The 72089-nt window shown below is 40.8% G+C and overlaps 3 protein-coding genes across 3 annotated transcripts; all 3 read left to right on the top strand.

Moving 5' to 3' along the window:
• The first annotated feature begins 26918 nt into the window (after positions 1-26918).
• Positions 26919-37520, top strand: LOC124051009 (potassium channel subfamily K member 13-like). The gene is made up of 3 exons (XM_046374018.1): positions 26919-28128; positions 31842-32629; positions 35766-37520. Exons 1-3 carry the CDS (start codon positions 27792-27794, stop codon positions 35919-35921), a joined length of 1281 nt encoding a protein of 426 aa, XP_046229974.1. The 5' UTR covers positions 26919-27791; the 3' UTR covers positions 35922-37520.
• Positions 37521-41773: 4253 nt separating this feature from the next.
• LOC124050787 (26S proteasome regulatory subunit 4) lies at positions 41774-49869 on the top strand. Its single transcript, XM_046373627.1, has 11 exons — positions 41774-41862; positions 42384-42437; positions 42757-42853; positions 43248-43372; positions 43492-43677; positions 43953-44081; positions 44703-44799; positions 46975-47164; positions 47609-47760; positions 48318-48472; positions 49530-49869. Exons 1-11 carry the CDS (start codon positions 41860-41862, stop codon positions 49662-49664), a joined length of 1323 nt encoding a protein of 440 aa, XP_046229583.1. The 5' UTR covers positions 41774-41859; the 3' UTR covers positions 49665-49869.
• A 5233-nt stretch (positions 49870-55102) lies between these two features.
• On the top strand, positions 55103-67754 carry LOC124050443 (calmodulin-1). The gene is made up of 6 exons (XM_046372985.1): positions 55103-55231; positions 60387-60417; positions 61240-61383; positions 64937-65043; positions 65756-65891; positions 66645-67754. Exons 1-6 carry the CDS (start codon positions 55229-55231, stop codon positions 66671-66673), a joined length of 450 nt encoding a protein of 149 aa, XP_046228941.1. The 5' UTR covers positions 55103-55228; the 3' UTR covers positions 66674-67754.
• Positions 67755-72089: the final 4335 nt, after the last annotated feature.

The raw sequence follows: 72089 nt of genomic DNA, 5'->3' as shown, positions 1-72089 counted from the left end.
CAGAACCTTACTTAAAGGGACAGTCTGGCTCTTAATCAAAAATACATGCTTTCTCTTGAATGACACTGAAATGAAAATGAAATGAAAAAAATAAATAAATAAATAATAATCCACAGACCTTGTTGTGAGCAATTTTGTGCAGGAATTAAAATTTCACAATTGCTAAATTTGGATATATATGGTTTTCACTGGACATGGAGGGTATGAATAATTGTAATCTGAAAAGTAAGTTGCAACTAAAGCGGTCAGACAAACATAGTGGAGTAAAAAGTATAAAATTTGCCTCTGAATTGTAGTGGAGTATAAGTATAAACAAAACGGAAATACCACGTTCTGTTACTGTGATGTTATTCTAAAATATTTAGTTGATATAATAGGACAGCTTGCTCATCCATTTTCTAGGTCAGACTAAAGAACACCATCACCAGACAAGATACAATATAATACTGGACAACTCTGCTACACCCAATACATTTTAAAATTCTCTCTTTAAGTAATTTGGTTTTAAATCAACAACGCTTGGGAAGATCACAGTTATAGTCAATGAAAAGGCTTTGAAGTTTTGTGAAAGCAAAGGAAACCCTCATTTCTTTACTTTCCACCTCACTACATAAAGGCTTTGCTTTCCTGTGCTCACAGTCAACGTTGGCACTGGACGGAAACAGTGAGGTGTGGAGTCATTCATTATAAATGTAACATAGGATTTCTAGGATACTGGGCTGGACAAAGTACACTGCTGCTAAAGCACAGCAGTTTCAAAAACAACCTACTGTAAAGTTGAGGACTGAATTTAAAGACAACACTGGTTTAATATTATAGGAATCGGCTTGAGGAATGTTATAGTTGTCATCTCCTGATGCTATATGTTGGTAAGTGTAAACCCAAACACATAGAATCACATTAAATACATTCATGAAGACAACTGTGACTAGATTGGATGAGAGAACACATGAAATCTGCCTCACAAATACATACCCTCCTTTCCATAATCCCACCTCCCCCGAGTCTCTCCAAACAGGTGACATCCTGCGCCATATCTGGTTTGAAATAATCTCATACAACAGATGGGTCCTTTTCCCAGAGCCTGCCAGCCAGCCCTACACTGCACTGCGGGCACTTGTGGCAATGAAAACACGAAAGCGACCCACGCCAGGAGAGTGGTCCAATTCTCATCACAGTGCCCACCAATGCTGCTGCCACTGCACATGCCACTCCACCGGTAAGGGTGTCTTTCCGGTAATACCAGTGGCTGTTTGTCTCTTCTGGGCTTAATGCATGTCTGTGTTTTTTGGACATAGTGTGGTCAGTGAGAGAGCTGAGTTTATGGACAGAAATTGGCAGGAGACCAACAGACAAGGAAGGCAGGCAGCCAGTGTTGGATAAAAGCAGGTATGTGTCTTCAGTGCTGCTTTACTCATCTGACCCATAAATAAAGAATACAACGAGAAAACTGAGAGACGTAGAGAAGGAGAAATAGATGCATGAGAGGGGGCTTGCATGTCAGCTTTTTAAATCAGACATTCTGGGGCATGTGCTTATTTGCTTTCTCACAAAATTTTAATGCAGAAATTCAACAAATTGTCCCTGAAAATCAACAACTCAATTCAGTTCAATTCAGTTTATTTATATAGTGCCAATTCACAACAAATGTTATCTCATGACACTTTCAAATTAGAGCAGGTTGAGACCAAACTCTTTAATTAAGTTGTAATATAGAGAACCAAACATTCCCCCTTGAGCAAGCACTTGGCGACAGTGGCGAGGTAAAAACTGCCTTTTAGAAAGCAGAAACCTCGGAGCAGGCCCTGGCTCACGATGGGCGGCCATGCGCCTTGACCGGTTGGGTTAAGAAGAAGATATACAATTCTTGGGAAACCACTGCTATTTTTAACGATGGTTATAAAAATGTTTTCTCTGGATATTGGACTGGAAAATACAACAAGCTGCTGATTATGTTTGGATTATGTACCAGACTTTCACAGCCTGGTACTAAACCACTACCTCATTTTTAACAAGGAAGTTTCTACCACTGGTCCAAACTGAAATATTAAAGATCGGTGATGGAATGATACTCAAGGTGTCCATAGGATGAACCGTTTTGACTAGTGATCCCTTGACTTTTCCTAAACTAAACAACTATTGGATGGATTACAAAGACAATTTAGGGCATATGTTGCTAATTAGCAAAAGTTAGCATACTAACAGGATAAACCTGTCAAAATGGTGAAGATTGTTCTTGTTAAAATACATAAGAAAATAATGTTTTCTTATATGCTTAACATCAGCATGTTAGAATATTCATCTATTCAGGTTGAAATAGCACATTAGTGTATTTCCCAAATGTTAAACTGTTTAATTTCAGTACAAATAGACTTGTACAACCGTGCCCTTTTGATAAGCCTGAACTAAAGTTATGTGGATTCCCACCTGTGAGACCTGATGGATATTGAATAAGGATAAATTCCAGTTTGAAAGGCTATTTCTCCACTACTACCTCTATTCAAATGCTGATATGTGTGTGTGTGTGTGTGTGTGTACGTGCATGCATGCATGCACGCTGGCCAAAAAAGCTCACAGCATCCTAAATTAATCACGCCACTTTAACATCTATGTGTGCTCTGCTGAGCCAGCTCTAAAGTTGGAGTGAGTGAGTGTGTGTGTGAGAGCGAGAATGCTAAGTAGCTTCCTAAACTCCTAGCATCACAAGGGAAATTCGACATACTTACACATTCCTCCTTGTCCTCCCCTTCTTTTATGTCCCACTATATTCTTCTTTGAGCCAGTGGCCTCTTCTCCTCCACCTGCCTCACCTCCTCATCTCACCAACTTTTATATTTCTCCATCAATCCTCAGTCCTCCTCCTCCTCCTCCTCCTCCTCATATCCTGCCTCTGTTACCTCATTAATATCACCTCAAGCCCTCCCTCCTCCCCAATATTTCCCAACCTCCATCTCCTCCCCATATCCTCCTCTGGCCTCCAGCGGCACCCCCCCCACCCATCCCACCGCACCCTCTGAGCAGTGCTCTGTAACAGCTCAGCTGGTGACGGCGTGCCAGGAGACTGCTCCTTTTGTGCCCCACTGAAAAGGACTCAGAGCTTGTGAGTGTGTGTATGTGTCAATGAAGGGGGTGGGAGGGTTGTGGGTCAGAAAGATTGACATGGGCATCCATCAACAGCGAGTGTGCGCCTCGCCTATTGCTGTCACGGAGATTTCAGTCGAGCTTGTCCGCATCAATTATCTGTGGTAGATAACTGGGACATAACACTACACACACACACACACACACACACACTAACTACTACCCCCTCTCCCACGCCAAATACCACCTACTGCAGCTTCTCCAGCATGTTGTGTATGCCACCCTTCTTTCACCAACACACACACACACACACACACACACACACACACACACACACATACATAGACACAAAAGCTCAACAACGTCAAACTCATCTCTTTCAGCACCAGCCATAATAAAGACACAATAGAAGGCTTCATGGTTTGAAGCCCAGTAGAGCATGACACTGAAGAGGAGAAGTAGCCTTGTTAAAAGCTCGAGCAACTCTCTCTCTGTGTCTCCCGCTAATGGATGGGTAAATTTAGAAATATAGTCAAAAGAGAAGAGAGGAGAGGAGAGGAAAATGTTTCAGCCTGAGGAATCTTCTTGTTTTCTTTCTTTTTCAGTTGAGGATCGTAAAGAGCTTTCTTTAATGCGCTGAAAAGGAGTTTAAAACAGACAAGCTGCCCAAAGTGTTTTAATCTAGAGCAAAAAATACACACTTTTCTTCAACAGTGCGTCTTCTGTTGTCATGTGAGAAGAATACCTGCATTAAGCTAAGATCACGTGGCAAAATGGTACTGCGATAATTAGCCATAAAATATGATGAAAATGACAGAAGAAAGAAGGGACCTGTGGGGGATGATACCATCATAATGACATTCATCCTAATGCACCATCTGGAGTAATGGCTTTTGGATGGTCCTTTGACCAAGCCCTGAGCGACAGTGATTTCATGATTTATTGACAGCGGTATGCCTTATGGCTATATGACTAAATAAAAGCTTATAATCATGCCATTCTGAAATCATTATTTCATGCACATGAAATGTAGATGGTTTGGACAGAAAATTTGGCTTCAAAACTCCCAGTCCTGATCCAAGACTGTAATTCTACATATTATGGACTTAGATTTCCCATAACTGACCGGATGGTAGGCAGTTGTCTTAAGGTGGAAAAACAATGTCAAGCAAATATATACTAACAAAAAATGTGTTCCAACCAAAAGTTGGTGTGTTGAGTTGTTCAGTTGGATCTGCAACAGTGTCTTTATTGGCACACAGCTCACAGAGGCAATCGCAGTACTTACAGTAGATAGTAAAACTTTGAAAACCCCTGTTTGAAAGAACGTTGTGAAATGTTTAGTTGCTGTCTCGCTGAAAGTTACTCCGGCTCCCCCAATTTAACTGCAACTTGTTGTAGCATTTTTTGAGTGCAGTATAAACATCAGTCCATCCATTTTCTATACCACTTTATCTGTGCGGGGTAGTGGGGGGCTGGGCCATCCCAGCTTACAAAGGCTGAGAGTACACCTTGGACTGGTCAATAGTCAATAATAGGGCCGATATACAAAGATCACACACTCACACCTTGGCTCAATGTAGTGTAGCTAATTAACCTAATGAGCACGTTTTTGGGATTGTGGGAGGAAGCTGGAGTACCTGGAGAAAACCCACACACAGGGAGAACATGCAAACTCCATACAGAAGGGATCCAGTCCTGGATTTGAACCTGGAATCCTCTTGCTGTGAGGCAACAGCACTAGGCAACAGGTGGTGGTGCACCACCATGCCATCCCAGTCTAAACAAATATGATAAATTGTGTTAATTAGTGAGGTGCTGCTGGTAGGTGGATTTGGTTACTTTTGGACAGAGCCAGTTGCTGTTTCCCCTGGTTCAAATCCTTATGCTAAGCCTAATTGTCCAGCTACTGACTGTAACCTTGTATTCACAGGAAAGATATGAAAAAAATATTTCCTAAAGTGTCAAACAAATTTCATAAGCCAGTGAGAAATGACCGGGTTCCAGGAGACGGTCACCTGGGACTGTAAACAGTTCTGACAGCCTTGGATCGGTGCTAGAAAACTCCATGAGCTGTACACAACAGCCAAAACTTGAGGCTGATGAAGATAAAGCGGACGGTTTGATTTGGGTTTGTTTGGAATCGCTGAACACATCCTCTCCTCTGTCTACAGCTACCACACAGGCACCTGAGAGAGAGGAACTGCACCAGCAGAGCTGCCCAGTGTCCACCAGGGCTGCAGCAGGCATGTTCACTCCAGCTTTACATTGCTGTAAAAGAGCAGGTGTGTTTCATCAACCCAGCGCAGTTCACTAAAGGTTTCAAAAAGTACAAGCTTTTTCCACATTGTTAAAAAAAATCTACAAAAAAAAAAAGACAACAATGCTCCTTTGTGTCTGTGAACCAAAACTAAAATATGTCACATCTGTGAAAAAGGTAAACATAGCATGTTTCAATTCAGTCCCAATGAAATGTTCCAGCGCGATTGTTATGGTTTCAGCGACAGCCTGCACGCACGTCTCGTTGCCTGCCATAAGACACGCAGGCACAAAGACACACGCCGCAGCCATGCAAACAGGATTTTTACACTCCCAGACAAAATGAGATTATTTTTTGCCATTGAGATTATTCCAGGGAAGCGTTCATGTTGTGTCTCAGCCCTGCTCAAATGCATATTGCACTTCTGTACATCCAAGAAAAAATAAAAATCGTAATATAATAAGAAAGAGAGTCAATTGCCTGGTTTCACCTACAGGGCTGAGGGCTTGCTCATTATTCACATTATTCATATTCCCTCTGGACGTATTTTTGTACGAGGGAAAATGAATTGTCTGCTGGCCCGTGGTTTAAAATAAACAGGCGGTGCTTTCAATCCATTTCTAAGCTGGAGATGGTAAACCCTGGCAATGGCCACTTTAGCCTGTGGTTGAGAAGTGATTATTGTGGGCAGGAGATGATACAGTGATGGCAAATGAATGGCTGCAGACAACATTCCATCCTCCCAGTCTCATCATAAACACAACACTTCATCTTCTTAACATCCTTCCTGGTGGATATGAACAAATTAACCACCGACTGTTTCGCTCTAACTCTGTTCACCATTTTTATTGTCTTTCGTGCACAGATTAGATAATCTGCAATGCTTGAGATGTATTAATCAAAGCAAAGACAGGACAGAGTCCCATCATATCCTCATTTTAGTTTGGATGTCCAAACCTGAAGTGTCACTTATCAGATCTGTTGTATTTTCTAAATCCCTCATTTAGTGTTTTTTTTCTTTCTTTCTTTTTTGGAAGCGGTGATCTAAAGTTTCTATGGGCCTCAGTAATTAAAAGATCAACATCTAACAGGTATGCCTGGTGGAGACTGCAGCGCAGACACTGTAGTAGTTAATTTCCCATACTACTCCTGTGTGGCTTCAAATTGCAGCAATTGGATTTTAATCTGTGTACCACTGATTAGTCATTTGGCTCCCCAGTCGCCGTGTAATTTGTTCCACAACAGAGAGCGGAACAGGCACGTGCTCCCACAGTTAGAGACACACGCAAGCAAGCATGCGAAGAGGCACACACACACACACACACACAGAGGTGCTAAAAAAGATGGACACATGAGACAGAAAAGCAGAAAAAAGAAAAACTTGCTCAGAGGAATAGCGACGCAAACAAGAGCCACATAACAAGTTTGTTCCAGGAGATTCAAGAGTATGTCAGCACCCTCTCATGGTGGCTGAGTGCACGGCCTGCACTTAAAAAAGCAGGATTGATTGTCTACGCCGAGTGCGTGTGCAGATGTCCAGAGGGGATGGACAAGGTCGTTTACTCGAGTCAATCCGTTTGGTCTGTCACAACAAAGTGGCTGCGACTCCTGCAGCCATAGGTCAAGAGCCTAGCAGGGAGCCACAATGGAGAAGAAAAGAGTCATTTCACCTGACAGACAAGGGCATGAGTGTGTATATGTGTGTATGATTGAGTGTTATTGAACGCAGCTTATGACCCTTCATCCTCTTCATTGGACCAGCTGTCAAAATTTGTAGTTGACCGTTTTCAGCTTCAGACTGAGTTTTAAAGCACCGACTGTCCTTTGTGTTTGAGACCCTGCAAAGAATCATCCAGCAAGTCCCAGCATGCTGTTGTTTTATCACACACCTTTAAAATGTAAAGTTTCTGTTCTTTAAGAGTTTTGTTGGGGACTTTTAGTGTTATCATTTTTGTTCATAAACAGCTTTGTAAGGTGAAAATCTGAAAACTAAAGCTTCCGGTGTTGATGACACTAACAAACAAAGAAACAAACAAAGCACTAATGTCTTACAGGGAGTCAAGACTTTTTTTCTAATTCAATCAAAATTAGTTAAGGATTATTTTTTTCTGAGGGTTTTATGGATATCCGTTTTGTGTCAGAGCTTTATAAAAATGTTTTCCTACTCTGCAGTACACAAGTTTCAAAAAATGGAATTGCTTTTTGCCTACGGTGTCAGAAAATGCATTTCCTTTATTTTAAACCTCTGTGGACTTGAATTGCTCACAGACAATGAAAAAAATATTTTGTTTTACACAAATTAATCTTTTCGCCCAAACTTTAGGAGAATTACCTCAGGTGGTTAAATTAAACTTAAGCCCCACTGAGCAGTTCATATTTTTTTAATTTTTATATCTCTTCTCTTCTTCTCTCTTACTGACCTCCACCTCCATGATGTTTTTTTTTCCTCCAAAACCGTGATGTTCATATAGAAAGTTAGGTTTGTTTGGGTTTTTTCTGTTTTTTTCCTACAGTTGAAGCTGAAGAGGCTCCACAGTCTCATATTCCTCAACAGTCAGCCTCGTGATGCCGGGCTTTTCATCGTACTCAGCTGCTCTGTGAGCAGTCATGCTTTCCGTTGTGGTGCGATCACCTTCTGTAGGGAGGAAATAAACATTAGCATCTGGTAGACTCTGGCAGCAACTCATATTGAGGGGATTTTTAAGCCTACCTCACACATCTTTATTTGGACAATTTTTCAAAAAAGAAAAAATCTATGAAATAATCGTTTCCCAGAAATTAATCTAAAAAGTCAACTTGTATTTGAAACATAAAGTCCACAAGAAAGGGAATTAATTCCTTTTCCTGCTTTGTTAAATCCATACATTTTCTATAGCGCTTATCCGTCAGGGTCGCGGGGGAGCTGGAGCCTATCCCAGCTGACTGAGGTGGTGTCCACCCTGGACTGTCACCCTCGCCAGTCAACCGCAGGACCGACACACACTCTCACCTAGGGGCAATGTAGAGCAGCAAATTAATCTAATATGCAACCCACACAGGCACAGGAAGGGCCCAGACCAGAATTCAAACCTGAAACCCTCTTAATAAAAGGCAACAGTGCTAACCACTGCACCACCATGTCACCCATTTTGTTAAATCAGTATTGCAAATCCAGATGAATGAATTGAGTACCAGCTTCAGTCAATCATGGACTTTTTTGCATGTTTTTTCTTATTATTTTTCCTTCTTTTTTATGTTTGTTTTATTAAATGTGTGTTCATTTCTTCATTTGTTTAAATCGTTTTTGATGTTAAAAGTGTATATGTGGATTAGCCTGATATCTGAGTTAAACTTAAACAAGTACCCAAATAAAAATCAGTAATGCAAAAGGCCAAAAAAGAAGAGTGAGATAAGACAGATAAAATACGAGTGCAGTTTCGGGAAAGGCAAAAATCTGAAGATAAGGCACTTAATTGTCATTGCCATCATTAAAGGTTGTACTGTGTGTCCTTGACCACTAGATGGCAACAGTAATCTTATGTATTCACACTGTCAGAGAAATTCTGTACAAGCAATCCTACTGAATCAAGCGCTTATTACATTTTTTAAGCAATGGATATTGAATATTGACCTGCTGATTAATACATGCACTCCTCTGGGTATTTTAGTACTATTTAAATAATATTATGTTTACTTGAATAAAATACTTTTTTTTTTTCCATTTGAGGACAAAAGAAACCAGTTTTTTGATACAATATTGATATATGATCACATTTAACTTGACAAGTTTAACTGTTAACTGTTAACAAACCATTTTTTATTTACACATTCAGCCATGTCATTGTTTCTGGCCACCTGGCAAAAGTTCAATATTCAGTCTTAACTTTAGCTCCACAAAACTCAGAGAGGGATGTCTGTCTCTATAGGAGAATCATCCACTATATTCTCACCATGTCAATAACTAACCTTTGCAGTGATTTAAAGCTATATGTAGTTTTTTTATTGTCTGCAGTTTTCATCAGCTATGGTAAAATAGTCCCTAGCAGCTGAAAAAAATCATCATTATCATCCTGTAAGGTCATTATGGTGAACATGCCAGCAAACAGATATCTGTTTGCATATCCAGCAGACATGGACCAACATTAACATCTGAAGTTGTGTTTCTGGCTACCCGATGAATGGAAGTCCATTACTGAATTGTGTTTTAATTTTTAGCTAATATAGGATCGTAATTATTGTTTTTAGCCATACATGAATGGCTAAAGAGCTGTTCTATAATATATGGCTCTTTAGCTGCAAGATGTTTCACCACCAGCTATTTGCTAACTTTATCAGTCTGAGGTTTGGTGCTAGGCAAACAATGAGGTACAGTGAGGTTAGCAGAGCTGTTTTACAGCCATCTGCTGTGGCTGAAAGCAACACTGATGAAAGTGGCTAGACTTAACCAAACCACAAAATTGCGAACCATAAAACCAAAACAGTCACCTGAATCACACTAAAATGTTGTAGGGGAGCTGGGTGAACATGGCTCAGTGAGAACAAAGTAGATAATGATCAGTGAGAGTGTGCATACCATTCATCTGAGCTACACTATCATCAGCTGTCTTTGTCACTGACACTGAATAATTATCTGACTAATACAGGATTACTAGTTACATGAAGGGAAAGGTCCTCCACATTGTTCCTTTAGTTCAAGGACTTCAAATAATCTGCTTGTGGATGGGGACATCCTTGCTGAACTGATAAGCATATCAACAGTGACTGCTGACTGTTCATTTCCATCAAGAATAAAATACAAATGCTGGCATCAACTGTAGATATGGTAGTTAAATGAAAAAATGAAAGAAAAAAAAAAGCCCCACAAAGACATACACAACCTGAGGACCATTAACAAAGCACCATTCCCACAGTTTTCATCCCAGCCATTTATAAAGGAGTCATGGTCTTTCAAAGTTTGAAACTTTGCTAAAGTGTGTCGCCCTGTCAAGTTTCATTAGAATTGGAACAGTGGTATCTAAGGTATCACATTTGACTTCACAGTTTTGACCTTTAAATGTACAATCATCATCAGGTAGGTGTGGAGATAGCAAGGGTTTTAATCTGACAGAATTTGGTAGAATAGCACCTTTCAAAGAAATTTTGACCTTTAATTATGTGCTGTGACATTTATGAATACTGGAACACAGTGCATAGGATACACCATTTTGGCTAAAACCAGGCAAACCATATCTAAAATATCAGATAGATAGACAGAATATAGAGATTACAGTGAGAAAATTTCTGATGGATGATCACAACAAAATATATGTGTATATGTGAAGGATGTGCGTGCAGAAAGACAACTGAGCAGTCTGAGGTGTCACCTGTACCACCTTCTCTCCTATACATCATGGAAGAAGGGCAGGCCATACATAGAAATACATAGAGCCTTTGTGAGGTCAGACACTGATGTTGAACCAAAAGACCTGGCTCACAGTCTCTGTTCCAGTTCATAACATAGGTGTTGGATGGGGTTGAGGTCAGGGTTCTGACCATGTATTTATGGACTTTGCTTTGTGCACCGGGGCACAGTCAAGCTGGAATAGAAAGCTTCCCCAAGCTGTTGCCACAAAGTTGGAAGCATAGCATTGTCCAGAATGTCTTGGTATGCTGAAGCATTAAGATTTCCCTTCACTGGAAGTAAGAGGCCAAACCCAACCCCTGAAAAACAGCCCCACACCACATCTGAATTGAATAATAAAGAGGTCTGTCCAAACACTTTTGTCTATATAGTGTACCTGAAGACTGTATAACAGGGAGGGGGGATCTTGGTGCCTGATGGTCCCTTATCTTTTCCTACTTGAAAAGATAAGGGATTTCATTTTCATTTCATTTCATCAACAAAGCATTAGTACACATATGAGTTGCTGCCATGTGATGGGCTGATTAGAAATTTGTGTTAACGAGCAGTTGGACAGGTGTGCCTTATAAAGCGGCCAGTGAGTGTGTGTGTATATGTATATATATATATATATATATATATATATATATATATATATATATATATATATATATATATATATATATATAAGAAAATGTAATATGTAGTATTTCTCCACTATGTTTAACAAAACCTGGAAATCATGGCACTTTGGCCCGTATTTTACACCTGTTCTTCTTCTGGAGTTCATTCACTCACCCATTTTATCAAGAGATGCTCCCTCTGTCTACACTCACAAAACCTCTCTCTGAATTATATTTTCATTAAAACCCTCACGTCATTTTCTCTAACCTTGTGATATTTCAGTCTGGTGTCAATCTAACCTTTGACATTCTTCTATAGTTACCCTATTTGGACCTACATAATGACTCACACATGGCCACATAATCACATCAGGAAAATCTTAAATACAGCAATTTTTCTGATGGTAGTCCTTTTGGAAAAGATTGGTAGATGTAGATATAAGCGTTTTAATTTACTTCCCATACCTAGTTCATAGTTCAATTCATAGATATTTGGGGGGGATATGAACTGGAAACCTTCCTAGTCTCATCTACACACCCGTACACAGACTTACACACATACTCTAAAGCAAGGATTAAATCAGTATACAATCAGTCCCCACTGCCCATTACTTGAGAAGCTCAAAAGCTCTATTAAGACACTCCAGACTCCCTTAGCCAATCAAAAGCCTTGTTTTCTCTCACAATGTCACAAGAAGATGTTAATTAGGCAGGCAGTCGAGGTAGATACCTAAAAATAGCGATGACACGGTAACACCGTTGTCAGAATGTGTTGGGCCTACATCTGAGCTCCATCAGGAATGAAGGCTTTGGGGTATAAGAAGATCAAAATAGCACTCAACTGAGACGTGAACTGCCTTAAATAATGCAGTCACACACATACACATTTCTATCAGCAATAAGAGCAATTTTTGGTCCTTCAGTGCAGACCCATTTCTCTGGCACAAGAGTCATTTATGTCTGGCTGTAAGCTCTTTCTCATCGTAATCACTTATCTTGTTCAATCCCATTTGTGATGATCTTTCATCTGTTTCTTCTCAGTTCCTTGCTGTATTTCCAAAGTCAATTCCAAACCTTTATGCAACAGGTGGGTAAACCACCTGATGCTGATTGCCAAAGACCCAATTTACGCTTCAGTCAGCTAAGACAGCAGGAGAAGCGGCTACTACACAAAAATGAATTTTCTTTCTTTCTGTTTTCACATGACTACTGGTATGACTTAACTTCATAATTATAATACAGTAAATTCAGTAGTCTTCCATGTTAATGACACATTTCTCCTGACCAAGCCCTACCTGAAAACCTGTTGACCCTAATATCACAGGACAGTGATATTCACATCACCAAGACCTCAACACCACCACAGGGTTGCTGGGGAACAGTAAGTCCTTGAAGTTGTGTGGGCGGACAGCTGGACAAGTGGAGGGGTGGAAGCAGATAGGAGAGTAAGGTGGTGGTGGTGGTGGTGGTGTGTGTGGGTGTGTGTGGGGGGGTGTTGTTAAAGAGCCTCTAGTGCTCTACTCTTTACTCTGCTTTTCTTTTTAATCTTCTTATAGGCTCTATTGGCAGTCAGACACTGTGTGAGGTCAATTAGACTTGGAATTGTTCTCACATCACAGAAACTGATGGCTTTGTACCTGCTTTGTGCCTTTGTGCATTTTCATTCATCATTAAGGAGTTCAGAACTGAGCTGATGAGTCTCTTGGGATGAATTTGCTAGGTGTTGGCAACACAAATCCAAATAGTTTATGTCTGTGTGTAAGAGTAGTGTCATGAACCTCCAACAGTGACAGGATTAAAGGCTTAGTCCTCAGTGGTAGTGCTATACAAACAGAGACCAAAGTGGAAACCAAATTAAAACCAATGTGGTTCCTGGGTGTGTAAAGAGGTAAATTAGTGGCATGGTTTGACTCAAGTCAATGTTACTACAACTACAATGAACCTAACTTGATAATAATATAAATCGACAGCTGTTCACACGAAATGTTGCTTCATTGCAAAACAACACCCATCAAACTCTGTAAAAGATAAGTACACATTTAAAGCTTTAAGAGACTTTAAAAGACAGATAAGGTAAGGTACCAAAGCACAATCTTTGGCCCCATCCATAAAGCACTAAGTCTGACATTTGGGAAATATTGCAGAAAAGATCAGCACTACTCTCAAGTCAATATATTAAATAAGAAGCTATAGCAGTTAGCTTAATGTAGCATAAAGACTGGAAACAGGGTGTAACAGCCAGTCTGGCTCCATCCAAAGTTTAAAAAAAATCAGCCCATGAGCATCTCTAAAGCACTCTAATTAACATGTTATATCTTCTTTGTTTAATCAGTACTTTGTTTAATCAGTACACAAACCAAAGTCTCTGCTGGTTGCTAGGCTTCCAAGCTTCAGGAAGTCACTGGGCCTGACTTAAATATGCATGTAACTTTCCCTAAAACCATGACTTATTGTGCTGATAAACTGGTTAGAATTATTCTTCTAGCTTCTCATCCTTTGACCATGTATCTGCAGTGTGCTAAATAATGTTAGCCAACATTAGCCTGCCAAGTTATACGATGATTCATGTGAAATGCTAACAGGAGATTTTATAAGTGACAGCAATTACTGAAAACAGTTGAAATAGATGAGGTTGGTGTGTTTGATGAGCAGACACGAAGCTGCAGGCAAGCAGTGGAGAGGTGGGTGGAGACAGAGGCGAGGATTATTCAGCTCTGCATATGAAGACAAATTTGTAAAATTACGTCTCAGCCAATGTAAGTCATGAACAGACTTTTGTCATGGAAGAAAACTTCTAAATATGCAATTATGATGAAAAGAGATGTACTTTTAAATGTTTAATTTATGTGAGGAGAGGAACTTTACGTTTCTTCATATCCACTGCACAAATACATACAGTACAAATATGGCTATAAAACAAATGGGCACATGAGCGAGGAAGGAGATATATTTTCACAAGTGAGTTTACACAACTTGTGAGCTCTGTCTCATTTTGCAATATCAACCCTATAGCTTTAGATCCCCGGGTCCCAAAGAAGGTTTATTACGGTTTAATATTGTCACAGAGCTGTGGCTAGCTGCTGAGAGGCTGGATGAGGAAGGGAGAAGTGTTCATTTGCAGCTGCTGCAGTGACAGCACAATCACTGAGGCTGGGAGGGGGACATGAATTGCTTCCATTCCAGCTGGATGATGATGATGATGATGATAATGATAATGATGATGATGATGATGATTGGTTAGTTAGTTGTAAAGTGTTTAAAGTTAATAACACAGCTTGGCACTGTAATTGATTTGTTTGTGTTTATTAGTTGTTTATCATTCAGGAAATGGCAGCTTAAGGTTCAACTAATACATCATTTCTAAAGCAATGTTCTCAGGCCAAGTCATTTGAAACATCATTTGAAATGCATAGATGTTTCCTTTTAGAAGTTTTATTTTTTTAAATGTAACTTGTAATGACATGTCTTATGCTTTTTATATATGCACTGTGTATCAAGTATTTTTCTTTTTGTAGTTATTATAACCCACTTAACATTCACATAACATGCTCATAATTCCTGCTAAACACTTGTTCAGCAGTCCTCCCTCCAGGCCTCGATCCTAACAATAAGCTTATTTGTGTATGAAATCAAAGGGGATCAGTAGGGACTTTTTTGTTTTCACCTCATCAAATCTGTCTCAGGGCGCTGCGAGGCTTGTTGTTGACCCACACCAGATTGCTGCACAAGCTTTACTTGCATGCAAGTGCATCACTGTGGGAAAAGCTAACAATGGAAGGCAGGTAAACATTTTTCCTACTGTATTTTGATAACAGGAATATTATGCTTTCTCTTAAAAGTTCTCATGGTTTTGATTTATAAGCTTTATGTACAGCACTGGGGGTTTGCTACAGTTTATTTTAAGACTGAAATCAGAGTAAAAATAAGTTTTATTGCCACATATGTTTACACATACAAGATAGATAGATAGATAGATACTTTATTGATCCCAAGGGGTTTATACAGGACTTCGTCTTGGCATAAAGTGCCAATATGAAAAACTTAGTTTTAGGTATTATCAAACTATTAAAACATATGTACAGTGACATGACTGGAATTTTAAATAAGAGAGCTGCACAGTTGGTGCAAAAATATGATCCTGCAGTATTGAAAGAAAAAATAGGAAGAACAGGAATGAGTGTTAATATCAAGCATAAACTGATTGTAGAATACATGTTAATGTAACATGTATTGAAATGTTTATACAAGAGGGTTAGAGTCTGTGTGTGGCTGTGCCTTGGTCATGAGGCTGGTTGCAGAGGGGAAGAAACTGTTCTTGTGGCCTGAAGTTTTGATCTTGATGGACTGGAGCCTCCTATCCAAGAGAAGTGGCTCAAAGAGTCCATGTCCAGGATGAGAGGGGTCGGCTACAATTTTGCCTGTTTGCATCAGGGTCCGGGAGGTATTCAGGTCCTGCAGGGAGGGCAGATTGCAGCCAATCACCAGCAGCGTGGACGATATGCTGCAGTCTGCTTTTGTCCTTAGAAGTAGCAGCAGCATACCAGACTGTGATGGAGGAGGCGAGGAAGGACTGGAGGTGTAGAAGTGCACCATCTTTGTCTTTGGCAGGTTGAATTTCTTCAGCTGCTGCAGAAAGAACAACCTCTGCTGGGACTTTTTGATGAGAGAGCTCATGTTTAGCTCCCACCTGAGGTCCTGTGTGATGATGGTTCTCAGGAAGCAGAAGGACTCCACAGTGTTGACTGCGGAGTCACACAGGAAGAAGGGAGCGGGTGGGGCGGTGCTCTTCCTGAAGTCTACAACCGTCTCCACTGTCTTAACCACATTCAGTTCAAGGTTGTTGTGGTTGCATCATGCCACCTGATGGTCAATCTCCCACCTGTAAGTGAACTTGTTTTCCTCAGAAATGAACCCAGTGAGGGTGGTGTCATCTGCAAACTTCAGGAGCTTGACAGACTGGTGACAGGAGGTTAGAGGTGAGATTTCTCAGCCTTACGTGCTGCTTCCTGTCAGACAGGAAGTCTGTGATCCACCTACATGTGGAGTCTGGCACATTCAGCTGGGAAAGCTTGTCCTTGAGCAGAGCCAAGATGATCACGTTGAAAGCAGAGCTAAAGTCCACAAACAGGATCCTGGAGTAGATTCCTGGGGAGTCTAGGTGCTGGAAAATGAAATGGAGGGCCATAGTCACAGCAACTGCAGGGGATCAAGGAAGGGCTCTGTGAGGGTCTTGAGGTGGATTTAAATTACATTCAGGGTATCTCAGCACGGATGCAATATTGTAACAGTGCTATATTCGGCCCGCCCAGTGATTTTTGAGGTGCAGAGGAAGCAAGATTCGTCCTTTCTCCATCGCGATTCAATTGTCCAAAAAGTGTTGGACTGTCATTACTGTGATAAAATAATGTAGTGATGAAAAAGCTATTCTCACCACATGGGGGACAGTTTTACAACTACATCTGCACTTTTTTGAACAACATTTGTTATATTGGTTCCTTTTATGTGCATAAAAGTGACAAGCACATACAATCACTGCAATCAGCTCTGAACAGCATGAACCACGTCACTACAACAGCAAGTGTCTGATACTGTTGGCAATAAAACAATCCCTCTGAGCATTTTGTTTGGTTTTGGTCCCCACTTTGTTTGTTTCTCATTTTGCGTCTATGGTTGTTTCGTGATCTCTTAAGTGATACTGAAATTACTAACAAATTGCCCCTCTTTGAAATACAACAAACAGACATACGACGATACGAGCAAAATATGCACAAGATTCAAATGTGCGCTAATACATGATGTGCACACATGCATATAGACACATACAGAAGCACAAAGTACATGTGCACACACACACACACTGTGGTGGCTGCTCTGATAAAGTGTCCATATTGCACTGCACTTTCACACTGCTGAGTAACATTACCATCTGTTCCCACTAAATCTTTATAAAACAGCATCAGTTTCCCATACTTCTTCTGAAAAATGACGACTTTTCAACAGCTCCTACTGTGTATGAATTTTATGGAGAAACCATAGTGTTTAATTTTGGGGTTTCATTTCAGATGTTAGATTGACAAAAGTATAACTGATGCTAATATCTCTGAATGCTATTTATTTCCTTAAATACCAAATTGCTCCCTCTTCTTATGGTTGCCATTCATTCATCTACATTTACCATCACTTACATCAGCTCTCTCTCTGCCTCCCACCCCCCATGGTGCACTCTGACAGCCAGTTTCACCTATAGTCCACCTACCTGTTTGGTCCTCCAAAGGTGTAACTAAAGCTAAATAAGGTCTACCTTCCCATCAACATCCTCTTTTCATGAGTTTGTTTAACAAAAACCAGACAGTGAGAATTTCCTGTAGGCATGATAATGATCTGACTTGTGTTTGTCAGTCGAAGTCTGATTAATTTCACATAGGCTCTTGGGTGATTATCCCTCAGAGAAATAACTCGCCATGAAGACACTCTCCCAAACATTATCTCCAAATTTGTTCAGTCAAACATAATTTGCACACAAGTGACTGAAAAGCTTGTATCAGTCTCATAAAAATTACTTGATTCCCAGCAGGAAGTCATGGCTAGATGAAACACTAGAGGACCAGTGTCATATCTGATTGGTTGACCAAAGTGGCCAGTCTGGTACAACATGGGTGGGAAAACGTGCTAAGACACATCAAAGGGCCAGCCACTGAAAATAGCCATGGCAACAAGTCTGCCTCACCATGGCATCACCACAAAGGGCAAAAACACTCTGTGTTGTCTTTTAGGATGTTTTATGATATGGCTGAGTCACTGGCACACAGAAAAAAAAGAAGGAGGTGTTGTGCATTAAACTGTTCAAACTATGACCACATGATAAATGCATGTAAAAATGCATTACAAGCCTGCTGAAATGTAAATGATGTAAATCCTTTTCAGATGTAAAATCCTTTTCTGCTGCTTCCTGTGACATTTTTTTTATGTAAAAAATCATAATCTTCACAGCCCAAAGTCTTTTTCAAATTGAATGCTTGAAAAACAGGCCTCAGAGTTTCTTTAACCTAGGAGTAAGAACTCTAAGTACAGAATCGTATAATAGAAAGCGACCTGCTAAAAGGGAAAGCGGTCCTTCATTGTCAAGTAACTCTGCTGCTTTGTCTGCAAGCATCTGGATTGCTCAAGTGTCTTTAGTGTCTTCATGCGAGACACTGCAGCAAAGATGTAACGCTGTGTGTAAAGAAGACTGTGTGATGTTGGCCAAGTCAATTTTGCAGCATCAATCACGTCATCAAAGTTGTTGGTACATTCAAAGGCAAAATTTATTCATGTAAAGGAATAACATCTTACAGTTTCTATGCCGGCCTCCTCCCACTACAGCAATCGCTACAAGATGTAACAATTTGTACTATATAATTGCTTCATTACACTGTATCCTTATTAGCATGTACAGAGTTGTGCAAGCTCTTGCTGTGCATATGTTAAAAGGCGAGTGTGTTAATAATTCTTCACATGATGATCACACACATCTCAGTTGTGCTGGGATACACACTGAGGAGGAACTACTGGGAAAAGCATTCAACCTGGCAGGAGGAGCAATTTTGGAACCGTTATAGTGGAGGGATATTGACAAGCATGAAAGGGTGATTTCTTTTGAACATGTTCTTCATATCTGATAAACTGTTGGAGACTTTGATCTATTGTCAATGTTTAGAAGGAGAGGACCCCAGAAGTTTTCTTTGATGCTAATATTTAAACATTTAAACATTCTGGAGCCCCACTGTAGATACCTATGGCCTACAGTAGTTTCTGTAGTTTCTACAGTAGTTGAATGTGGAACATCACAATATGATAGCCCCACAACAGTGCTAGACTATGCACTGTACACAATGTACTGTACGATGTATTGTACGTAATCAGTTCATAATGTGCTCCCACATAATCATAAATTAATTATATTCCCACATATGTGAGGTAGAAGTCTTTTTTCAGCTTTCTTAATATTAATTTCACTCTCTTCACCAACATTAGAAACTTGGAGAAGAAAACAAAAGCAGCTCATTTGACCAGTTGCATGCCTTATATTCCCTACATGGTCGCCACCACAGCCCCATCGTGTAGTTCCACTGAAGCTTGCTGACATTGTTATTATGAGCAGTCCCATCCATAAACTTGATATATATTCAATTACTGTTACATGAGTAGCTCCAACACACATGCCAATAAGGAAACACTTCCAGGGTTTTTCTGTCACTAATTGTGAAGGAAATGTGAGGAAAGGTTAAGGATGCCCGAATGTTTGCTTAGTGAAAGTATTTAATGATGCCACATCAAAGAAAATAGGCTGTGCAATGCCAAGTCAATTCCCAAGGATGCCTCCTGGTCTTGGAATATACATCCCTTCTAGGTTTACCTTGTGCCCCATTATAAAGTTATTCTTAACTTCTAAATATGTGTGAGCAGTCTAGTGGATAATGGCTTATACACAAATACAATTATGCATACTGAAGCCACATTATAATTAAGAGCTCACATGTAGTGTTTTACAACCTGTAACCAGCCTTGGCAGTCAACTGAATCTACAGCAGAGTATCTTCAACCTTGGTTTCTCTGATGAAGAAACGCCAGCCTTATGAGAGAAGCACTGACCAGCCAGATTGTCTTTTTACCTTTTTTTACCCATTACCTTTAGCCTCACTGCAAAGCGTACTAGTCCTATTTGAGATACAGACTGGCTGAAGATATTGAACAGATCTGTACGTATCTGTTTCAGAATTTCAAATAAGAAAAAGTGAATCTTCCAGCAGAGGTGAGAGACATTATATCAGTCAAAAGGATGACCACAAATCACCTGTCATCACCTTCCAGAGGATGACAAATCATTCATTTGATATATATGGCCTGGATGAAGGACATATCTGTCTAATTTAGCTTTGTCATTATTGGTCTTTGGTTTCTGTGGCTGATTACTCAAGCTTGAAGCAAGCTCATTATCCCTCCCCCAACCAATTACGGTGGTCTTAAGATGCTGCCATCTCTGCTGGCTTTGGATAGTAAAAGGTGCTACTCCCCCTGTGTTTCGCAAAAGACAGGAAAAAGCCGTGAGCATCAAAGGCCCTGGAGATGAAGGCCTTCCACACACGCACCAATGCCTAAACTTGCCTACAGTCATACACACACACACACACACTCACACAGACTCCCTCAAAGAAAACCTCTAATGGACACAGAGAGATACACATAACCATGTAAAGACAGAGCACAACCACATGTGTATGCCCTTTTGCCCACAAAGACAGGCACAATCAGAACGCAGCCATAATGGGTAAGGCAGCCTTGAACCTAAGTGACTCAAAACTAATCCCCGCTCTGTGCGACTGCTGATACAACACCTGTGTAATAGAGAGGAAGCTTACACAATGGACTAGGATGTGAGGACTGAGTCCTCTCTACAGCGACATATTTGCGCATTTACATGAGAAAAGGTAAAAACTGGAGGAGACTTTTTGCTTCTGGGAAAATCATCACCTGGGGCCTCATTTTTAACAGTTGAGTACACACCAAAAAAGGGACTGAATTGTGCATATGCTCAGACCCACGCTATGAATATTTTGTAGACAGGAAATTTGCCATAGTGAGGTGGTGAATCAAAGCCAGACACTACAACGATGCCACTCATACATTTAGTGTCTCTTCATTATTATTATTGTCTCATACTGTGCATGTATGAAAAAGTCATTTTCATACAGTTTTTGTGTGTAAATCGCCACAGTGAACATGATTGTGCTGTCAGGCGCACAGAGTGCACTAGCAATAGCGCTGTGGATACACACACTCTGCCTTCTCCAGTCACTACACATGCAAAATTTCCCTACCTGCACATATGGATTGTATAAAGTCTGGAAATAAAGTGACAAGGCTCACACAATCATTGCGCTGGTTTATTAAATCAGAATATTTTTTTCTCCATTCCCTCTTTTGTATGTATATAAACATTTAGGGTAGATTCTTATATATCATAAGAGGAAAAACTTTCTCATTCTACAGGTTCAGTCTGATCAAGATCCGTACATTTTCTCCTTGAATTAATTATTTTCAAGCATTATTTTTATGTCATTAAAAAATCTGAGTCTTGAAGGATAGACTTTACTATATAATTAAAATCACATTTTCTTATTGTGGACAAATCCCATGACAGTGCCACATTCAACAATGTATTATTCTGTATCACAGTACTTTCTAACTTTCATCTTCCGTGTGTGTGGTCTCCATGCCTATTGGTTCCTAGTGAGGATGTAAGTCTTTAAAATCAGGTGATGACTATATAGTCTTGTTTTTTTTTTTTGTTTTGTTTTGTTTTGTTTTTTTGTTTTTTTTTTAAAAAAAAAAAGACCGCACAGTTTCCTGAATCAGCTGACCACTGTAGTTTTTAGTAAGCTTCGGTCAAACAGAGAGAAAACAAAAGTTAAAATAGTTCATTTTTTGGGAACTATTTTCTGGGTGTGGATTAATACACACTTGATGTTGTAGTGAGTATTTACAGCAGGAATTTGCATGTGCTATTGACTTGAATTAAACTGCAGTGTCCACATTTGTGGTCATGAAGGAACATGTCATGACAGTGCAGTGCTGATGCCTGCTGCTTACCCAGACCAAAAAAAACCCAAAACACCCAGTCACATAACAGCCCTGCCTTATTTATCCTGAGTGAATTTGTAATGAAAAGTGCAATTATAAAAGAAAATAGTTACCGGGAGGACAGGCACTGTGAACAGAAATAAAAATCACTGAATAAGTGCAAATAAGCACACGAGGCTTTTTCTACACACGTCATACTTGTTGATAGCACTGATTGTTTGTTATTTTTGATTGGTGTTCACAGTATTTGTTTACATCTGAAAAAAACTCAGATGACAAATAAAATCTAACCAGCTTCAGATTCAACAATTGTGAGTACAATTTCAATTGAAGCAACAGGGGACTTTTCACTTTTTAAGGTTTTAAAAGGACATTTCTGTCACATATCTCACCTGTAGGATATAATGCAATCCAAGTACAGTGAATCCCACTGAACGAAAAATTGTGAGTTCTAGGAGGAGGTAGGGAGTCAGATGAAAAATGGAGATAGACTGAGAGAGACATAGTAACCCATCAGACACACACACACACACACACACACACACACACATCCTGACAAACAAAAGATTTTAGTATTGTGTACTGATAAATAAACATGTTTCTCTGAATCATCTTGTTGATAGAATATTGACTGTCTCAGACAGTACACTACACGCTCTTGTGCACTTTACTGTTGTTTATACAGTACTTTATAACCTAGTTTCTAGTTACTATGGTTACTCCATGCTCAGTGGCTAGATCTCCCTACCCAAGGGAGAGAGAGAGAGAGAGAGAGAGAGAGAGAGAGAGAGAGAGAGGAGAGAGTGATGCGCTGTGAATGTATTCACCAAAACTCATTTGAATCTTGCAATTTAGATGAAGTGGAATAAGATTTTCATTTGCTTTGTTGTTTTCCAATTAAAATAAGCAAATCATGCCCATGCAGACAGAACACAAAATCATGAAGATACAGCAGTGTCAGTAGAGCTGAATACTGACCCAGTAGGATAGTGGTATTGTTTACATGTTATACTTCATAGCTGCAAATATGAGACACAATTTGTTAATGTGTCCAAAAACAGCTTCAGCTTTGGAAGAGCAAGTTTGGCAGCAGATCACTCAAAGAACGAAGAAGGTTACTGTTCGAGCATCATGTGGATGAAAGTGTGGTATCTAATAGTGTGTGTTGTGGTCTACATGGCTGAGGTGAAAAGTTTTGTTGGGCTGAGGACCATCACACTCATCAATGATCAATGATCTGTTTATTAGAGGCAGGACTTCTACATTAACACGCTTTAGTAAGAGACCAAGGGTCTACAGCCATGCTAGCAGCTCCATCAGACACAGCAGTGCTGTGAGCTAAATGCTAAGACGTTCACAATGACAACATTGATATGCAGATGTTTAGCAGGTGTAATATGTTAGGAAGTAGAAGTTCATAAGTATTAAACAAATTGTTCTTAAAGTACCCTAAGACAGAATGAATGAATGAAGCAAATTACAGCAATCCTTCAAATAGTTGTTGAAACACTTCATCCAAAGCCTGTTGATATTTTTCAGTGTGGACTAAAGTGGTGGACTGACAAATGGCTGACAGACACGGCCATCTTTAGAGCGCTGCTGTAAGCATGGTTAAAATCAGGGAAAGTTCTTATATAAAATGAAGCATTGGCTTGTTAGGCATCATAACACGTTGGGTTATGTACTCAGATTGGTGAGACAGAGGAATAATGACTTGGTTTTGGTGTGAGTGACAGATTTGAACCAATAATGACTAAAAAGAGATGATAAAGAGGTTATGATCAAAGGGACAAAGAAAAAACAAGACATGTTAGGATCTGGACTCAACCCTTAATTTCAGTAATTGTCCATGTACTTGTATGCAAACAGTAAGCCCTATACTGAGAGGTATGAAAGGTAACAATCGTCCAAAATGTGTCGAAATAGTATATCTGCAGACCAGGATTTTTCAGTATGATCTACTGTGTTATGATCTAAATTTCTAACAAAGCCAACTGCTCTGACTCTGACAAGGATTTTTCTTTGCTTTTGCCAACCACCACAGGGGGAGGGGGGGGGTGGTCAAAGGTCAGCATCAGCAACAAAACAGCCAACCTTGGGTTGCAGGAGTTGTCCAACTTTGCTTGAGGACAATTCAGCTGTGTGGATGCTTGTAGACCCAAGAGCTCAAAAGAACAATCCTGCTCTAGAATTGTGATGTTGATGTGCATGTTGTGCATGTGTTTGTGTGCAAATCATTAGAGCACTAGCCTAATGATGTTGTTTATAAGCTAGGCTAAAATAAGGTGAAGTGCCCACTTACAGATTTAGAGGCTGATGACAAATGGCTGTGACCTTGGCAGACTACATGGTAAAGTCATACTCACCAGTACAGAAGCTGCAACACGTCATCACATCAGCCAAGAACAAAGCACATGATCATACATATCCAGACGCACAGTCATTATCATTAAAAAAGACAAAGAAAGTTGTTAGGTTAGAGCACGTCTGCCACTGTGGTTACAAAAGTGTCTTTAATACTCAGCTCATAAATAGCTCTCATTTAAATATTCCCAGTATATTTCCATGGAAACAGACCTCATACCACCAGAAAAACAACAGTAAATTATATAAAGTGCATGCTTCAGCATCCAGTATAAGCCCATATATCCCAATGGATTAGTTCTTTAACACATTTGCTACTGTGCATAATTATATAGAATTCTATGAAAGCTATGCAGCTAATTCAGAATGTTGATTTGTGTACACAGAGCCATCTTCTATATCTCATTTTCTGATAGGATGTGTAACTAAAACCAGTGCCAAGAGAAGGAATTTATCTTTCCTTTACCTTCTAGTTAAATCTAAAGCCCATTATTAGCCAGGTGTCTATTCAACTGCGGCAAAAGTAAAAGAGTTGAGAATCAAGAGCAGTGAGTTGAGCTTGCATTGAAAAAGCCCAAATTACTGTTTACTATCAGAGTATTATCCAGCTTTTCTCCAACTTACGGGACACTGCAGAGCTTTTGTTATATCACATCTAAGGCTTGTATTTGACTTTTTTCTGTCTTTCGCCTAATGCTGTATCATCATGTAGAACATGATTTCAAGTATTTTTCAGATTTTGAACAGATTTGATTAAAGCTGAATCCAATTTACAAAAATAGTTTGATATTTGCATCAGTTTTGGAGCTGAAGGTAAAGGCTAAACAACTAGTCTGCTTGGGCCAGACTATGAGCCCTTCCAAGGGTCACCTGTACCTCTTTCACTGTCTTTTTTATGTTTTTGAATGAAAGATAAGAGTCGTAGCCACGCACACATTACAACCAATAAAACAAGCATCCCTACAGCTGAATGAAAGGCAAACTTAAATGTTATACATCCAAATATTGCCGTTTACTGGAAAAGAATATAGATTGAAAGACACGCAAAGAAAGACAAAGCTAGAGAAAGAAACAGCAAACAGCGTCAAAGGCACACATACCGGCATGATTTATGCACGGTATGTGCAGTTGTGTCTCCATATGTACAAATAAGCTAACTATTCACACCCACATGCATGCTTCTGAGTTCTAGCCATGTAACAAACCTTTAATGAAGGCCGCGTATGCACAAACATGAGCATGCAAGTGTATGCACGCTGAGCACTGTTAGGAATCACAGCGTTTATAAATTAATTTGATATTTTTGTCAGTTTATCACATTGCAATTACTTCAACCAGCCTGTTGAGAATGAGCTGATCCATATCTGCAGGGGATACAAATTTAGAGGGAAGCTTTACAAATGCAATGGTTGCTGACCCAGTGCCCATCTGTCTGCTATGATTTATATTATCAATAAAGTCACCACTTTTCAATAATCTGGAATGCTCAATGAAATAAGGACACATTGTTTAATTAGCCTAATATTTGCATGCTGTATACAGGAAGGCTGTTAGAAACACTTGGCAACACGGTCAAGTTCCATGAGCTGAAAGCAGAATCATCTGAAGTATTTTAAAAGAAACGGGTGTCTTCTGTTCACAAGATCAGAGCTGCACACAGGAAAGTGTGGCAAAGCAGATGAAAACAACTCAGTGGGAGGAATATTGCTGACCATGTGAATGGAAATTGTCAGTGTATTTATTTTCTCCTTCTGCTAGCACTTTTTAGGTAATCACACCATTAGCTGCCACCATGTTTGACATGAAGAGAGGCCGGAGGGAACTAGTCAGTTTGACTGCCCATCTCCACAGGAGTTGCAGTGACTTCCACAAAATCAGAGTTCCTTTTGATCCAAGGGAACATGTGGAGATGTACAGCTTCCACTGTGTCAAATGTGAAACACAAGACTCTGGAGGTATTCTATATCCTAGTCCCCAGGGACTAAAAAATGATCTGCGTCTGTCTTAGTAATGTGTGTTTGTACTATCCATTGTCAAGACACACTGGACTTTTTCATTCCTTAAAAAATCTTAACAACTAAATATCTGAAAGAGACAGGTTTTGCATGTAAAACATTTCAGCATTTAAGAGCATAGTGTAGTATATTATATATGAGATGGTATAGCAATAAACACTCTCAGTTAACATTAAATATATTAAAGTATATACAACTGAAGGCTGTAGTATATTCTGAAGATGAAATATTGATTAAGACTTGCCTGAAAATGTCCAGTGTTGCGCAACCCTGCATGCAAAAATCAACACTATTCCCATTTTGTCTCAGTGTCCTGTACACATAAAAGTTCATGGACAAAGTTCATCGATTAGTGCAACACTAATCTCAAAATAAAAGCGAGTGAATTATCAATACTTTCAAATCAATCATGGTTGTAATCATGGCATGTGTCATGCACACAGTAAACATTCAAGTAGATAATTTACTGTCACTGTTGCTGTACTTCATCAGGTATTTCTTGCATTGATCGGTGGCATAGTAACTCCAATAATCTAACTTGCACTGTTTCCGTCTATACAAATTATTGTTAAACTTGCTCCAAGTTAACACTAAGACAACTTACTAAAGTGTGATCTAGAAAGGCTGCTCTTCTGTTCATGGGACTCGTCATCATGTTGTCAAATTCCCAATTTCACCAAAATAGCTCTGTGTTGTCCCTGTGATCGTGAATAATTTATTTCGAGCCGCCGTTCCGTTGTGACATTTGCTCACATCGTCCCCGGGTAAGCATGGACAAGAGCTTGAATCCCTCATCAGAACCCGGAAAGGTCAAGTGATATTGATCTCACTATGCAAACGCGTTCTATATTGTCTGAATCAAACCTCTAAGGCTGGAATCAGGTCAAACATTTTCAGGCCGGTTCAGGACTCATTATAAGATTCGGCTCTTACGATGCCTTGCACAAGCTGACATGGGGACATATCCAATGAAATTTAGCAGATCTGACACAATAGAAGTCGCACACTGTGGAGAATGGACAGAAGCCGTAAATTCAGCCCTATGTTGGTGGTCAATCGGCGGTGCGTAAAATGCGCGCACAGGGGTGGGGACTTCTTTGGAGAGGCAGAACCGGAGCGCACAACAGCACGACTCTCTGCATCCACAGGTTGCTCCGCGGCAGTCTGAGCATCCCTGAGCCTCTCTGAGCATCTTGGCAACCAAGACCTAAGAGTACAGCGTGCGGAGATGAACAGAAGGGTGGTCAGAGGACGCGTTCGCCTGAACGATTTGGACTTGGACTGCACAGAGAAACCCATGGACATCTCGATCACAACCTGTCTGAGCAGCAGTCTAAGTGTATTTCGCAGGACTTTCTTGTCGTAAAAAGATTTTGTCAGCGTTTCTCCTGAGGACTGTGCGTTTCAATCGAGACCACCATGCCACAGGTCCTTCACGACAGCTGCACCAAGGCGAAAACAGCTACATAATGGCATGTAGGAGCGGTTGCTGCTGCGGCTCCGGTCCTGTTAACGAGGATAACGCGAGGTTCCTGCTGCTGGCGTTGTTCATCATCATCTATCTCCTTTGTGGAGCCGCCGTCTTCTCAGCGCTGGAGCAGCCAAAGGAGCGAGAGGCGAAGGAGCGCTGGGCGCAGAGGTTCGAGCATTTCAGCCAGAGGTACAACCTGAGTAAGAAAGACCTGAATAACTTCCTTAGAAACTACGAGGAGGCCAATGTAGCGGGGATCCGTGTGGACACAATCAGACCTCGATGGGATTTCACCGGCGCTTTTTACTTCGTGGGGACTGTGGTATCAACCATTGGTGAGATGGATGAACAGCCTTTTTATAAACAGTTTAAAATGCTAATTCTTTCGGCCAGTTTTACCTTTTTTTCTGAATACATATAAATTTAAAAATCCACTATTAAAACCTCTTTGAAGATACCATCACTTACTATCTTGCGTGTATATACTTTGTGTGCGTGTGTATGTTATTCTTTTATTTGACTAATTCGTGTCACAAATTGGATCTGACATAGTTTTGCTTCTTTTGCAGACTTTCCAACAACCCCTGTCAAATCCAATCCATTTATTACAAGTCTCTTTTTTTGCGTCTCTCACTATTTTGTTTTGACAAATAAAGGGTCCACATTAGGTTTAATCAAACTTTCGGACATTGCAGATGAAACCATAAGCAGAACATAGCTCGTGCATTTTTTTCTTTTTTTGAGGGGTTAAGGTTGATCCATTTAGCTGAACAGATGAGCCATGCAGTAAGCCAGCACGCACATTATGAAGCCATAACACTTGTGCTTTACAAGTCAGTATTCTTTTTTCTTATTTGAGAAATGCACATCCAAGAAATACCTTTTCATTTCTCCATCTCTGCATGTTTATTTTACTGTTAAGAGATCCACTTCAGCATTTTTTTTAAGTCAGTTGTTCCCTTAGTATTTGATTAATTGGATTCAGCAAAACTAGACTAAGAAAAAAGGAAATTTAATGAAGGCATCAGAGCAAGATTTGTGCTGCACAACAAGTTCTCCGTTTCAGCACCGGCTGTGTCCAGGACTGTTTGCGACTGCTGGAGGTGTTGGTGTAAATTTGGCAGACAGAGTAGATAAACAGAGCCCAATAACACCGTTATACACAGTCACAATAAACCTGCTGATCTTTCATTGTGTATACCTCTAATTCATGCTCGCCCACTTTGTCTCAGTACCAGACAGGTAGCATCAATTCAACATCCTAGAAGTGACTCATGATGACTGACAGTTGATAGGCCTTCTGATTAGACAACTGTCCTAGAAGCTGTCGTTGTTGATGAAGGACTAGACTGTATCAAGTTCATAATGGAATGCATTTCATCATTATTGTGTGAGTAAAGTCTTCAGACTCTGTGTTTCTAGACTGGTTTTTGAGATTTGACGTCTCAGAAATTATTTTCCTTTGCCGTACAGGCAGCCCTTCTGTATTTTCCTCATCCTCTGACAGCTTAGTAAAGACGTCATCAAGTAGCATCAAGTAGTCTCCCAGTAACATATGGCTCCACTGTTGCTACAAACCCCAGCTGGAGGCTGTAAATAATTTAACCACTGATTTGTGATAGTACTGAGAAAGCATTGTATCTCTGATCTTACAAATGACAGATGCGTTATGAAAAAATCGTTTGATACCATCATTGCTGTAACCTCCTGCAGAGACACAATGTCCCACTTGTTACTTTGAATCCAGTTGTATGAAGTCAAAAATCAGAGAAATTTTCTAATAATTAATTTATATCAATCCCCAAAGCAGCAAGTCTTTATGATTTTCATTTAGCACAACACTCCTAATTGCAGTGTGTTTATAGCTTAAGGGAAAGCACTTCAGAAACACATAATCCTTTTGCATCCACAGGGAGAGCACTGCGTTCATCAGAGTGTGGATGAAAACACAAAAGAGTGTAAGCGAGATTATCTAGTAATGCATATTCAGAACATATGTCCTTATAAGACCTCACCTTCACTGACCCAATTAAAATATATGACAAAACTGTACATTATTAGTTCTTTGCCAAGTTTAAAGAAACACTCAAACATTTTTTGAAAATGAGCTTTTTGGAAAAGTTTTTGGAAATGTACTTCCTTGGCTAATTTGTATAGACCGATTTCTCTGGAGCAACAGTAACCCAGGCTCATGGGTAATTTACATACAACCACGAAAATGACAAACAAACAGAAAAAGAAGATCTTTCAGAAACAGAGTTGAGAGAAGTACTAGTAATGGCTATAACAGAAATGACTAAGACTCCTGCATTTATATTTAACACTGAGGGCATTATTTAGTGATTATTATTTATTATTTTATTTTATTAAATTTTAACAAGAATCCAGAACAGGCATAAAAATTTACTGAACCAGTAATTCCTCCCATTTCACAACACTTGGTTAGCCTAGCTAACTGGTTAGCCTAGCTTAGCTTAGCTTAGCACTAAGCATGGAAGTGGAGAAACAGCTGGCTATCCATTTTACATACCCACCCAGGTGGGTATGTGCTGGTCTGTTTTGGCCTGTATTTTTCTTGAGTTTAATGGCAACCTCAAATTGTTGAAAACACTTCAGGAAGATATAGAATGTTAATTAGTGAACATTAGAGGTGTTACCTGAGGACAGACAAAGCTAGCTGTTTCAATATTCCTAGTTTTTTGCTAAGCTAAGCTAACCAGTTGCTGGCTGTAGGTAGACTACCACAGAGGCTTGTACATCATACTAACAGTATAGCAACTTTTCCTCTCATTTCTGTCATGTACTGTGTATTTACCAGGTTAAATGTCTCATCAACATCACATTTAAACAAACTCACAAAACAAGAAGGAGAGAAAAGCACAATTATAAAATCCAGCCCATTTGGTTTTATTGTCTTGTTGGAAATGGAACAAAACTCCAACCCAATTAACGCCTGGAGAATGAATTTGAATGTGGAGGCAATCAAATCCTCCACAAGAAGCCTGCCTCTGGCACACTAGCAATTAGTCATGCTGCAGAGTTTTCATGACATGAGCTACAGTAACATTCATCTTTGTTTTTGGAGTAAAAAGGGCTCTCATTTTGTACAAATTTACAGCTGCTATACCTGTATGCCATCACTTCATCTCAATACAAAACCCAGTGCAAGAGACTTAATTATCTCCGTGAAGAACTACAACAAGTGTTAAAATTTTCAGCAATTTTATGAATGTAATAAACTGAAAAAGGAAAGCAAGCAGGCAGATGGACAGTGTTTCATTGAGCTTTCAGTGTTAAATGATGGATGAAAGGGAGACATCACTGAGAACGGTGCAGTCAATAGAAAGGCCTTACTTTGACTCCCTTTTGTTCATCTGCCAGTACACAGGAGCCAAAGAGAAGTCTCACACAAACGACTTCTTGGTTCCCCTGCGGGTAAAACCAGTTAAATGGGTTCGAACCTTTGAAAATGAGAGACAGTGATCAAATTGAGATGTGAAGTGGCTCCAGTGAGTCTTTCAGTTGCCAAATAACCGTGGGGAATACAGTGAAATGTTGTGAAAACCGACACTTTTGGACTGATTGCGGTGATGTGCTTGGACTGGCTCTCAAAGTGAGTGAGTGACAGATAGAGAGGAAGAATGCGTCACCAGTGGCAACCCAGTGGACTGAGGCAGTAATTTTCACTAAGAAGAAGAGAAGATCAGTAATTAGCCATCTCTGTTTATGACAGAGAGGATGTGAGTTTGGCTTAAAAGGTACGTCAGCTGGAGCAGATGGCCACATTCATCTTTTCTACAATTAATCCATTCATTTACCTAGAGCACTGTGTTTTATTTGGGAGTCTGTGTGTCGAACAAAATGGAGGCACTCAGTAAGTGTGAGTACTTTTTAAGTGAAGGTAACATTTTTATTAAATCCTTTAATTTAGAGACACTTATACTAGCTGATGGCAAGAATTCAATGTCGTTCATGTCGTTTTAGCTTGTTATATGTTCAGTGCTTGTAGATTTCTACTTATGTCTATGTGTTTTCATGTGGATCCCAGGTTTTGGGATGACTACTCCTGCCACCATTGGAGGAAAAGTCTTCCTGATGTTCTACGGCCTGCTCGGCTGTGCGGCCACCATCCTCTTCTTCAACCTCTTTCTGGAACGAGTCATCACAGTCATTGCCGTCATCCTCAAGTCCTGTCATGAGCGACGACATAACAAGGCTGTGCTCCCACATAATGGTCGGGAAGTGTCTGAAGGAAACAGAGCAGGTGGAGCTGGGGGGAGTGGAGGAGTGAAAGGAGAGGATCTGGCTGGCTGGAAGCCTTCGGTCTACTGTGTCATGCTCATTCTAGGAGTGGCAGCCGTCTTGGTGTCCTGCTGTGCCTCTTTCATGTACTCTGCAGCTGAGGGCTGGGGCTACCTGGACTCTCTTTACTTCTGCTTTGTGGCCTTCAGCACCATCGGTTTTGGAGACATGGTAAGCAGTCAGCGGGTTATTTATGAGGGCCACGCCACAGCAGCATACCGGCTGGGCAACTTCTTCTTCATCCTGACCGGCGTCTGCTGCATCTACTCCCTCTTCAACGTCATCTCCATCATCATCAAGCAGGTCCTCAACTGGCTGCTGAGGAGGCTTGAAGGCCCCTGCCGTTGCTGTTTTCCCAGGAGGGGTCATCACCCACATCGACACCCGCGAAGAAACGTAGTGGCCCCAGGTCACCTTCGCACCCGAAGAGACCCCTCCATTGAGACGGACGCCATCAACGAGAGCGAGACTGACACTGGGCGCAGGATGTCAGGGGAGATGATCTCCATGAGGGACTTTCTAGCAGCCAACAAGGTGAGAGCTTCAGGGCGGATGGAGCAAGTTGTGACAGCTTGTGCGACATGCTGCCTGTCTAATGTAATCACGTGTTTTAACACACAATTTACTTACTTATCTGCAAGAGTTATTTGATTACACTGCTCAAATGAGTGACTGGAAAAACATTTAGTCAAGAATCTTGCTTCCCTGTAGTCATGTTTACTGCATTTATTAACTCCTTAGCCAGCCTGCAGTCATCTTCTTCATCGTGATCTGTAGTGAATTTGCAATGCTGTATGGCAGTCTTCTCATTATGAACCATAATATACGTGTAACAAATGATATTACGGTCTGTGCATACTTCTTATTATTGAAACCAGTCTTAGTTATTGTCTAAATAGAATGAAAGCATGCAGTTATGTAGTATGATTAATAATTTGATGAGCACTTATGCTAATGTTCCTTTTTAGGCTATATACATATTATGCGTACCTTTTCTCTGAATACTAGTGGCCTTTCTTCACTGACGTCAGCCCTTTAACAGCCCTTGTAACCCCCCAGCAGTCTCAGTTGTCCTTGCTCATTCAGGTCAGGATTTTTCCAAACTGGATCCAAAGCAAAATCTAAATTCACACCTGATGATCACTCTGATTACAGAGCCTGAGGGTAGTAGCTGAGAAAATTAATAAGCAGAATGGTGTGATGCTGTAGCAAGGATGTGATAAAAACAGATGTAAGACAATTTATAGGCAAACAGAAAAATGAACATTAAAATATGAAGACATATTGCTGTGTACTATGTAGGCCTACATGGCCATATCCTAAACAATATTGTGTTTCTTCTGATAAAATAAGTTTGAGGCAGTACATAAAAAGAAAATCAGGTAATTGTTTTCTTGACCATTCTGGCTTCCTCCCACAATACCAAAAACATGCACATTAGGTTAATTGGCTACTCTATGTTGCCCCTAGGTGTGAGTGTGTGTGTAAGTGGTTGTCTGTCTTTGTGTGTTGGCCCTGCGATTGACTGGCGACCAGTCCAGGGTGAACCCTGCCTCTCGCCCGTAGTCAGCTGGGATAGGCTCCAGCCCCCCCGCGACCCTGACGGATAAGCAGTATAGAAAATGGTTGGATGGATGGATGTTGATGGGACATTCATTATTTAAAGATGATAATGACTTAAGTGATCCCACAGTTTTTCTCTGGCAGTACCTACAGGTTGGCATATGTGGTTTTAAGTCAACCATCGCAACAACTATTGGGTGCTTTGCCAAGACATTTGGTACACTTGTGTCCCCCACAGTATGAACTGCATAAAAATGTCAACTTATAAATTTCTTTGGTTTCTGACCAAATACCTGCAAAACTAATGATGTGCCCGTCAGCCTCAGGTGCACTTTAGCGCTAATTAGCAAATATTAACATGCTCACAAAACAATAAAAGAGGGTGAAAATAATAAATGTTATACCTGCTAAACTTGTTAACAGTGTAAGTGAGAGCTCATTAGCATGATGACATCAGCAGTGAGCTCAAAGCCATCTGTTGGAATGTTTGCAGATTCTTATTCAGCACAAAAATTGCTGATTAAATTATTTCCCATTTACAGTGCTTTTAAATCCAAAACAACGTGGTTGTAGACAGTTGGCCAAAGTTTGATTCAGGCCAAATCAGGTCCCGACTGCTGATAGCAAGATGTCTGGAACAGGAATTCATTTTACAGCCTGCCATTTGACAGCAAGTCTGAATGGTGTTTTCCTGTTGGTCTGTAGCCCTGTTTCAGACGGCTGATCTGTTAGTGATTTACAGCATATAAAACAAAATTTGAAACAAAATGGCAATTCAGAACACTGCAACATTCTGTGTGTACATTCACTCTGAAATGACACCAGTGAGGTTGAAGAAACTGGCTTTGTACATGCTGTACTTGTGGGAAGGGGAATGAGAGAGAGAGATGAGGAAGTGAGGGGTGGAAGGAGGGGGGGGGGGGTCTAGACATTTCACAGATGTGAACAAATTAGACGCTGTGGCATCGCACAACACTTACCATTTCATTTTTGTATAGACAGTGAAGATCTGTAGTTAGAAATTTAAGTGGCAACACGAACTTAAAATGTTTTTCAGCCTGTTGAGTGGGGTTGGCATTGCATTTTGAAGGATTTTTCAATATAATATAGTCGTAGATCCAGACACTGAAGATTAGGGGTTATGACATTGTGTCTTTATGCAATGAAATTACTTTGTGGTCATCTCAAGTTTAACAACATCTCTGAAGGTTCACAGGATCAAATTTAGGGAGTTCCACTGAGAGCACATCTGAAAATTATTCAATCTCTCAATCATTCACATACCACCTGATGTTGGGAAACTATGAGGCACCTTATTTAAACACATCTTAGGTATAAATTAATATGATATTATTGATTATTAATGATCAAATTTGATTATCAAATCTGTATTGTAGTCACAGCAACACTTCCGCCAAAGGCTCTGTGCGGTTGTATTTAATGTTAACATGCTGACGGGTACAGCTGAGGCAGATGGAAATGTCATTAGTTTTGCACCTTTTCATCTTAATTTAATTACGATACCAGATCTAATATCACCAGAGTCATTGTATTGATCTTTAGGGGAACACAAAGACCTGTACCAAATTTCATTGCCATCCAGCCAGTATCTGTCACACATTTCATTCAAAATTAAAAATGTCAATCTCAAGTGGGGCTATGAGTTGAGATATTGTTGTCTGGATCAAAGCGATTTACACTTGGCTAAAAATACATAAAACTTTGTGTTAAACAGCTCCTTTCCATTTGATGTAATGTTGACTCAACACATGTAAAACAGCAAGACACATCGGTTGTGTTCTTTCTACACGTTGCTTTGATGGGTAAAAATTGAAAAGGCAAGGTGGGTGTGCAGGAGAGTAAACATCTGGTTTCTGTCAGTCACACTTGTTCACTATTTGCTCAGTTAAATGGACACGCTAAAGAAGAGAAGGAACTCCATGTGGTAGCCCTGTGTCACACCTGTGAAATCAGAAGTGCCTGCTGCCAACACATTGCATTAATGTTCGTTTTGCAAGGCTTCACTGGTTGCGCCTACCACTTCCAAACACAGACAGTAAACATTTCCTCATCTGCTGGTTTCTTTATCTTTTTTCTCTACCTACAGGTGAATCTGGCTATTATGCAGAAGCAGCTTTCAGAGATGGCCATTGGTCATCCACGCCAGTCCAGCTCCACTTCACGTCAGAACGGATTCTCTGAAGGGGTGGGCGCCCTTGGCATCATGAACAACCGGCTGGCAGAGACTAGTGTGGACAGATGAGGAAGACAGCGTGAATCCTTTTCAAAGGACACAAAAGGCTGAGAGGACGAGTGGAGTAAGGACAAACTGACACTGTGGACTGCCTCCCTGAATAAAACAAATAAAGAAAAAAAAACTTTTGGGTGGTGTATATGACTACAGAGGCCCCAAGTGGCCACAAAGAAGAAAAATATATCACGTGTATAGAGAGAGGTCCCATTTTGCTAAATCAAGTGCTCAAAACACTAATGTGTAACATTACATAGAATTCATTCCCACACTTAATTAATTTGGTGGGAACGAGATACAACCCATTCCCAACTTTTGGTTTATTTATGTACACAGGGTAAGCATACTTGCTACTTTGAATTCAGAGCTAAAATATCAGCACGGAACGTTTTAATCCAATTACACCCACTGTGCGTAAAGACCCACACAACTCATTAAACAGCACCATTGGCTACTCCTTAAATAAAAAAGAGCTATTTAGATATGATTTTATACAGGTTATCAAAAAAAATTTCAACAATTATTGACTCCTAGTTGTTTGTGGTTTTGCTCTGTTACATAAAATTAATTGTGTTCGTAGATTAACCTTAGACGTTTGCTCTGCATTGTTTTAAACCAGCCCCAGTATCCCTTCAGGGCAGGTTGGTATAAATCACGATTGTCTGGCAAGTACTACACATTTTGCCCAAGATACATGAAGTCGAGGAGTGACTTGCATTAATGTGTTGCTGAATTTCCTTTTGCACATTTTACAGATCATCTCCGCTGGATCTGTACTGATTGTGAAATGCACTTTGGGCTAAGGGAGCACCATGCGTGGGCTCAGTAGCATTCTTCTCCATTTTGTTTAGCAGATCCATGTTAGAAAGTAACTTCTGGGGGTTAGCAAAAGGGTGAACTCTGTCAAATTCAGATTCGGCTCCACTCCTATCATGGACATGAATTAACCAAAACATGAAAACGAAATGTGTCATGCCTACACGTAATAGCATTTCGAGTGCTCCGTTGTAGTAAAATGTGACTTCCTCGATGTATATATACTTTCTCTCTATGACCACTCTGGGGCTCCTTACAAGACAAGAATTTATGACTAGCCTATGTGATACATCTTTTGCATCAGCTAGCAAGCTGACCCCCAGCAGCTACACCTCAGAATGACTGATATTTGCCAGCTTGCTGGAGTCTCACATCTGGACCAAGCTCATTCTACTGGAATGCTCCTTCCTGAGGAATTCAGTTTCCATGGTAATAAAAAAGCCTACCTAGAGCCATTCAATTCAAGCCTTAAGGACCTGATAAAATACACACTACTTCACAATTAACTGCAACTTCCACTCATCCACAGTACTTTGCAACACCCACTATCCATGTCCGCTTTACTGTATCTGTCACTGTAAAGGACATAAATGAGAAAAAATAGCTTTAATGAAATGGGTGTTTCTTGATTGTGTGTCTTACAGTAGTTATTAAATAAAATGAAAGAGAAGCCCAATTCTTGTTAATTGAATGTTTCCCTTCTGTGCAGAATGCATAATTTTACAATTAGACTGTCACTGACTGTTACTCATTCAAATCATTCATAGCTCACACATAGCCATATTACATGCTGTTCAGTAGCTCTCGTCTTCTGGCGCTGCTTTCATTCAGTAGCCCACAAATATAGGACAAAACCCCTCAAAAGAACCTGATTACAAACGAAGCAGACCTCTAGCTGAAGGGATGGTGTTCTGAGTCTGAGATGACACCTATTATGTGAGACGTCTCTGTGGTTTGCTGCACATTATCCAAGCACAGATGCAGACATCTTCACACACTGATGTTGTCCAGGTCTGTAGGAGGTTGGTATTGATATAAATGCAGTGGGGAAAAGTGACTCCACGGCTCATTATCTGATTTTAGCTTAGTGGTGTTAGGTTTGTCTTTTTTCCCTGTAATCTGGATACACAGCAAGTGCAGAGAACAAAAAGAACAGAAGACAGAAAGACTGAGACTGTTCATAACATGCCTCCAGTAAATTGTGCAAGTGGCAAAGAGGGAGAACAACGGGTGGACACTATATTATGATGATTAAAGCAGATGGTATCGCCATCTCCATTCTCTCAAGATGCCTATATTTATTTTCCAGGCTCTGCTTCTGATGTCGCCAGCTATCTGACTTGAACGTGTCTGTTTTCCAGATAACAAGAGATCAGACAAACATCTTCAGTGCTGCTTTGACAAGACGTTGCAAAGCAAACTTACAAACGAAGAATGTTAAGAATGCTGTCATAACCTATAACCCATAATCTATTTTTTTACATGGTCACCATGATTTTTTTAGGATGATTTACAATGGTTGTAAGAATACTATATCCGTGAGACATCTGTTGCAAAATCTTTGCAGCTCACAGCGTAAACTGAGAAGAAGGAGGTGAGATTCAGATGGTGCGTGGCACTGACAAAACATATGGAGAGTGAAGAAAACACATGCATGTAAAGGGAGATTATTTTAAAAGTCAGACAGAGACAGCGTTTTCAGACAACTCATGCAGCTAAAGGTAGCTTAACCAGTTGGCTAGCTACAGCTGTTCACACTGACAACAGAGATTGTCAATTCAGCCAAATTCAAGGATATAGAATAGGATACAATGATAAACTGTTAAACATTTAATTTGTGTAAACCTTTAACTGTATTAGTGGCATCAGCAGTGTGGTTGCAGACTGCAAGCAACTGAGCACCCCTACTAACACCCTCCCTACAGTGGCTGCTAAAAAAAGGCAAAAAAAGAGTCAGTGTTTGGATTGTCCCTTTTAGGCTACTGTCAAAACATGGCGGTGCAACGTGATGGACTCCATGGAAGAAGATCCACTTCCTCTTTACGTAAGATTAAGCGCCTCCGTCCATTTCTCACACCTACCAGCACGGCCACTCTCATTCAGGCCCTGGTCACATCCCACATCAATTACTGCAACTCTCTGCTTTTTGGTCTCCTCTTTTAAGTCCATCCATGAACTGCAACTGCTCCAGAACTTTGCAGCTCGCATCATCGCCAGAACTCCTTCCATCAATCACATCACTCCTGTCCTCCTGCAGCTCCACTGGCTCCTGGTCGATTACAGAATTGACTTCAAAATTCTGCTTCTCCCCTCTAAGGCCATCCATAACCACACTCCTTCATACCTCTCTGAACTTCTACACATTAACACACCCTCCCACACTCTTAGGTCTTCTTCATCTGTTCACCTCACTGTTCCACCCGCCCGCTCGACCACTGTGGGGTTTAGAGCCTTCAACCACTCTGCCCCATGCCTTTGGAACTCCCTGCCTCCAGACCTCTGTAATACTGATTCCCTCCACACTTTCAAAACCCTGTCTCAAAATTCATCTCTCTAAAATGGCATATTCAGTCTGATGGTTTACCTCCTTACTTTCCTGCCACTTCAATTTCTCCATTTTCAATGATTTTATGCATTGAGATTGATTGAATGTTATACAGTGTTGTTTCTGTGCTTTCATTTTCTATGCCCTGTAAGTTGACCTTGGGTGTTTTGAACGGCGCCTACAAATAAAATGTGTTATTTATTATAATTATTAAAAGAATCATTGTAAGGTAAAGAAAAAATCTAAATTTCAGGTGATTATACAGTGCTGAAAACATAATTATGAATGTTCAATATTCATACAGTTTCTGCTGAAGTTATGAGTCTTCCTTAATCCTACACATTGGACCTTTAACAGCAGAGAGGGAGAAAATAACACATACATGAACAAATCCCGGTACTACTGAAATCCACTATCATATAAAGAACTGGCAAAAAATAACCTGCATCTACCAGCCTCCACTCTTTGCTATGGAGACAAAATACTCTGATACACAAACTGCAAAAAATGTTGCACACACAAAGTCTCACACTCAAGCACACACAAAATTCACTAATAGAGAATCAGAGAATATGTCAGAGATGCTGTGCCTACACAGATAATAATAGCTTTGTGTGTTTGTGTGCATGTGTGCACTAACACATACGTGTGTTTGTGTGCGCGACAGGCGAGACGCTGTGTGTGTGTGTGCTACAGGACATACAAAGACTCTTTGTTAAAGCTCTTTTCTGAGTCACAACTCCCAGAGAGTTACTGACACTGTTGTTGTATTCACTGAGTTGGAGACAATTTGAAACACACTCTAATGGAAGAGTCATTCGAGATCTGACAGTGTGGTTGATTGTGCTGTGCTGCAGAGGGGGCCGTAGCATTCATGGTTCAGTGGGAGTAAGCTTTAGCTGGTTATGTTATTATTATGTTAACAAAAGATGTAAAAACTTTGTAGCTGAGTAAAGACATGACAAATGTGTGACTACAATATGAGCAATTTTAAGGATTGTTTTTTACTGCTTATGACTATGACATTTAGGAGGAACGGCCTCTTATGTAGCTATAATGTAATATTTGAAATATTCTACTTTAAAAGCTAACGTTAGACAGCAAGCACTCTGATACTGACTCTGAGTCAAGTTAAAGTCTGTGGCAGTCAAGTAATGTTTGCACTTATACAAACATGTCCGACCTCTGAGGGGTTAGCTACACAAATAGTGACAGCCCTGAACGATTAGCTAATTACTTTAATGACTTAATTAGGATTGCTGAGATGCATTGTCAGTGTTGTGTGCATAATTACTGAGTGTAAAGAGCAAGCAAGCCAATTAGAGAGCCTCTGAACACTAAGGACGTGAGGCTACATGGCACGTGGTGTTAGTCAGATATATGCAGCGAAGAATGCTTTTGTCCAGCAACAAAATTAAGACAATATTATTTCTGCAGCTTGACTGCATTCTCATTGCTCTTGAACATCCAGGTCCAGATTTTGTGCAGTGCTGAGAATGTTGTTCTTAAAGTCAAAAAGTCAAAGTATGCCTTTTCTTGTTAAGTTTGCTGCTTTTACCCGAATGTTAACATGTTTTAGATGGCATTAAATTAACTTGGACTTGTTTTTCCCCTACAACGAAACACACACTGCATTCACACACACCTTCATACACTGATGAGACAGGCTGCTATGCAGGGTGTAGATCTGCTTGTCAGAAACAATATGGTGCTTTCTATCCAAAGCACCGTATGATATTATTATTTCTGTGTTCAGCCATTCTCACACACCATTGGAATGAGGAGCAATTTGGGGTCAGTATCTTGCCCAAGGACACTTTGACATGTAGCTGGAGCAGTGGCTCAAACTGTCGACCTTCCAATTAGTGGACACCCTGCTGTACTTCCTGAATCACAGCTGTAACTACACCCCCGTTAACCACATTGGTTCTTTTGTTCATCTTCATGACATACAATTTTCCGCTTTCTGTCTGGTGGAAAATACAAGAATAAGTGGACCAGTCGCTTCTGTACATGCTCTAATGATGACCCACATAAATAGTCAGCCAAAATGTACAAGCAACCAGGACAACATGACACGTGACTTCTTAAAATGAGTTTAATAAAGTTCAAAGGAAAAACATTATTAACAACACAAAACATGCTATTTTTATTAGACCAGGAAGTTCATATATGGACAACTGTGAAAGCTAAACTGAAATTCATAGACTTCGAGGTATATCATCAAATTACACTATTTTCACTTAATTCAGTTAGTGGAGCATAAAGCTATTGTGTTTCTGTAAATCTACAGGAAAACGTGTCAGTAAAAATATCCATGGCGTTGTCATAATTTCTGAGAAGTTATTTGAAATAAAAGAAATATAAGAAATCGTTTAAAAGGCTGAACTTATTGTTTGCATGGAAACTTTCTGATTGGTCCCCTAAAACGTCACTGTTTCAATTTACGAATGAAACCTTAACTATACAGATTTGTACTGAAGGCACATTTTTCGGGTACTTTTGTGGTGGACTACTCTAGCGACAGCGCTTTTTTGGTCCTATAGAGATACCGTACCTTCTGACGTCACTTCAGAGCGACAAGTAACAATGGTAAGTGAGCAAGCAATTTTCTCCGCAGCTCGAAAATTTATTTGACTAAACTGTGTTATTCGCCAATACAACCCCGCTCATTGTGGTTGAAACGTTAATATTCACGATGTCATGTGATTCAAGGTGTTTTTGTCTTATTTGTGAAGTAACAACAGAATAAAAACTGGGTTAGACCTTACTAGACGAAGGCTAGCTGCATTAGCTTTTTACTCCGTTGGCAGCACTGGTTATCCTAGCTCTTATTAGCTAAGTCATTCATATTATTGTGGCAGCTTTTTCCCCTATTTCGATAAATATGTAATGTTTCTTCGTGGATGACATTAATATTGCAGTTTGTAGTTTAATTAAACATGTTTACTTTAGAAATCCTATTAGGTAACGGACGTAAGCTTACTGTAACGTTACTGTAAACAACTCAGAAAATTAGATATTTAGGAAATCGCGGTCTATAACGGTCAGTTCTCTGCTCTGCTGGCTACCTATCTATTCATTTTTTAAAAAATATGTTCGATATTATTTAGGGTCAAAGCCAGAGTGGAGGCCACGGTCCAGGGGGGGGCAAGAAGGATGATAAGGTGAGAATGACAAAAATTCTGTTGGCTAATTAACTTGTCTAATTTGGTAGTTAAATATTACTCCTTAAGGATGTTTTTACGTGACAATTAGGGCTGTAATATGTGACAAGCCTGCTGTTTATTTTCTTTAGCTTTCTAAGATATTTTCTTTAGCTTTCTAAGATATTTTCTTTTGCCTCAGCTCCTTTTTCTCACTGTCTGGCCTACCAGACACACATGCTGTTTATTAAACACTTGTTGACTACAGGCTTCATTAAGAGCTTTATGTATATGTTTCTGGTATCTTTTGCCATGTCATCTCAATCTGTACCAACTGAAGGATAAGAAAAAGAAGTACGAGCCCCCAATTCCCACCAGAGTTGGCAAGAAAAAGAAGAAGACCAAGGGACCAGATGCTGCTAGCAAACTACCACTGGGTAAGGAGCTGAAAAAGAGTCAGAGAATTGTGAAAATGCATTTTATCTGTCTGGTGGCCTATCTCAGTTTTTGCATTTGTGTTATTTATGATAAGTATATAATTCTTAGGTCAGGTGCCTATTTGAGTTCACTGAATACACCTGGAACTGTGTTTGGCAATTATACCTGACATGCCTGGTAGAGAGATCGTAGTACTATTGGAGCTTCTTGTTTGGAAATATTGAAAAAAAGGGAATGCAAGAGAAAGTAACTCCATGTGGAAATGTGAGGGGGAAAGCATGATACTGACCACCTTCAAGTTTCAGAGTAAAAGCAAATCTTGTTGAATCAAGTTGGCATTTATGTATTTTTTAAAGTAGATTTTAAATATACTTTTCTGTGTTTGCCTATCAGTCACCCCTCACACTCAGTGCCGCCTGAAACTGTTGAAGCAGGAGCGCATCAAAGACTACCTACTGATGGAGGAGGAGTTCATCAGAAACCAGGAGCAAATGAAACCTCTGGAGGAGAAACAGGAGGTCAGCCTTTGTTACATATGTGCCTCGCTTTCTTTTTGTGCAGTATGTTTGGAAAGAACGTATGTACAATTATCTTATTCATGTCCTTTTTTTTTTGTTTGTTTGTTTTAATTTTACAGGAGGAGAGGTCAAAGGTGGATGACCTGCGTGGGACTCCTATGTCTGTGGGCACTCTAGAGGAAATCATTGATGACAACCACGCCATCGTTTCCACCTCTGTGGGTTCAGAACACTATGTCAGCATCCTGTCTTTTGTGGATAAAGATCTGCTGGAGCCCGGCTGCTCTGTCCTGCTTAACCACAAGGTAATACTCAGTGACAATCCTTATTTTATGTTGCGTTTATTTTAATTTAGAGATATTTGTTATAAAGAGTGACACACAGGACTACGAAAAGGAAATAACAATTATAGTTGCATCACTTAATAATGTTCAGTAATTGAGAGTCAACTTAAGTAAAGTCAAAGTATCCTACAATTCCTGGAAACATTTGTAGAACGTTTTGAAAATTTCAGCCATCTCTCTTCTTCATTGTTGTTCATGCTCTTATTAACTGTCTTATTCTTGTCCATCATGTGTAGGTTCATGCTGTGATTGGGGTACTCATGGATGACACTGATCCCTTGGTGACAGTGATGAAAGTGGAGAAGGCCCCACAAGAAACCTATGCTGACATTGGAGGACTGGACAACCAGATCCAGGAGATCAAGGTATATCACAAATGCACTTTAACCTGCCTTATAAAAGGCACAGGGCCCAAACTATAATCTTAAACAAGTTTTGTTGAAAATATTAAATTAGAGTAGAGCTGAATGATATGCAAGAAACATTATATTATTTTGACGAGTATTGAAGTTTTTGCGAGTCACAATTGGAATGGTAATTTTGGAATGAATTTTAAGTTTAATTAATTAATTTCTTTGTTTATTTATTCATTTAGTTGGCTGGGGTCTATACAAAAGCCGTCCCTTGCGTCTGGAGAATACAGTATATGGAGAATCTTTGTAGCACTACAGTGCTTCATTTGTAATGGCATATTGTGACACATTTGTCTTTTACTAAACAAAAAAAATAATCAGGTCTGCAGTTTTGGTGTTGCATTTTAGCCATGTTACAGTTTTATTAATTGTTCAGCCCTTTAATCAAGGAACTGGCTGCTCATTCAAGTCCTCACTGAAACCATGCCAATAACAGTTAATGTGATACAAAATCAAAAATCTGTACACACATGTAGGGTTGAATGGGGACTATAGTTGCTAGTATTGATTGGTCGTTTTTTTTCTTCTTTCACTGAGTTACTGAGGCTGACTCCAGTTTTATGTTTTATACAGGAGTCTGTGGAGTTGCCTCTCACACATCCAGAGTATTATGAAGAGATGGGCATTAAACCCCCCAAAGGTGTCATCCTATACGGGCCACCTGGCACAGGTAAGTGCTTCTGTCGAACATTTTATCATCAGCACTTTTCAAACTTTTGTAAATCCAATAGAAAACTGACATTTTAGAGCACTACTATCCCTTTAACTTTTGAGACTCAGTGCAGCCAGCCTTCCCCAAAGGGATGCAGTGATAAGAGAAGTTGTGGTGCATGTCATATTCTGGTTTAGGAGACCTAGGTTGGTGCAAGTTTGTCCTAAGTAGGGACATAGACAACAACAACAACTGCATAATGATTAAAAAAAAAGAAGTTAAAGAAATAAAACTTGTACCGAAGGAGATGTGTTTCAGTTTACAGTTCCAACATTGGTTGCATGATTGTGGTGCTAAGCCAATACACTGTCCTTGTCTTAACCACCACAATGTCTGCTCACAGTAGTGTCACACCAGTCAGCTTGTTGTGCTAACCTCAGCTTCTAATAGCTAAAAGTTTCCAGACAGAACCCAGACTGGTGTACTTCGATTTCGTATTATGTGCATCTGTCTACATACTGTGTAGTCAGCATGTGCTGGACACTGATGATCTGATCTCACAAATATTTTAATTGTTACAGCCCTACTCTTTCACTTCATATTGTAGAGAAATAAAGATAAAGAAAGTTGAACAAATGCAATCAATTCATTGATGCTCTCGGTTGAATTATGTATATATTTTTACACTAATCTTCAATTTTCCAGTTTAGTCTCATTAGTATGAAGTATTTTTAAGAGAAAACCAAAGAAGAAGGTGTCGTTATCCCAGTTTGACATCACTGGCAAATTCCATTTGACCATTAGGGACCTTTAGTAAAGGGCACCACAACAGGGCAGGTGAGAAACTGTCAAAAACCTCCTGCAGCCTCTCTGTAATGCCACAGACAGATGTGCTCTACAGTCCCTCTCACGCTGTTTCAATGATTCAAAACAACAGTTAAACTGCACCTTCAACAGCCGCATGAAAAATTCTTATGACCTGAGGCTTTTCCATATAATTAATGAAGGACGAAGATTGCTTTTGTGAACTTGTCAGTCTTTGTCATATCATATAGCACATTAGAAAAAGTAATTTTACACATTTACAGCCTCAATCTGTTCTTCACTGAACAGTCTCCTTAATGAAGGAATTAAAGGCTGAGAAAAGTGAGCTTCAGTTCAACATAGCTGTGAATTTCAGTACAGTCTCTACAGCCTTCTTAGTGCATAAAGAGTTACAGATTATAACTGTTCCAAGTAGAACAGAATTACTAAACCTAATAGTCTTAAGTTGCTGCAGTGCTGCTGATGGCATACTGCTTTGTTCTGAACCTTTGCCACCTTTCAGTTTATGAAATAATTATAGAAAGAATATAACCTTTAGTTAAGGGTACAACGGTAAATGCACTAATATATTTTTATCGTGGTCTCTCATATTCAGAGATCCCTCAGGTGAGAGGATGCATTCCATCTTTATGTTGTCGCCACCTGTTATTGGCATTATAATTTTTGACTTTGTCTGTCTCTTCAAATTGGATAGAGAATTGTTTTATTATATAAGTAAGTAAGTAACTTTCTTTTTTATCATGGGTGGTACTAAAGCCACTTCCCATCTGCGTGGATCTCCTTTGTTCACTATCTACTAGTGAACAAAGGAGAGATGATGAAATATTGTGATGCAGGTGACCTTTTATAACTGCTCTGATGGGCACCTGGGGTCTGAGTGATATTTTGAATTTTTTAAAAACCTTTATATTCAAATAACAACTCCAGTTAAAGAAAATACACTGTATAAATTGATGGAATTGGACATGGACGAAATGAGAATTAAATGTGAGATGGGAAAGACAAAATGCCAAAGCTTTGCTCAAGGGGGGAATGTTGGGCTCTCTCTGTTTACAATTTAATTAAAGAGTTTGGTCTAGACCTGCTCAAATTGGAAAGTGTTATGAGATAACTTTTGTTGTGAATTGGTGCTATATAAATAAACTGAATTGAATTGAATTGAATTTATCATAATTTCTTTTAAACAAATTTCACAGGATGTCACATTTTATTCACACAGTGCCCTTTTATTGAAAATATCTCCAAATGAATAGACTGCAGATCAGTTTAAATATCTTATAAACTGTGAACAGGGGATTTCACGGACTGATGTTTTGGAACCTCTTTAGGAACTATAAACTGTTGTGTATGTTTGTATGCATTTTTCAGGTAAGACGCTCCTTGCCAAGGCCGTAGCCAATCAGACATCAGCCACCTTCCTGCGTGTGGTGGGCTCAGAACTGATCCAGAAGTACCTGGGAGATGGGCCCAAGCTGGTCCGAGAGCTCTTCAGGGTGGCAGAGGAGCACGCCCCCTCCATTGTCTTCATCGATGAGATTGATGCCATTGGCACAAAGAGGTATTGAAACTATTTTAGATGGAATGTGACAGACTGAGAGCTTCTGAGCACTGATAATGTATCCTATAAGGCGTTGAAGAGTCAGAGGTGCATGACGCTACCGACTGTGTTTTGATATATTAGTCTTTTATTTTTATTCAGTACATAACAGCATACAGTTCAGGCTGAGAAGCTTCATCATCTAACTGTTAAGCTGTGCAGTATATCAACTTACTTAAATCATCAAGCCTGTACATGACTTTGGTTGGATATCGACTCACATAAATAATAAATGAGTCTGTGTTGTATATGTGGACGGCCCTTTTAACTGGCATGGAAAAGACGGCAAACAACTCCGTTAAACGAGTCAGTGAAAACAAGAGAGTGTACGACGGACGAGCTTGAAATCCTTGGAGTCTGTAGGGCAGTTGTTAAGATAAATGTTTTCCTGCCTGTGATGTGCAGGTATGACTCAAACTCTGGTGGTGAGAGGGAGATCCAGAGGACCATGCTGGAGCTGCTCAACCAGTTGGACGGCTTCGACTCGCGGGGAGACGTTAAAGTGATCATGGCCACCAATCGGATAGAAACCCTGGACCCGGCCCTCATCAGACCTGGTCAGTAAGCGTCTGAATGGGTATTGCTTTAAGTTGTCACTGACTCTTCATATCTTCATTTCATCTCATCACCAAAGTGGTTTCGGCATAGTACCCTTGAAAACTATATGTAACGCACAATAAATGTACCCTAAACTCTAAGACTTTTTCCAAGTTTGGAAACAACACAACAGAACATCACACCGACGGCATGTAGACTACTGCAGGCTACATTACTGACAGACTGACAACACACTCATGTTTTCCTTTGCTCTGTTCTTATTCACGGTCACTTTTCTGCCACTCGCTTCCTCACTCAGCCACACACTCACTAGTTTTGTGTGAGAAAAGGCTGCATGCAGCAAGACAAGACACTGCTGTGAAAATAAACTGAGTTGGGAAATGGGCCGGCAGATGATGAGACTAGTTGGTGCACCACTGTGTTTTATTAATCGGATTGGTTTTGATCATTGGTGTTACTCAACTAAATAAAATGTCATCGTTTTAGATTAGCAAAACTCCCAAGGAGCTCCTCGCAGCAGCACTTTATGGTGTTTCTGTTTTCTTCTCTTCCTCAGGGAGAATCGACCGGAAGATCGAGTTTCCCCTGCCGGATGAGAAAACCAAAAGGAGGATCTTCCAGATCCACACCAGCCGCATGACAGTAGCAGATGATGTCACCCTTGATGACCTCATCCTGGCAAAGGACGACTTATCAGGAGCAGACATTAAGGTAAGATTGAGACTGTCCACTCTCAGCTGCAAACGGGTCTTCTAGCTGATTGCAGTAGCTGGATCCAAAGCCTACTTGCCAGTTTTGACCAGCCCTAACATTGTCCAACCATAGACAAAACTTACATGCATGTGATGACTAAGGATAATGATCCCAGTTTAGCATTCTTTCTTGACATGTTGCGCAGCTTGTGTCCCGTCAAACAGCACCTTGGCACTGGAGATGTACCGGTACTCTGCCTGTTTTCTGCCTCTGTTCTCTGATTACAGCCATGTATTGATTTTGTGAGCTCCTGGCAGCGAGCCAGTTGACACTGTGGCTCAGCAAAACGGGGAAAACAATATAAGGCAGTTTTGAGTTCTGATTTCCTCAAGTATTGTAGCATCAGCACTTAATTTGTGTTACGTCCGTGAGTGTTGGCTCTATGTCTTCACTTTTGCCTTTCACTGACTCAGCTCTGCTGCCCCCATGTGGTATCTGACAGAATTACACTTCGAGTGGGTTTCCAGCTCATAAAAACGTTAATTGCTTTAACATCATCAAGATGACCACATAAATGATGTCATTTATCCAGAATTTAGCAGAAAAGAATTCTTTTCTGAACTTTTATATAAACTCGGGTATGAAAGCAGTGTGACTTCTACTCAAACCCGTATGTTTTAATAGTCAAACTCCCTTGAGGGCCTGAGAGGTGGCTGTTTAGTTCATCTTGTGATCTGAACTGTGCTCAGTTTAAATAATGTCTTTTAGAATTCACTTTAAAGATGAGCAGTTGTCATAGGGAATAAAAGTGAAATAAAAACCACTTGTTAATTTTTGGAAATGATCTATTTACCCTGTTAAGCAGGAAAGCTAAACACCCATAGCTGGATTAAATGATAAATGACAGAGCAGAGCAGTGTTATTGCTGAGTTTTGTTTCTGCTGTATTAGACTGAACTCCCAGCACCCATTTTTTCCTGTATTTCTGCAGGTGCACACATCTTTCTTTGACAGAAACCCTTCTTCTTTTACTGAAACTCCCTGTTTTCTCCTATTTCCCTGTGTGTGTCTTTAAGGCCATCTGCACAGAAGCGGGCCTCATGGCTTTGCGGGAGCGCCGTATGAAAGTTACTAACGAAGACTTCAAAAAGTCCAAGGAAAACGTCCTGTACAAGAAGCAAGAGGGCACACCGGAGGGGCTTTACCTCTAACCTTCAAATTTTTATTCGCTTCACTCTCACCCCCATCCTCACCCCTTCTCTGTCTGTTGCTGTGTGAAAGAAAGAAGACGGCAGTTGAGTTGTCAGTTTTCCCAGAGAGAGTTTTGATATATTTTGTGCATGTCATGTCTGGCTTATCCTACTCTGCTGTCACCATTATATGTAAAACAATAATAAAAGACAGAAAAACACTTAATCCTAGTCATCTGTTTTCATCCTTTTTATTTGCACCCTCTCAAATCATGTTTGAACAGAGGCAGCATCTGTTAGCGTCCGCTTCTTATTAGATCCCTGCATACTGAGTTCATCTCTGTGCTGTAATATCTTGAGATAATTAATTACATAAATTATTCAATTAGTTCAGTCTCTGTTTTGTCACCCTTGGTGACACAAACAGAATCAGTTGTATCAATATACAAATGTTTTTACGTCATGTTTTTTTTTTCTTCTTGCGTCTCCCTCACATACTTTGTGAGGATTATTTTAAGAGAGAGAGCTGAAACAGGCCTGAGGGGATTGCCCATCCCCTCTTTTAAAAGACACATTATTCACTAATTACTAGAATATTCTATATGACTCCCACACACTTGACAACAGCACAGATGCGCATAATTAAATCTCAGGGTCGACAGAATGAGATAAAACACCCTCACGGTTTTATGGTTTCAAAGCAATAGAAGTTTGAGTGAATTTATTACATTTTGGTTTCTGCATATAATACACAGTATATAAGTGGTGGGGGATGAGTGAAGTCTCTGCTCTGATTTGCTGTCTTCCATTCAAACCAGCCTGCACGTTCTCACAGCACGTTAAAGCAAATCCAGCTAAGCTGCCCCTTGCTGCAGTCTTGACATGCCGAGAACAGCGGCGTTGATTTAATTCCTCTTGATGTGGAGCCGTGTGTAACCCAGTGCTCAGCAGAAAGTGGCCCCATGCAGTAGGCATCGAACCACTTTACAGGGCCATCTCTGAGCTGGAGTGAGAACGCAGCTACTGCTGCAGCCCCCTCCTCGGAAACACTCTCCTTATTAAATCAGTCACGCATTTCAACCACAGCTCGTACATCGCAGCACATTCAGCAAATGGAAGAAAAAGAAACAAAAAAACATTTAAATCGAGCATGGTGTACTGGGCCAGAGAGGCTTGGATGGTCACAAGAAGAGGGGTGTGTGTTCTGATGGGGCGCTTGCCCTGTCAGCTCAAGGCAAATCCTCTGTCGGGCATTTCAGCAGGGCTGATCATAGTGTTGCCACTTTCTGAAAGGTCACATTCATGGTATTGTTCATTCACAATGTGCCCCAGATTGTGCTTCAGATAATAGTGCTCTGCATAAAAGCCTTGTTTTCAGGATAAGTCCACCAACACATCAGGGGATGAGGGCCTTTCAAAGGAAAACATATTGGCTAAAATATTGCTGCCGTGCAGGTGTTTTAGATACTGTTGCATTTTTTTGTATTTAGTATAAATGTGGCAAAGATCAATTTAGGGTAAATGTCTTTAAGCTATATTTGCCTAGCATCTCCTACAAGAATCAACTTTATTCCTATTCAAACTCATGTGCAGGTGCTGACTAATTATTAGCAAACACTCAAGTTCCTATATTATATGGCTTCAGGGCAACAGGGGTTTTTAAGGCGAGCAAACTGAACTCTTGCCATTCCCAGTGCCTGGGATACAGTCATAAGAGCATTATCTCTGTCAGTGACTAGTTAAATCATCCTTCACATCCTCACTGTGAATGTCTGCAGAGAGAGAAGATATTTGTGTTTGTGCCCATGTGAGGGAAGCATAGACTGGGAGAGACGCAAAGCAGCAAGAAAATGTATATCTGCTTATGTAATAGCTGTTAAACAGGCCAAAACACAGAACAAGAACGTCTCAATTAGTTCCAGGAGATTAACACATGAAATAGCTCAACTCGAGTTACAGTTACTGGACCTGACGAGAGGACTGCAAACAGCCTGGACTGAACTGAGATTTGCTATGTAGTGCTAAAATGTTTGCAAAGATTTTGAATGAATTAACATGGAAAATAAACCAATATGCTTTTTTCTTTTTTCTTTTTTTTTTAAGTGTTTTTTAATCTAGATTAGCTGTAAACAGTGGAATAGCTAGGCTTCCTGGAATTCACAGGAAAAAAGATAAGCTATGATTGATGACAAGTTGAAAGAATAATGAACTTCCCCATTATATTCTTGTTATAATAACCTGTGTAAACACTTTATCAGTATGAACATCCTTAAATCTATGACTCATGAGATGTTCTTAAACCTAATGTTATTCATGGATTTGCTGATAAATGACAGTAAATGATTCCATTGCATGATTACCCTGTAGATTAGATTAGTGGCAATTGTTTTGGTACAGCATGGGAGCTTAGTTCAATTGGGGAAAAAAAGAGGGGGGCAAAAAGCAAAAGGGCCCCAGAAACAAATACAAGACACACAAAAAGCAAACACATGAAGAAATGAGAACGTCTACAGTGAATATGTATGATATGTACAGCTCAGTTTCTTAGCACGTGAAGAAGCCCAACAGGCAGAAATGACAATGACTGATGGACTAGTGCAAAAGTCCAGACTGAGCTTATTGCTTTGCATTATCATACAGGGCATTATCTCACAGAACATTCGTCATTTGAAGCATTGCTGTTGGGCTATGGGTCAGTTACCTTATTACCCGCTCTTGTCTCTTGTATCAGTGTTGAGGACAGTAAGATGACTTTTAACAACCTTGAACATGTATATAAAATATATTGTGAGTTCTTTTCACAGTGTTCAGAGGTCTTCTATTCTTTTAATAAGAACAGCTCTGGGGGCAACTGTGGCCTAGAGGTTGAAGAAGCAGCTTGTGCTCAGAAAGTCGCCAGTTCGATTCCCCCACCGGAAGGGCAGGACACCCCGAGCTGATGTCCCCTTGAGCAAGGCACTTAATCCCCAATTTGCTCCCTGGATATTGCATGTGTGTGTTCAACTAAGGATGGGTTAAATGCAGAAGACAAACTCAGTGGGTGTGTGTAAAATATATATACTGTCAATAAAGCCATTCTTCTTCTAGAAACAAACCTATGAGTTTAGAAATATTTCAACAGCCCACTATTTTACTCAAAACTTATATATATATATATACGTATATATATACATACGTATATATATCACTGAGCCTACGCATAAGGCCCATAGCTTTCATAACACATTTTACATGTCTTTGTCAAAGCGCTTCCTTCCTGAATAACTGCTCACTATCTTTACACTTCGTCCGCTGGGTGGTGCTTCTGTCAGGTACATTTAACACATTCTTACAGGCTGGAGGACTGATGTGTGTGTGTGTGGATTATGACAACACAGCGATACTATCTGCTTGGCCAAATTCTGCGCCGTCATTCTGAAGTTTACTGTGTTGTATTACGGAGGCAGACATGTTAGCTTGACTACACGAAACAACACGCTTATTTATTACATGAAATGCAACGCGCCCCAGTTGTGTACCGCCTCATAAAATCGGTAGCAGCCCTGCCATGCTTCGTTGTTAATTTTACGTAGGCCTACCAGACCTTGTAGTAGCCAATAGTAAGTCTGCGCACTTCCCATATCGAGCCTATCAAACATTTTCTCCGCACAATTGAACCTGGCGCATGTTCTTTCTGTTGCGTCTAAACAAATAAAAATAATTACAGGCTTCACTAAGGTGGAGAAAAGACGCCGCTAAAGGTGCGTTGTTTTTTTAGGTTCCTGTATTTATATTTATTATATTTCCATCAAGTGCCACTGCCTGGTGCAATGCAGGTCCCTTGCAGCCAATCGCTGCGGCCGACACATGGAGTATAATATTGCAGGTCTGCAGCAGCCAATCAGAAACGCCATCACACACCAGCACAGCAAATTCTCCAGTGTCAACCAGGCTGCCTTCTACACAAGAGATATTCGTCCGCGACTGCAAACTAGTGCCCTGTGTTGAAAGAATGTAACTCTCTTTTTGGAATGAGAAGTCAAATGGATAGATGGAAGATTCATAATGCACCATTGTGGATTTAATCATTTACGTTCAAAGTTAATTATTCGATATATTTAATGAAGACGTCTCACAATGATCAGCTCTAATTTAAAGGCACAGTGTCCATTTTCTCAAGCCTGTGTTTGATTAAAGTGTTCAAAATTGCACCATAAGGCAATACAGTTGCAAATACACAGATAAATCCTTAATTAATGAATCTATTATTGCTAGACCTAAATATCCTTACAGTATTGTGCAACACTTACCCCCAATCACCTTTCACCACTATGCTAACATGAATAGCATTATATTGTACAGTGTTTATTTCAAAACTGTTAATTTATAACTCTTTTTATTTTTGAAACTGTTTTGCACACTTTTGCTTTTTGCACTCTATTCTGCTCTTGTGAGCTGCCATGACAAGTGAATTTCCCCGCTGTGGGATCAATAAAGTTCATCTTATCTGAAATATAAGACTCAAGTTTTGAGTCACTGGCTTTTTTGTCTCTGCATTGTATCTCTCCCAGTAACTTTTGGTTGTTGATTTTTTTATTTTATTTTTTTCATGACAGAAACTAATCTTATATTGCTATGACTTGTGTTAATTTTCAGAGGGGGATAGGGAGGAGTTCACAGATGAACAAGCCATTCAGGTCTTTCTAGAATTATTAAAAGTCAGGAAAAACAACTTTGTGTGCCCTGCTCATTTACATATGGGACTATCTTCTTGGTTAGGACATTGATGATGATAAGGATGATGACTGCTAAGTTCAGCTATAGTTTTTTAACCCGCTAAAGATCATAAAGCTCTTGATGTAAAGCAAAATGCTTCAGTAACTGTTTGGGTCTAATTTTTAGCTTTATAGCTCCAAATTCCATAGAATATTGCTTCTTACAAGTGTTATTCTCCAGCATATAGTGCACAAAATATGGAAACAGATATCAAGAAGTATGTACAGTCATCAAAATTATAGAACAAACACCGGTGTGATTAAAAGTATTAGCATGTATGAAAAAGCAGCCGTTCAGCCTTTCCCTTACAGGAATTTATCCTCACATGACTTAAGCATTGTGTCGTGTGATGAAGGCCAGAGGTTCAGAAAATAAGCATGGTGACAGCATATTAACTTTTAGAGGTTTGATCTCTATGTGTACAATGGGTTTTATGTACCTAGAAATGCTATCATATGGGCAACAGTCTTATGGCACATCTTGTAGAAACAATAATCATACAAACACAGGTTTAGCAATGATGAACTGATTATCCACTGCATCTCCAGTCATGTACATTAATATGAGTGTAAGGATGCCCTCCATGCACTGCAGGCGTTTTAGCCCCAATGATTGGCATGTCTTCTTGAAGGCCTGTGCTGCTGCGGCAGCCCTGAATTGAAATAGGGAAGTGAGTGATCAGTGCTAGTGTGGCGGAGGGATACATAGGCAATCCCCATTCTGGCCACGGCCAATATACACACTCCTATCCCGCCAGTGGAACTCCATCTAAGGAACGACCACACTCCTAGTCTGCTTCCACAGACCAACAAGCACACAACCCATCCGACATGGTAAGTATTGTCATTCATTCTCGGTAGTAGGGGAAATTGTGGTAACGCTTGATTACTACAGGTGTAAACCCATTGTAGGTGAATTCTTTTCCGTTGCTGTAGTCTGTTCGCTGTTCACTCATTGATTCCTCTTACGAGCCATTCGTATGCGCAGAGGAGATGGAAAACGCCCGCAAAGCGCATTTGATACGTTTTAGCTAGTGTACGGAATAACGTGGAGCCCCATTATGAACTGTCTTTGTTCGTCTATGCGATTTTATGTCTGGAATGATGTTCACCTCAAAATTGGACCATTTTTCCGCGTAACTGCGCAATTCATACAGCGTTATTGGTTATTCGGCTATATCGGGTCAAGTAGATGGTTCCCGGCTGGATGGTGCAGATCGAATTAATTTCTGGACTAGATTTGGTGGTATCGGAATAACCAACAAGCTATTCTGAGTCATTACAGCATAATTCCGCAGCCATAAATGCATTAGGGTAGATTTTACAATCCGCCTTAGGAGCGCAGGCGTGTTGGGAAGCCTATCTAACGTTGACATTCGTAGAATCATAGGAGAGACATTTTCCTAACAAAGCCAAAGTGATTCTTGACTTGTTAGTAATGTCTTTACTCACTGCAGCTATTATTCTTACGGTTCGAACACAGTGAACCCGAGAATGACGCTCTTCTCGTTATGAGGTAAGAGGACTGGCTGCGTTTGGCTTCCCTCTTTCTGTGTTGCACCATCTTGCTGCTCGAGCCGTGTCATGATGGGGGGTGGGAATGGCAACTATTGTATCTCGTCAGGGTGTTCCGCAACGGAAACTGGCCATATTCTGTCATTGCAAAGTTAAAGCTTGATTGTATCGCCTGGCTTGGAAAAGCAACAGAAAACAACACGGGACGCAGTTCCGCCTTTTTTTGCAGGCCCTCAGGGTTTATCTTAGGCTATGTCATCTGTTTGTGTTATGTCGGCTGATTTGGTTGCCTCTTTGCAAATTTTCGATGTTATGCAAATGTGGTATCCATGTGAGTTGTCCATGAAATCTTGTCTGGTACTGGCCCAAAACATCAACAGCTGTTAAGTTCTGTCGCGTTTCAAGGCAACATATTGCCAAATAAAGTACATTATGCACAGAGAGTATGTGTTATTCTGTAGCAACTTAAATAATGAGAATCTACAGTGTTTCAGTAGACCTCAGTGACTTGCAAAATATATGGATGTGCACACTGCCAAGCCATTCTAACCAGTCCCCAGATGTTACAGAGACATGTTCACATGCACGCTGACATCTGCAACCAGCTAATGAAACACAGCCACACCACGGGCTACGTCACACAAGGAGAAGTTACCAAGTGGAAATGATCCGCATGTGGAAAAGCGGCCTTCGAGCTAATCCTTTGACTATCAAGCTTGATAGATCATTTATGGCCTGAGGGAGTCAAGAAGCTGTAGACCTCTTTCCCCCCTCTGCTGTGATCAAATATCCCATATATGGTATTGAGCTGCAATGCAGTTTCACGTTGCAACACAGCAAAGTAATTGGAGTGTGAAGTTAATTGTTATGGAGTTAGCCTGCATCTCTGAAAAGTTAAATCCACAGGCGTAAGCCCCTTGTCTGCATCAATACGCCCACTGAAGTGGAAACAGCCTCCACCATTGAGGTGGAAGTATCAAATAAGTAGTCGGACCGTGCTAAGACCCTATCCTGTTCCTGTTGCGCTCTTGTTTGCTGATGCATGTTTAGTAACTTGAAGGACACGTGAGCCGCTTCATTGAATAATTTATATGCTTGGCGACAACACCTAACCATGTCCCATGTTCCTGGTGTCTAGGAGTGATAAAGTGCTCTCTGTGGTGCGGAGGAGTACCCAGCCACCCACCCACACCAAGCCATATGGTGAACCGGCCTTGTCTGCAGGGTGTAGGGAGGCTGGTGTTGTTTACAGCCACCCTCTCTCCCCCCTCTCCTCCTCCCCTCTAGACACAGCCTGGCCCCAAGGCCTTACTGTCTTTTGTCCAGCCTCAAAGAGAAGAGGCGTTCAGCGCTCTGTGGAGTTCAGTGCTCCTATAGAAAAGGAGCGTGTGTGTCACACTGACTCTTTGTGTTTGTGGCTGTGTTAGAGTGAATGGAAGTGTGTGTGTGTGTCACACCCATCTGTCAGAGTGACAGTTGGTTGTGCACTTGAATGTAGAAAATTTAATTCTTTAATTGTTTGGGCACTTCAGGGACACATCGGCAGTTCCAAAGGTTCATACTGCGTTGATAACAAAGAAGATAGTAGTTGGTTTTCTCGGACAGCATTTTGCATCCCTTATCAAATAAAACCTGCTGCAAACAGAGAACGGTGCAGTGAGGATGATATGACATCATGTGAGAGCAAAAGATATTCCTCACTGGCCCAGTGAACTGCCTCCTGTCTCCCACAGTCCTGTTTGGAGCACATTGCTGAGGCCGGCTGCCCAGGCAACAGTGGGAGTGGTTGACCCACTCATGCCAGAGGACCACTGCCAGCAGAGCAGACCCCCCCCCCACACACACACACACACTCTCCAAACATTCACACTCTCCTATTGCTCTACAAGCCTGGCCCTAAACAAGCCTGTCTATAAGACACTGTGGATGGTGAATCACAGGGAGTTTCCTCTTACAGGAGGACACATGTAGAGAGAGGAAAAGAGAAGCACAGAGAGGAGAGGTCTGGAGAGGGAGGAGTTGGTACTGGCTAAAGTTCAAGTGCCAGGGAAAGAAGGAAGAAAAAGAGAAAAGGAAGGGATGGGCCGGTAGTGGGCCTGGTGATGCAGCAGCACCATGAGGCCTCAACAGCTTGGACCTAAGCCAAGGGAGGATCCATAGCACTGAGTCATTAAATCCCACACCCAGTCCACTTAGAGGGACAGCAGGGGACAGAAAGAGACAGCAGGAGCAACACAGCACGGCAGAGGGTGACTAAGGGAAGAAAGGAAGAGAGACTCATCAACAGACAAATTAACATGAGGAACAAGCATCAGAGACGAGAGGGACAATGAAGCAGAAAACATAACAGATGAGACAGAATATTGGTCAAACTAGTAAAGCGCAGAGCTGTTTTCTCTCTTGACATTTGCCATTCTTGCAGATGGAAATGGAGACAGGAAGAGGGTGAGAAAAGCAAGCACTGTTGTGTGTAGAGCAGGTTATTGAATCATGTCATCTAATTGTATGAGCACTGCTGAAGTTATCCACAAACCTCTCGCTGACAGGATCGATTCATCGTGTGGCTCCTGCTACTCAACCAAGCAAAGAAAAGGCATTTTTGTTTCTGAAAAGTTAAAGGTCAGCTCGCAGTGTGTTATATGGTGACCTGCCAAATCTTATCCGGAATCCAGTCATTATGCAACAAATTCGATTTACTGGCTCGATATACAAAATAAAATACCCTCGCCTCCAAACATAGACTTAACGAGGTTCAGATTTATTTGGCTGTATCCAAAGCTAGATTGCTTGTACAAACACATATATCCACCAATGGGTGGAGGAATTTGCTTTGAGGTAAAACTGACTACTCTGACTAATTAACAGGAAACATGGGTATGGAAAGAATTGGTGTTGAGGAAGAATGCCATTAAGAGGAATTCTGTGTGTGTGTGTGAGAGTACACAATGTTGGTGTGTGAGTTTATGCGTACATCTGTGACTGCTCCTGTTTGTCTGGATGTGTTCCTTCTTTGCTGCCAAGCTCAATGATGTCATTGTGGCCTGTTAACAACAACAACAACAATATTAATAAATTCTTTTTGTATAATGGAGAGATGGGAGGATATTTGCACCACAAGTGCTGTATTCACACTTTACTAGTGAGGGTGTTTGTTTGAAATCCGAGGCTCCTTCACAAAGAAGCTTGATCCATCTATGTAAAAGGCCTGGCAATGGATGCTCGCTCACCATTTAAAGCATGTGTGACTCACTATCAGTCATTAGAGAGCTTTAGCTACTGGAGGAGAACAGACTGGGAGGGGAACCAAACTGCGCCAACCCAGCAGGCCTTTTTTCCTGTTGGTATGACCATGTAAAACACCACCCATGCTGATATGTCCTGAAACAACCCCACCTAAACATTTTCTCCCTGTCTGGAGACAGCATTTCACCTGTTTTATTATTACACTGTCTTGTTGTTCAGTTCTTTTGTGTGGGCCATCATGGTGTATCTTTATTTGAACATGGTGTGAATCAATCCCATGCAACTGCTCATCAGCTGGAAAGTTAATTTTGTGCAGCATCTTTGTAGGTGTCTCTATATAGTAACATTCTGGTCAGTCAGTAGCTCTATCTGAGGTACATTTGCATCAGGCAGCATTTTCTGAACAAATGAAGATATAATACAGCAAAAACAACAATGTGCTGTCCCTGTTGTATGGCATTGATCTCCTGCTCTGCTTGGGGGGTAATGAGCTCCCAAACCTTGTTGCCTTCCTATTTTTCAGATAGTTGCTCTTCTTTGAGTTAGCTGCTATCTCCCTTGAGCTGCTTTTTAAATCCCCTGGTGGTGGGTCATACAAACAGCATTGCACCCCTGTCCCATCCTGCCGGCTCACTCTTTTTTTACACATGCATCGATTTCGCTGTGTTACTGCCTCTGGTGTCAGCCGACAGATGGAACACCAATGGACCCCCCCGTTCAGTCTTTGTACTTTCTGTACAGAATGGAATAACGGTGCAACATTCCACCTTAAACAGGCAATGTAAAAAGGTTTATCAAACAAACACAAGCTTTAAAGACATCTTGATAGTCTTTTTCTATTAGTCTAAGCCAGATCTGAGAACTGATTTTCAGTATCAGTTCTGTGAAAAAAAAAAAAAAAAAGAATGACTGTAGTCAAAATGGACTCCAACTGGCATTAAACTAAATCCGAAGTCGTCTCACTCTCATCCCTGGTGCATTGGATGCTATCTTGCGTGATTACCATCTAATTTGTGGTATTCTTGTTGGTAAATCTTGGATGTGCTGAGAACAGATTCCAACTGACAGTTCCCTGAACACTGCGGCCAGTGTTGTGCTTTGTGGTGGTGGGTGTGAGGGGACGCTGAGGAATGTAGTGACGAAACAGTTCAGGACTTGGAATAAATGTCTCATCGAGCAACTTCATTGTTTGTAACCATCTCCTTCCTTCTCTTTTTGTTCCCAACCACAGGCTGACCAACTAACAGAGGAGCAGATTGCAGGTAGGAACGTAAAGATTTTTTTCTGTTACCCTCATACCCAAGTCCTTTCTTCACATTTAGTGGATACTGTTAGATCAATTTCAAATTAAGTTATTCAATAATGTTCCACCGTCACATGAGTAAGGGAATATGTCTGTTCTGGTTGCTACTACTTCATTAATGGAGAGCATGAAATGAAACCGACATTGAAGGATTTGGCAACGCCCTCCCTTGGTAGATCATTATCTTGTCAAATTGAACAGGAAGTAAGATGAAGAAATATTTGCCATGTGTCAGGACTGTAACTTCTGAAGTGAAAAGATGAGTTTTCTAGTCGAGTGCATGAGAAGTTTCAATCACTGAGGCACATTGACATTCTTAATAAATAAATGATGTGGCCTCAAAAACTGAAAGCCACAGTTTCTTCTCAGTCAAACCCCCTTTGTGGCTAATTAGCTTGCGCTAGGGCTCCAAGGCTAATACTCACTCCTGCTTGCTCTTCCCTGAATGGGGTTTTATGGCCCGTAGTTTAGAAGTCTAATCATATAGCGCAGAGCAAGCTGGTGCAGATACTGAACTATTTAGAGTAAAGTCTGCCAATTTTGTACTGTTCTTCATTATTCTCTTTTGTTGTTTCACTGTATGAGATAAGACCTCGGTGTGGTTTTAGAGCTCAGCACATTTACAGCCGCACTTCTGTCTACTATACTGGCCAACTGACAGATAAGCATGAGCTGAGTTAAAAGAGTCCCAGTTGTCAGAAAGGGTCGATTAACCTTATCACCCTGACAGCAGCTGTACAGCTACAGGAAATCTAACCTGCTCTTACCTCCACCCCTACAGAGTTCAAGGAGGCTTTCTCCTTATTCGATAAGGATGGTGACGGCACCATCACCACCAAAGAGCTTGGTACTGTCATGAGGTCGCTGGGCCAGAACCCCACAGAGGCCGAGCTGCAGGACATGATCAATGAGGTGGACGCTGACGGTCAGTATACATATTTGATCCATCCATAATGTTGACACTTGTCACTAATTAATATCAGGCCACAATTAAGAAGCAGTAAATTCCTTTTCCTTTTCGGCTGAAATGATGAAATTGGGCGAGGTTTAGAATCAGAAAGACCTCATACACAGTACTAATAGACAGCTCTCATAATTTCACATAAATTCTAACACAAAGAGTGGACTAAAAAATCATGGCATCTGTGCTCTGTCCTGCATTGCCAAGATTTCTATCTATTTGAATCATTTTCTATCCAGGCAAGCAAAATATGTCCCACATGTACCCACTTGTGGATTAATTTACTAGTAAAATTAATGGATAATAAAAAAGATGGATAATCTGCAGTTAAATCATTAATTTTACTTCCATTTTAATCACAGGGTGTGATTAGTGTATTATTTTAATATTTAGGTTAATAAGATGATGCCATTCTTTTTCCATCAGCCGTTTAACCAGTCATCTTCTGTTCACCCCATTTTTAATCAATGAAATGACTTGCAACTGTCACTCCTAACTGGAAAACAGCAGAAATGACTCTCAATTTGTCATTTTTATTTTAGAGATGGTACAGCTCTTTGAAAGATTTATCCAGTAATTTTATTTAAGGAACAGAACCATAATTTTACATTACCGTGATGCTGCATGACTGGAGTGATAAAACCTCTGTCACAAAAGCATGAGGGATTAGATAGAGCATCCATTACTGCCTCATTTCAAAATATATCAGTGGTGTTGTTGCCCATCTCCCTCCCTTTTCTGCCAACTGTCAACCAACTGTCCGGCCAGCTTATTTTCCCATGATGTGTCCCTCTGTGTCAGCAGTTTAGTCACTGTGTGTTCAGCTCCATCATAGCTGACAACGTTAGAGATATGGATGTGCAGGAGGTGCTTTTGGTGCGTGTGAGTGGAGGAGGCGAGGTGTCAACAAGTTGAACAGTAGCTCGTAAGCTGCTGTCCTTGAGCAGTAGAGTTTAGGATGTTAGCTGTCAGTGCAGCCTTTACCCCAGTGGTGCTCTGTCAGCTTATAGGATTTTGTAAATGGGACCACATTGATCAGGACAAATCAATTGCACCGCAGCTTGGCTGCCCCTTTATTGAAATGTCCTCCCACTATCCTCATCCCCCCTCCCCCTTAGTTACACCCAAGAGCAAGCATACACTCACACACACCATCACTAACATCCTCTTGTTCTGCCTCTGCCTCCCTTGGCTGATGCAATCTAGGTCAGACAGCAATGAAGCTAGTAATGGAAAATAAAAGTGGTTACATAAGGCCTCTCTCGCTTTGCACATCCAGTACCCACATCGGCAGCCATGGGATGTCAGCTGGCTCATTGAAAATCAGCTTTATTTACCAAACAAGGGGGCTGTGGCAAAGAATTACAGTGAATGGAAGAGAGGATAGAAGGCTTTAGCTGGACAGAGAGCTGTAAGAAAGAAATAGTCTTTTGGCTAAGCTGCATTTTATGAACAGTGTGGATTACAGTATCAAATGAAATTGCTGCTGGTTATCTTACAGCCACACAGATCAGAACACAAGCTAACTATACCTGCTTCAGTTGATTCAGATGTGTCAGTATTCCTGGCATATAACAGAACATGCTAAGTATATATGTATGTAAAAAAAAATCCCATCTGGTGTGATACATGACACAAGTTAAAACTATTTAATCATAGTCTGAACAACTGTTTGGCAAAAATGTTAGCTTTAGTCCTAGCACAACACTCATCATCATTACACAACCCTCCCCTTCTTTCTTATCTCAGGGATGGAAGTTGGCTTTATGATGCAGGAAAAAACGATGACCACACACACAAGCGTCCAGAGATGCCTCAGCCTTCTATAGTTTGCGTCAGCACCTCTTATGTGTAATCGCACCATCTCCCACTCGGTTCACTCCTTATATTCTCTCCTCTTCACATCTCCCTCATCTCCATCTCTCTCTCTCTACCACCCACTCATTCCCTCCCTCCCTCCCTCTATTTTCTTTCTATTTCCCTCCTACCATTTTCTCTCTCTTCCTGACTGCCTTCCTCTCTATCTTCATCCCTCCTTGCTTCCATCCTTCCCTGCACCACAGCAGTTGGCTTGAGTTCCAGATGATCAGATATAACTCATGGGCTGCTTCGCTTCTCTAGTCATTGTCCCCCTCAGATGATGGTTTCCCAGTTGTAGCCCTGCCCTTCTTCAAGACTGCGGACAGCCCCTCCTAACTATCAGCTGCCCTTCCCAACCCCCCAGTAGCAGCATGTGTTCCCTCAATGCTGCCGGCTGTCTCCGTTTGTTAGATAACAGGTCCTTAGATTGTTACCCCCGGTCATGCGATCACCATCTGCCCCAACACATTACTGCATCCCTTTTCCTCCATACACACATCCATTCTCGCTTGTTCTTGCTCAGTCTTCTTCTCTGAGCCAAGCTCTGTTATTGGTTAATCTGCATACAATCTCCCAGTCCCATCCGTGTCCCACCCCAGAGCTAATCCTCCCTGGGTACTCCGCCCTCTGTGTCCCTGACCTTCACTCCAATCTCCTGGCTTTATGTTTTGTTTTGTTTTGTTGGGTTTTTTTGGTTTTCTTTTTTTGGGGAGTGGGGGTACTTACTCCCAACACTTGCCACCCTTACTCCCAACATTCTCATTAAAAGCAAGTCCTGTCACCATTACACTCGCCATCAACCCTCCCATCCTCCCTCCTGTGGTTGCAGTCAGTGAGCTGCTAGATCCTTGCCCCTGTCAAGAGGGTGTGATCCCATGGTAATCCTGTCTTGACAACAGCAACATGGATATTGATCCTTTTGCATGCATACATGTGCCACCAGCACAGCACCATTATCACCACCAGAAATGAAAACCACTGATTCCTCTTGTCTGAATTCTTTTGGATGAGCCAAAAGCTCATGAAAAGACAGTTTTGAAGTGAAAAAGGGAAAAATGGATAGATGAAAGTGTTAAAGAGGGATGGAGCATCTGATTGAAGCTCCTCTTCCCCTCCAGTCAGGGTTTCTGACAGGGACAGAGCCTTTGATTTATCCAGGCTCCTTGACAGCCAAGCTGCGTAGCATACTGTCTGCATTATGGATGACTGGCTATGCGTCCCCCCCCTCTGCTATCCCGCAGTGTTGTGTATAACACACGCAACATCTTCTCAGGGCTTCCCTGAGGAAGCAAGGCAAACACACACACCCACAGCCACGCACATACATCTTGCCTCCTCCTTCCAGCCTGCAGTAGCTGTATTTATCACAGTAGGGAAAGTGTATACTAAAATGATTTGAGTGCTCCTCCCCTCTCTGAGATTACTTATGTCTCAAGTTGCATTACTGCCAGTAACACTTTGAGAGAGAAATGATGGCCCATATGATAATGACATCCATGAGAGAAAAAATGAGGAGTGGAGGACTAAATGAATATGTTCGGTTTGGTGATTTTCATCAACTAAATGCTGGGTTATATTACATCTGCTTATCTGAGTTTGCTTTTAAGTAATTGCAATTTTTGCTGATTAAATGTGCCTCATTGATCACCCATTCCAGGTAATGGAACCATTGACTTCCCGGAGTTCCTGACCATGATGGCTAGAAAAATGAAGGACACAGACAGTGAGGAGGAGATCCGCGAGGCTTTCCGGGTATTTGACAAGGTAAATAAGGTCAAGGTTTTAGGAATAAGAAAAACTGTGTCCGTGTTTGTCAAGGTGAAGTTTTAGTTTTACTGTCATATATTGAGCAAGAGGTCTCATGAGTCTCAGAGTCATCTGACAATCTTTAAAATGCAATCCTTATTCCAAAAAGCTGGGATGCTGTGTAAAATATAATTAAAAACAGATTGCAACCATTTGCAAACCAATTGTGTTTACCCATAACAGTTTTATGAATGTAGCCCATGTTGTAATATCCTTTATACAGTTAAGCGCTTCACAGAGTGGTGAACTTCCTTTCCTGTTAACGACTGAGCCTTCTGAAGGTGCCCTTTTCATACCCGGTGATGATACTCTCACCTGTTACCAATGAACCTGTTTACTTGAGGAGTGTTCCAGTCTCTTGTTGGCCCTGTCCCAACTGGTTTGAAACATCAAATTCAGAATAAGTAAATATTTGCAAAAAGCAGATGAGATATGTCTTAATCTTAATGATATTGTCCCTCCTCCTTTTAATCAATGGTTCTAAGGGTGATGATTCACAGATGAGATACCTAAAATATTGCCAGGCTAGTGAATTGAGTTTTCCTAATAAAATAAGAAGACATCAGTTTCCGATTTCATGCTCATTTAACACCTGCCGCCACAGCTTGCTCATTAATGGCTCCAGTGGGAATTCGTTTCACACATTTGATCCCATACCGCATGTTTCCAGGATGGAAATGGCTACATCAGTGCTGCAGAGCTCCGTCACGTTATGACGAACCTTGGAGAGAAGCTAACGGACGAGGAGGTGGATGAGATGATCAGAGAAGCAGACATCGACGGAGACGGACAGGTCAACTACGAAGGTAAAGTAAATCAGGTGGATGTAAAGGAAGCTCGTGCTAAAATGTCATGGTGCACAAATAGCTGTAGTTTCTAGGCCATGCTGTACACTTTTATTAAACAGGGGGAATACAGCACTTGATTTTCCAAGCTGTGTATTTCTCTGAGGGCAACTGTAAGACAAGCCAGCCACACATAATATTAGATATTAGATATGGGCTATAGATGGAGCCTGCTGAAACAGAGATGGGAGAAAGCTATCCTTCTGAATCATCATCAGTGTGCCAGGAGCCTTTTCACTCTGTCTTTCTGGCTGCCTCTGCACACCCCCCACCCAAACACACACACACACACACACACACAACTGGTCTCTTGGAACATTACACAAGAGACTGCACTCATTTTCTAGAAGGCTGTTCATTTATTATGAACATTCCATAAGTCTCGGCTAAAAAGTGCCCTACTTCTACAGACAGTGAAAGCCTTCCCTTATTTGTTTATTTAGGACGTGCACATGCCTATCACCATCCACAACTGTAAGCACAATGCAAGGGCTTTTTAATCAAATGGGTTTAATAAGATGAACACGGAAGCCGTTTGGAAAGGGGACACTAATTGGGATGTGTGTCCTGAAGCTGCTCAAGTTGATTAAAAAAAAAAAAAATTAATAAAGCATCTAACTATTTAGCAGATGGCTGCTCTTACTGGCAACAGGCTGTACCAAAACCATAAACCTGATATCCTTATCGTCTTTTGTCCTCTTTCTCTCTCTACAGAGTTTGTACAGATGATGACTGCAAAGTGAAGCTTGCCCGCCCCATCCTGTCCCCTCTTAGAAGAAAAAAGAAAAAAGAGAAAAAAAAATCAAAATGTTTTACTTACCTCTTGGGAAAAAAAAATGTTCATTTATTCATACTGTTTCTGTATAGAAAATAATTGAATGTTGAAATAAAATATCCTTCTGTCCACACAAGAAAAATATACAAAAAAAAAAATATACAAAAAATATCTGCATGAAAATGATGGTTAGTGATCCTGTCCCCTCCCCCCGGAGATCAATTTAGCATCAGTACATAACAAGTAAAAATAATAACAACAAACCCTGTAACTACTACCTTCAGACTAAAGCAAAGCATTTGGCGAACTCCTTCCAGTTCCATTTGCTAGTGGTTAATGTCTGGGCTGGCCATCTCTTCTTTCTCTCTCTCTCTCTTTCTCTCTCTCTCTCTGTTTTCTGTTCTTCATGCATGCAGCTTGAGACCGGAGCACTAACCCCCCACTCCTCATCCCTCCTCCGGGCTACCAGAGCGTGCTGATTCCACTATAAGCTGTCCTCTTGTTGGTTTGGTACAGTTTTTTGTATTTGGAGAGGAACCCTGTACTGTTAAGATGAGAGAATATACCAGGTTCTAACTCAAGCGTTTAAGTGGAATGGGACTTAATTGTATGCTAGATAAAAAGAGAAAAAAAACAATGTACAAAAATACATTTTCAAATGTTTGGCATGTTCTTTTGTTTTTGTTATGTTATTTGGACAGCCATCTTAGTAGTTGTGCGTCCTGCCCTTTCGAAGGAGGGGGGGGGGACATAAGAGTCTTACGGTGAGCTTTCTATGTTTTTTTTTCTTTCTTTTTTTTGCTGAGATGGAGTGTCTGTCCTCTTTTCTTGCAAGAGAGAATCACTGGCCTTCACTTTTCTTTTTCTTCTTCTGTTTCTCGACTCAGACAAGAGCATAGTGAGGGGTGTACTGTGTTTGCAGCGCATGCTGTTAGGAGTGTCAGTGCACCAGTCTTCGCAGCTGTTCATCTGAGTTCAGTTTACATTCATTCCAAGTTGTACATGCTAGTCTTTATTTTTTTTTTTCAAATAAAAGACCATGAACTTTATCATGTCTTATGTCATCTTTCTTATGCTCTATTGTGAAAATGATCCACAAGCATAACAAGCATAGCATAACAAGTCTGTATGTTGTTTACCGGCGAGCCAATTGTGTCAATAATAAATGATTCTAAGCATCGTTCTCTCCATGTGCCGTGTCATTGGGTGATGTTCAGCAGAGGCAGGCCTCGGTGTGTAATTGTGTGCTGTGTTACATGGCAGAGAAGTTGTGGAGAGTGAGCTGCTCACAGGGGAGGGAGAGACAGCACAGAGTGTTTGCTCTCGCACTTAGCCCTGGATATGCATACACATCTATGACGCGTCTCTTCTCTCCCAAGACTGGGCTGGTTGCTAGGCAACAGGAACATGCTGTAACTGGGATGTTGGAGGTTTTTGAAAAGGCAAGTGGGAGTTTTAACAAACCCTCTTGCTTCTGCTGATGGCTCCATATTGGCTTGTCCTAGTAAGGCAAACCAGGCCACAACACTACTGCCGTGTGCACTTTTTAAACAGCATGCAGTGGCAGGAAGGCCTTTGCAGTCCCTTTGACTCTACACTATATAAATGTCTAAAAAGTCATATAAGAGCTGCATTGTTTTACTATATTTGGACTGTAATTTGACCATGTTTAGAAAGGAGCAAAGATAGACTGAGACAGCCCTCCATCCACCTACAGCATGAAGCAAGCACTTCCCTTAATCATACCCCTATACACAGGAATAAACACACCTTATTCTTTCTACACAGAGATGGGGTGGGGTTCTGCTTTCAAGGGGAAAAACAGAACATTCTCTGCATTCTTCGTACACTCATTATCTCTGTAGATCTGTTTTAAACTAGATGCCATTTAGCTCTGGAGAAATGAGTCTTGCTGGCATTAATCAGAGAAACTTAAGTAAAGGAAAGTGTGGGTTATGAGAAACCCCACCCAAATATTGCCAGTAAATGGGAAGCATGTCTATCATCCCTTTATAACAGCCATGGTGTTTTATTTTGAAGAAAATTCGGAAAACTAATGCACTCAGTCTGCCTTGCCCCTCCCTGCAGCACCAGCTGAGCCAATAGGAACAGCAGTGAAGTTGACTGACAGCTGGGACTGAAGCTCTGCTGTTCTCTGACATATCGAAGAGTCAGATGCTCAAACCTTGACATTTACATTGGAAAGAAAATAGCAGAGCTCTCTTCTCAAGTCCCAATGTGTTCAACGTTTTAAATATATGTAAGATAGAAATTAATAGTCATGAATGAATAATGTGAAACAGGTAAATGAACAGATAAATGACTAATTAATTTAGTAAACTGTTCAAACTAAATTGATTATTATGAAGTGTTACTTCATTCTTACTTTAGGTATGGTTTAGTTTTATTGGAGTTATAGGATATTCAGAATGTGTGTTTTTTTGTTTTGGTGATACTTTATTTAATGTTGGTTTTTATTTCAGAATTTCCATTTTAATGACAACGGTCTTATCACACATCCTCCTCTCCAGTTTTTATGCAATTGCATGCCAGTTAGCTAATTAAGTCCTGCTGGCGTGAATAATATTGTTTGTTTTTTTTTTTGTTTTTTTTTTTTTTTTGCTCTTCACAAAAGTGTATGTGTCCTTCTATGAGAAACATTTTTAGAATCACATCAGCTGAATATGACCGTTAGCTCAAGCTGTTAACACTGGCTGTTCATCTTACCAAGCTAATTAGTTAGCTAGTTTGGTAGCATGTGTAGCTGTGTTAAACCAAGGCTGTAAGCATGGTGTCAACATGGCGGACCACCCCCAAATTCATTACATCAAAGCTTCGATAAATCAATAGAACTACATACAGCACTCCGTGTTTCACACTTACATTGTGGATAAGTGACATAAAGATGGCGCAGCATGCAAAATGGAGGCACAGGGAGGAAAGCAAAATAACAAAATGTAACTGACTGCAAATTGGGGCGCACGGGTGATACCTGTCATGAGAAGTGATATTATGAAATACGCATTTTTATAATGAAATTCATAGTGGTGTATTTAATGATTTCCCAGTATTGTCTCATTTTTATACTTCATTGTAATTAATCTGATATTTTTTCATGTCTTGTTTATGTAATCTTGAATTCCACACTGTGGAACAATCAGTCAGACCATGGCACAATGGGTGACAGGAAAAAGGAAAAAGTTAGGTGCCTTGCTCAAGGGCACGTCCGGCGTTACTAATGGAGGGGGAGAACATTGATTATTCACTCCACCCACCCTGCTCGGGCCATGTTTGGCAAGGCATTTCGACATTTATTCTGCACTGGGAGCGTACATTCAGCACTAAAGCTATTGGCTACCATGAACACCAGTTAATATCTGGGACAAGTCCCTCCCTACCTGACTGCTTTTCTAAGAAACGCGTGAATATATTGAAGCAAATAGCACTCCATCTGTTTCATGTGGGCTGTAACTCACTCACAATGTACACGCTATGAAAGGTGTACAGAAATAAGTACATCAACCACATAAATGCATGCACACACACACACACACACACACAGAGAACAGGTGGGACATGAAACAGAGGAAAAACCCATTAGAATATGACTCCACTTGTTTGGTTTGTGCTGCTATCCTACATGCCAAGCAAACAATGTAGCAAAACTAAACACACCCTCTCAACCAATCCCAAGATAGAAAGGGTGTTTTGTCAGCACTGAGGCTGTGGGTTCCCTTGAAAAGGCCTCCTGTCTTCTCATGGGAGGAGGGGACACTTGAGCACCCTGGTGGTTAAATTAAGAACATCAATATTTCACGTGTAAATGAAGCAGCACACAGCAGAGGCAGTAAGGCGAGAAGGATTGACTGGGCAGAGGTATCACCTATCAGCGCCCCTGGAAAGAATAGACACACTTATGAGACAGGTCTATGACATACAGCTGGAGTGTGGACGTCTGTGTATGAGGGTGTGTATCCTGTAGGTGTGCAGTGACATGGAGCCATGTTTGTCGGTGTAGTGTCCAGCTGTATTAGCAAGTTAAAGAAGTGGGTAAGGTGAGCTGGGCTGGGCATAACATCAGTATGGGAAAGCTTCTGGCACTTTCTACTATGAACACACACACACACACACACACAGACAAAGGAGTAGAAGTCCATTAATGTTTAATGTGTTTTGGATGTTGTTAAATTAAGCTAAGCAAGCATATTTTTCTTTCTAGCAGCTGTAAAAGCGGCAACATTTTAAAGGAATGGGCCAGTTCTTGTTAAAGTTAAAAGTACAGGGTGAACAGCAGTGTAATGATAGAAGGGCAGGGATGACCTTTTATAAGGACTTGATCTTTACACTTTCATACTCGGGCTGTGCAGGCACACACACACACACACACACACACACACAGACTAATCTACTTCTGTTTTTCGTGCTGTACAGACCTCACCTTTGGCAACACAAGAACTTTCGTCCCACTTTCATTACTGTATTTTACCTTTTTGCTTTAAAACCATCCTTTCCTATTCTACACTTTACTGTATTATTCATGCCAAAGAAGCAGAGACACCTACAATAATTAGCTTGTATGGATTTAGCCATAATGTTTTTGCAGCCTCACTGCTTATTATGGGCCTTGGAGGGTCGTTTTCACCACGTTGTGTTAATAACGACTACAGAGGTGGTGGAGCAAAACACCGCAGGGGGTTTGGCTGTTCTTTCTCCTCATACCCTGCAATGCAGTGTGCCACCCCCACCCTCCACCCTCCACCACAACCACCACCACCCCAACAAACCCAACTAAGCTACCCTCTAAATCAGTCCTGGTGTCTTTTCAATTACTGGGAGCAGCGTGGGTCTCTCACTAACTCTTTCTCTCAACCTCTAATAGCCCCATCTCTTGCTTTTTTATCCTCCTCAGTCTGTCATTCCCTCTGTCTTGATTTCTCGCTCTGTCTCCCCCTCTTGTCCTCTCCCTCTCTCTTTCCCCCTCATTTACCTTGCTCTCTCGTCTCTGCCTGCTCCATTTGTCTTACAATGCATTTTCATTTTTATGGACTTCAATCACTCTTTGAGTTTTCTTTCCCCCCCTTTCGTCTTCCTACAGCCCCCTTTACAGTGCATCAGTGTCACCGTCACCATCTTTGGGCTCTTCCTCATCAGAGCCAGGCCTCCCTCTATTTACCTAGAAGAATAGGCTCATCCATCTTTGATTGTTGTGAAATATTACGGCGGTGTCACGACAACCAAGCCTCCCTGAACCTCATGCAATATTCAGAGGCAGTGATATAAGATTCCTGCTAATGAAAAAAACAGCAGGCAATACAAACAGCTCTTTAATAACGGCCTGGCAAAACAGTGTGATCCCCACTGTGCTTCAGGAGTGCAGTTGCCTG

The sequence above is a fragment of the Scatophagus argus genome, chromosome 19, assembly GCF_020382885.2.
Source record: "Scatophagus argus isolate fScaArg1 chromosome 19, fScaArg1.pri, whole genome shotgun sequence".
NCBI lineage: Eukaryota > Metazoa > Chordata > Actinopteri > Scatophagidae > Scatophagus > Scatophagus argus.
Note: the sequence above shows the minus strand (reverse complement) of the source record. Positions and strands in the feature narration are given on the sequence as shown.

Excerpts from the sequence above, each read along its gene's own strand:
- LOC124051009 (XM_046374018.1), top strand. The coding sequence starts at position 27,792 with ATGGCATGTAGGAGCGGTTGCTGCTGCGGCTCCGGTCCTGTTAACGAG. Across the intron at positions 28,129-31,841 it reads GACTGTGGTATCAACCATTG|GTTTTGGGATGACTACTCCT; the intron begins GTGAGATGGATG and ends TGTGGATCCCAG. Across the intron at positions 32,630-35,765 it reads ACTTTCTAGCAGCCAACAAG|GTGAATCTGGCTATTATGCA; the intron begins GTGAGAGCTTCA and ends CTCTACCTACAG.
- LOC124050787 (XM_046373627.1), top strand. Across the intron at positions 43,678-43,952 it reads CTGTCCTGCTTAACCACAAG|GTTCATGCTGTGATTGGGGT; the intron begins GTAATACTCAGT and ends CATCATGTGTAG. Across the intron at positions 48,473-49,529 it reads TATCAGGAGCAGACATTAAG|GCCATCTGCACAGAAGCGGG; the intron begins GTAAGATTGAGA and ends TGTGTCTTTAAG.
- LOC124050443 (XM_046372985.1), top strand. Across the intron at positions 61,384-64,936 it reads CAATGAGGTGGACGCTGACG|GTAATGGAACCATTGACTTC; the intron begins GTCAGTATACAT and ends CACCCATTCCAG. Across the intron at positions 65,892-66,644 it reads CGGACAGGTCAACTACGAAG|AGTTTGTACAGATGATGACT; the intron begins GTAAAGTAAATC and ends CTCTCTCTACAG.